The sequence below is a fragment of the Oryx dammah genome, unplaced genomic scaffold (assembly GCF_014754425.2).
Source record: "Oryx dammah isolate SB20612 unplaced genomic scaffold, SCBI_Odam_1.1 HiC_scaffold_5, whole genome shotgun sequence".
In the NCBI taxonomy this organism is placed as follows: domain Eukaryota; kingdom Metazoa; phylum Chordata; class Mammalia; order Artiodactyla; family Bovidae; genus Oryx; species Oryx dammah.
This window is the reverse complement of record NW_024070189.1, coordinates 92944559-93006968: the sequence shown is the minus strand read 5'-3', so window position 1 is coordinate 93006968 and position 62410 is coordinate 92944559. Positions and strand designations below refer to the sequence as shown.

Here is a 62410-nt window from a genome sequence, read left to right as displayed (position 1 = left end):
ATTTTAGGGATTGCAAAAAGGAAAAAAAAAAGTCTGCGTTTCAGAGAATTTAAGGAGCACTCCAAAACCTTCTAATATCTTCCTCTGCCTGCCTCACTCACACCAGCTCCAGGGACCTGCCCTGAGCACCAAGCTTTTACCTGCCTCCCCACCCCTCCTTGCCCTTTTCCCAGGCAACTCTCTCTGCCTGGAATGCTCTGGGTCCTGCCTGGAATGCTCTGGGTCATCAGTCCTGTCTCAGCTCCATCCCCCCTCCTCAAAAAAGTCTCCTAGTCTCAAACTGAAGAAGCCCCCACCCTGGCTATTTCCAGGTCCTCCCCCCCGCCCCCCGCCTTTGTTTCATTCCTGTCTCACTATTGTGTCCCTTGCTGAAATGATCTCTTTGATGGATTTGTTTCTTGCCTCTGCATGGAAGTGTCATGAGGACAGGGACAACCCTGGGCAATGCACCATCGCGTTTTAGTTTTAAAAGACGTTATTTTGAAATATTTTAGAAATGTCTCCTGGAGGCCCCTGGAGGTCTGATAATAATCTCCCTCTACTCTGGCCAAACTTCAGAGGTACCACCATGGGAATACTGTGGGGATGTGGAGGACAGAATCACTGACCATACCTGAATCCCATCACCACAGCTTGCTATATAGGCTGCAGGTACAAAAAAAGGACCTCAAACTTCTTCCTCCACTCTGAGATCCCCAAAACTAGAGGCCTCACCCAACTCTATGTGAAGGTTCACAGATATGTAGAGAATGTGCGCCAGCCTTGGAACGGAAGAGCAGCATGATTGTTAGGCAGATGCAACTTGGATCCTGGTGACTTGGGCTCAAAGCCTCCTTACATTCTCTTTGCCACCTGACTTCATGGTGCTCCGCTTCAGTTTTCCTGTCTGTGAAATGGGTATGATACTATGCTAGGGTGGTTGTGAGAATTAAATGAGACTGTGCTGGGCATATCGTTCTCTCAGAAATTGTTATCTGTTAGCACAATCCCCGAAAGTGCACCGCACATACATAATTTTGCAGATGGCTTTTTCGGGATTCATCAGTTCCCTAAACTTAGTTCGGAACCCTTGACCTACAAAGTCTCTAAGTCATCCCCACCCCACCTCCGTTTAATAACCAGGGCCCATCGGATGAGTTAAGAGGCTTGAGAGCCAGGCCTGCAGGTGAGCGAGGAGGCTGGAGGCAAAGAAGCTGGCAGGGCGGGAGGGGGCTGCTAAGATGGGGCACCTGGTGCACACTGGAGAGTCAGTATGTCTGGAGCCGCCTGGGCCCCAGGAACAAGCCCCCGGGGGGAAGGTGGGACGTGGTTTCCAGCAGGCGTGGGTGGGGCGGTCCAGCCCAGCCAGGCATTCCAGTCCGCCCAGTGTGGGGGCTGGGCGCCAGGAGGCCACTGGCTCCGGCTCGCTACACCACCGGAAGCCCCCTGCCTTTCCCACCCCGGGCGGTTGAAGGCTAGCGGAGGCGCCTCCCAAGTCGGGAAAGCCTTTGGCTGCCTGGTCACAATGCGTCCCCCGGGAGAGTGCCCACAAGCGGGAGGCACCACCTTCACCCATGTTTGCCCTTGGGGTCCACAAAGGTCATGAGAACCTCCCCAGGGAAAGCACAGACACGTGTGCCCCGGCAGGACACACCACGCTCCCAGGAGGGGCAGGGCACGCAGGCACGCCTGTCCCCGCCAGGTTACCTCCCTAGCCCCGGAGCCTGAGATCCCCTGACAGTGTTGCAGATGGGGACACCGAAGCCCAAGGGAAAAAGGACTGAAGCCCAAGGGAAAAAGGACTCATCCATGTCTTTCAGGCGGGAGGAGCAGGGGGTTGGGATAGGGGCCAGGGCACGTGCGCCACACACATCCCACACGTGTGTTCAGACACATCCACACTGGCCCCTTTGTGAGTGCGCCCACACCCATTTCTGCACGGGCACATCCAGACAGGAGGGCCCATGCCCCAGCTCCCCTCCCTTGGGCACACCCACCTCCTGCCCCCTAACACGCTCTGGACCAGGAGACCCACTCCTCAAGGACCCCTGTACCTTGTATGTTAAGCAGATGGGCAATTTCTACAAAGGATGGGGTCAGGGACCCCTATGGGGGGCGGTTGTCAAGAGACTGACTTGCTGTAGTCAGTTTCATCTCACAGACTTTTACACAGTCAAGAAAATACTGTTCTGTGTGTGTGTTTATAGACTGAAACCCCTCTGTAGTTGTAAATGCACACTCACTTACATTCCCTTACACGGAATTCACCCACCCAGTCTTATTTATATATGACACCCAAGTGCATCTAGACGCACAGATACTTACCCTTATTCACCCACAAAGCCATTCAAAGTATTTCTTACACACACACACCTAAACACACACTACAGCCATATGTGCACAACTAGGCACCCACAAAAGCACTTATATATAAAGAGATATGTTCAGGCACTCAGTTTACATTCAGAAACCAGATACACACGCTCTTACAGGTGCAATATCCACAAATCCACACAGAGGTAAACACCAGCTCCACACACACAAATATACACACAATACACTCAGCGATACAGGTCAATGCTCATATAAACAGATAACATAAACCCAAACATATATGTACATTTACTATACACACAAAACTGCACTCTGATATACACATCTAGACCTACACAAATACCTAACATTCACAAACACTCCTGTGTTCACAATTACACACAGTTAAGAGGCCCACAGTTGACATAAAAAAAAAAAAAAAAACACTGTGGAACACAAAAGCAAATATTAAACAAATATCCACCAATAGGCGCTCAGACATTTACAAGTACACCCAGTAACATCCACACAATTGCATCATGTACACAAATACCTGAGCTCACACACATATATTCACACATACAGACACACCTCCATGCCAACATACACAATCAGGCTCATACCACACACAGATTTGCTCACACATATCTGCAGTTCCTACAGAAATAGGCACAAACACCCATTAAGGGCTTCCCAGGTGGCGCTAGCTAGTGGTAAAGAACCTGCCTGCCAATGCAGGAGACACAAGAGACATGGGTTCGATCCCTGGGTCAGGAAGAGCCCCTAGAGGAGGGAATGGCAAGCTATTCCAGTATTCTCGCCTGGAGAACTCCATGAACAGAGGAGCCTGGTGTGCTATAGTCCATGGGGTTTCAAAGCGTTAGACATGACTGAAAGGACTTAACATGCACTCACACTCATAAATGCATCCAAGAAATGGACATTCTTACACAATTACATCCCCTTCCACGATTTACACACCCTGTCACACCACCTGATTTACACCATATAGCCAAATGCAGTCACCCACAAATACCCTTACATGTAAATATACATATATGCACAAGGCCATGTCTCCCCCCATAGATATCCATTGCACACAATCACACTCATAGACTCATATACAAATGCACTTGGATACAGATATATAATCCCCATCTACACACAGTTGGAGCCCCGCCCCCAACCAATACTGTTGACATCACAAATCCACACACGAATGTAAATATATTTGCAGATATACCCAGTAACAGCCACTCAAACACACTCACAGCTACAAGCCATCACACTATAAATACACATACTCAATTTTTCACATATCCTCCTTCATTGACATTCATCACACTCTGATACATAATACAAGTACATTTAAATGCTCACAAATAGGCACACTCACAAGCACAATGACAAAACACAGATACTCCTGTATTCTAAGGACACGGGCACCTACACAATATAGATCCTTGAAAACACAACACTCATGAAAATCAAGGACACACACACGCGTTGTCACACACTCACACAGATACGCACATGCAGACACCCTCAAACACACTCAAACTTGCAGAGCCCACACACTGGTGCGGACACAGACACCCGTTCTTGGACGCTCCCAAGACACAGTGAGAAACAGGTGCACCCACGCGCGCGCTGCCTCCGGGGCCGCAATGACAAGCTCACATCCTCATCTAAGGGAACAACACTTGTGCCGGCTCCCCCGCCGCAAGCCGAGGGTCCCTCATCCTCCCCAGGGCGCGCACACAGACAAGCGCGCGCGGGCGCGCACACACACAGACACTCCTCCGCAGCCTTCCCCGCCGCCACCGCAGTCTGGGCCCGCCCCACCCTGCGGCGGCGAGGGGCCGGGCGAGGCGAGGGGACCGGGCGAGGCGAGGGGACCGGGTCAGGCGAGGGGACCGGGTAGGGGGCCAGGGCCGGGGGCGGGGCGCACCTGGGCTCCGCCCCGGGGCGGGGCCGACGCAGCGTCGAGAGCGCGAGCGGCCGCACCTGGCTCGCCTGCGGTGGTGGTGGTGGCGGCTGCTGTGGTGGCGGCCGCGGGCCCGGCCCGGGTGCGAGCGCGGCGAAGCCCAGCCCGAGCGATCGCGGAGCCGGTGCCCGCAGCCCCCGCGCCGCCATGGTGGAGGCGGCGCCCCCGGGGCCCGGGCCGCTGCGGAGGACCTTCCTGGTGCCCGAGATCAAGTCGCTGGACCAGTACGATTTCTCGCGGGCCAAGGCGGCGGCCAGCCTGGCGTGGGTGCTGCGGGCCGCATTCGGGGGCGCAGGTACCGGGCCCGGGGAAAGAGGGGGGCGGCAGGTGCGGGGGGCGGGGCGCCGCACTGGGGAGGCCGGGGCCGTGGGAACAATAGCGCCGGCCGCCGGGGGCGGGGGGGTCCCCGGGCCTGGGCCCCTCGGCGCCGGGCCTCTGGGCTTCCTGCTCGGCCCGGGCGGTGGACTTTGCCCGCGCGGCTGCGGGAGCGCGGTGGGGGTGGGGCCGGCTGCCCAGCTCCGCGCCACGACCGGGGCGTCCGGGTCCCCAGGTGAGCCGGGCAGGGTCTGTGGGCCGAGTGGTGTCCCCAGGGCGAGCCTCGCCTCTGGCACGTCCTCCCTCGACCCTTTACACCCTCATATCACGCGCCCGCGAGGACCCCCGCCCCTGTCCAGGCCGGACACACACACCCCGCGTTGGCCCTGCCTGCGCTGCGGGCGGCGAAGGGAGCTCCAGGAAGCCCCTCTCTCGCTTCCATGGCCCCGGCCGGCGGCTGGCAGCTGTGACTTATTGCCCCATTTTACTCAGGAGGCGGGTGAGCCCGGCAGAAGGGAAATGGCTTATCCATGATCGCCGGGAGTGGGGGCCCAGGTGTGGGGCCTTGTCCCACTTCCTCCCCAAGACCCACATGGTGGAGACCTCGGGCCACCCCACGGGGGAGGAGGATGCGGGTACATCCCTAGGATTTGAGGCCCAAGGCAGTTTCAGTCATGGCCTTATGCCAGAGCCAGGAGTCAGGGCCTGGCCATGGGGAAGAGGAGTTAATTAAGGTCTGGGCCTTCTGGGGGGACGCCCTGCCCGCCTACGGGTCCTGCCCACTGGTCTTGGCACCAGCTGAGCACAGCCCATCCCCCCTTCAGTGGCCTTCCCAGATCAACCTGTTCTGGGTGTGGGTCTTGGTGACAGCTGTCCGTCTGTCTCCTGGTTCCGCCTGAGCCTGTCTTTTTCTCCCAGTCTCTTTCCCTGCAGTCTCCCAGGCAGGGCCCACTCTAGGGCCCACCCACCCCCAAATACCTGCTTGAGGAAGAGAGGAAGGATTGGCAGGGAGAGAGCCCAGCCTGCCCCAGTCCCCGGCATCCCAAGTTATGAGGCCACAGAGGACTCAGCTTTGGGAATCAGCTGGGTTGAGTGCCACGCTCCCCCAGAATGTGGACGAATTAACCCAATTCTCTAAGCTTCTGTTGAGTCCTCTGTAAAAGAAAGCATGTATTCACTTTGTTATCCATTTCACAATTGTCCACTAAGTCCCAGGGCAGTGCTGGGGTGAGTGGGGTCCCTCAAGGTGAGACAGACAGACCATGGGATTCTTCTGTGTCTGGCCCACTGTACACACTAATCGGATGTCGCTGTTTCTGCTGCCATGACCGGTGGTATTTTTATTAAACATAATATTATTTGTCCTCTGGCCAGGGGACCAAAGAGAAATTACTATTCCATTTTGCAGAAAGAAAAGTCAGGTCTCTGGGAGGATGCCCTGACTCACCCGGTTCTGTTTTCACTGACTCAGCTCCCCCAAATTGTGTGATATGGTCCCGGAGGGTCAAGTTCAGTCTGTCCCCTCACCCATGTTCTCTGAACAGAGGGGGACTGAGGAAGGGGGAACCCCAAGCTCTAAGCAGGAAGTGGTGAGCAGAGCCCTGCTTGATCCATAAACTCTGGAACTCTTTACTGATGCCTGTTGGGTGCCAGGCCAGTGCTGGGCTCTCAGGACAGAAAAGATGGGGATGAACTCTGGAGAGAGGATGATGGGTCCTGAAACCAGACCTTTGCTTCTTCTAGTGATAAAGCCGGTGATGTCCAAGCAGTGTTGAAAAGGGCTGCCAGCCCTGCAGAGGGGCTGGGGGAGGAAATCCTAGAAGTCTTCCAGGGAAGTGGGGAGAAGGGACAGACAGCTCACTAGAGGAGGGAGCATTTGGACCTTGAAGGGTGTGTAGGAGTTTTCTAGGGGGAGGAGACCCACAGGGAGTTCTCTGTGCTGTGCCCAGGAGTGGCTGGGGACGATGAGGGAGTCTGGTGCCATTGGAGAGGTCCTCTCAGGCCACATGTGGGGATCTAAGGGCCCTGGGGAGCCGGGGAAGGTGTTTGGGGACTGACAAGATAAGATCAGCTATGCAGTTGCCCTTCTGGGGAAAAATGGCTAGGGGGAAGGGGTCTTTCTGGTGGCCCGGGGCACAGGCCTGAGGAGGTTGGGCAGGAATGCAGGCTAGTGGGCTCCACAGTGAGCTCAGAGATAAGATAAGGAAGGGTGCCATCTTTACACAAGTTTGGGAAACACTACGTGCAGTCCCTCAGGCCGCCAGAACTTCCCCGTGATGCTCTAGGGAGCTAGGGTCCTGTCGGCTCCACCCTCTAATAGTTCTTTGATTTGGCCAAGTCGTCTTAGCTGTCTGGGTCTATGTTTTCCCACCTGTACCATGGATAAGTTTCATAAGAATTCCATGAGCAAGGGGGGTGGGAGGAGGCTCAAGAGGGAGGGGATGTATGGATACTTATGGCTGATTCACGGTGTATGGCAGAAACCAATACAACATCGAAGAGCAGTTATCCTCCAATTAAAAAAAGAAGAGGAATGCCCTGAGCAGATGCACACAGGAGGGTGGCCCAAAGGCTAGCTGTGCTGTCCAGTGTGGTAGCCATGAGCAACATACTGTTGTTCAGTCACTCACTCGTGTCCATCTCTTTGCGACCCCATGGACTGCAGCACACCAGGCTTCCCTATCCTTCACTATCTCCTGGAGGCTGCTCAAACTCATGTCCATTGAGTCGGTGATGCCGTCCAACCGTCTCATCCTCTGTCGCCCCCTTTTCCTCCTGCCCTCAATCTTTCCCAGCATCACGGTCTTTTCCAATGAATCGGCTCTTCGCGTCAGATGGCGAAAGTTTTGCCATCAGCTTCAGCATCAGTCCTTGCTGTAAATATTCAGGGTTGATTTCCTTTAGGACTGACTGGTTTGATCTCCTTGCAGTCCAAGGGACTCTCAAGAGCAACATGTGGCTGATCTGACTTGTGAGAGGCTGTCAATGTAAAATACACAGTGGCTTCTGGAGACTTGGTACCAAAAAAAAAAAATGTGAACATCTCATTAATAATGTTTTTATGTTGACATGTTGAAATAATATTTTGGATATATATATATATATAGGGTGAGATATATTATAAGGTCTTGTTACTCTTTGCTGCTTTTTAAACGGTGCAATAGAAAAATTTAAACTTCTTGTGTGGCTCGTATTCTATTCCTGTTGGACAGTATTAAGTGCTCTGATAAACACAGCATAGAGCCAATAAAAATAGAATAGAGCCACAGTTCTCAACCGAGGATGAGTTTGTCACTTAGGGGCCATGTTTGGGAATATCTTTGGTTGTCACTATTAGGGACGACAACGCTCTTGTCAGCTCTCGAGGAGAGACCAGGAAGCCTGTTAAACATGTTACAATGCCCAGAACAGCATTCCCTGCCCCAATTCCCCACACCTACAGCCCCACTAAACACACATCATCACAAATCCCAGTTGTACCTCGGCAAAGACACACTAGTATAACCTAAGTACTTGATAAACATTGTGTGTGCTTGGTTGTGTCCGACTCTTTGCAACCCTATGGACTGTTGCCGACCAGGCTCTTCTGTCACTGGGATTTCCCAGACAAGAATACTGGAGTGGGTTGCCATGCCCTCCTCCAGGAGATTTTCCCCTCCCAGGGATCAAACCCACGTCTCTTGTGTCTCCTGCATTGGCACGTGAATTCTTTACCACCGCACCACCTGGGAAGCCCCTGACCTCAAAAGCCCCTTAGTAAACAGTAGCCATCAGTAGCTCCAGCTCAAGTTGTCATCTTCAAGGCCCTGACAAGTCCTGCAGGAAAGAAACTTGTTTCATTTTGCTGATAAGAGCAGGAAAGAAACCTGGAGCTAGAGAGAGAGGGAGGAGGGTTTGGCTTCAGGGGATGCCAGGAGCTGCAGCCCAGTGAGTCGGGGCTGGATGTTGGAGGTGGGAAGAGAGAAGGAGAGATGGTGTTCTCTCACTGTGATGGGAACAGAGAGAAGGAGAAAGATGCTAAGGATTAGGGGCAATGCCTGGCCTGCAGCAGGGGGCAGTGCTCAGATGACTATGGAAGCCGTCATTGTGGTGAGAAGGAGGTGGAGAGAGCATGTCCATTGACAGGGCTGCTCAGACAGAGCTATCAGGAGCCCAGCAATGAAAAGGCATGGGGGCAGGCAGCCAGGCTTGAGTGGTGGGAGAAAGAGAAAAGAGATAGGATGTTGGGAGACACCAGAGGGAGGAAGACTTCCCAAAGAAGGAGGTGCTCGGCAGAGAGCCCAGGCAAGATAGTGGGCGTTGGAAGGCCACTGCTGGCCTTGGGAAGGCTGGGAGCTACAAGGGAAGGAACGGATGGGGAGGGGTCAGATCAGGAGCAGGGTGGAAGGAAAGAGAACCTGGAGAACTCTCTTTTCTTTAAATTGGAGTATAGTTACAATGTTGTGTTTAGTTTCACATAAACAACAAAGTGACTCAGTTATACATACATATATAGGCTTCCCAGGTGGAGAAGTGGTAAAGAATCCACCTGTCAATGAGGGATATGCAAGAGACATGGGTTCAATCCCTGGGTTGGAAAGATCCCCAGGAGTAGGAAATGGCAACCTGCTCCAGGATTCTTGCCTTGAAAATTCCATGGACAAAGGAGCTGACGAGCTACAGTCCATGGATTTGCAAAGAGCTGGACATGACTGAACGACTGAACACACACACACATACACATTCATTTTCAGATTCTTTTTCAGTAAAAGTTATTACAAGATACTGAGTATAGTCTTCTGTGCTCTGCAGTAGGTCCTAGTTGGTTATCTAGTTCATAGTACTACGTGTATGTTAATCCTAAATTCCTAATTAATCGTTCCCCGCTTCCCCTTTAGTAACCCTAAGTTTGTTTTCTGTGTCTGTAAGTCTTGTTTTGTAAATAAGCCCCTTTGTATCATTTTTTTAGATTCTACATATGGAATATTCCACATATTCCAAGTGATGGGGTTTGATATTTGTGTTTCTCTGTCTGACTTCACATAATATAATCTCTCACTCTGGGGAACTTTTCCTTCAAGGGTCAAGGAGATGGCCTAACTCTTCACAAGGTTTGGGTATTAAGTGGGAAGATCAAGTGTGAGTTTAAGGGGTGGGGAAAGATCGGGGGGTGGGCAGGGAGGGGTTGAAGGCAAGGGTGCCTGGGTCCTTGTAGCTGAGGGCCGGGACCCCGGGGGAGCACTGCTGTGAATTCAGGCACCTGAGGAAGGCCTGGTATATCATGTTCAAATGTTTCTAAACAAATGTTTCTAAACAGTACAATCCTGCCTCCTCACATTCTTCCAACACAGGCAGAACCCAAGTGTACAGAGCAGCAGCTCTGACTGGGATAAGACTTGGGGCCTCCCTGGAAGGCCCGGGAGGGTTGGATCCTCCTTCTCTACCTCCCGCGTCTTCCTAGCGGCTCTGATTTTTCTCCTCCTCACCCTTGGGTTCTACTTGGTTGGGGTTCTGCTACTGCCCCCCTCCCCCGGGGCTTCCTCAAGCCTCCTCGTCTTACCTTGCCCCTCTCTTTCAGAGTTTCCCTGGCTGCCTCTAAGTCCCAGGCCCTCCTGTACCCCCATCTCAGCCAACACCCTCTTTCTCCCGCTTGTCTTCCCCATCCAGATAGGGCTCTGGGTGCCTCTCTTCCCCCCACCCCCTCCCTTCAGTTACCAAGTTCAGGCCATTCACCCCTCTCAATGTGTTTGCAGTCTGTCCCCTCCTCCATTCTATGCCCCTCCAGCCAGCCCCCTGCTCCACAGCTCATCCCACCTCCAGCCTCCACTCTAAGGGTGTAGTCTCCTTGAGACTTGGGTTTGAATCCCAGTCCCAACCTTTTTTTTTTTTTTAAAGATTTATTTGTTTGGATATTTAGTTGTGCCATGAGAACTCTTAGTTGCGGCATGTGGGATCTAGTTCCCTAACCAGGGGAGTGCGGAGTCTTAGCTACTGGCCCACCAGCGAAGTCCCCCAGTCCCAGCCTTGATGAGCTGTGGGGCCTTGGTGCCTAGGTTTCCTCATCTATAAAGCGGAGTTACCACGCATGTCCAGGCTGCCTCTTCCTAGGGTTGCTGTAAGGGGAAGCACCGGGGAGGTCCATTAACCCTTCTAGTCACTGCTGTCCTTAGGTGAGGGCGAGAGGCGTGGCTTCAAGACCCCGCCTATCTGACCTCCATTTCCACTCTGGGTCCAAGAGCCCGCCATCTCCTCTAGGCATGGTGCTCCGTCCCACCGTCTCTTCTTTGTATAGATCCGCCTGCCAGAAACACCGTCGTCTCTTCCTCTGGGAAACTCCACATTTGCGCCTCTCGTCTTAGTCCAGCTCCCCTATTCTCCCATCTTGGTGCCATCCTCCTTGGTACAGACCTGCCCCAACCCACATCCCACCCACCCCCTGCTTTAATTGGGGCCATGTAATTGTATGAATGGAGAAGGCAATGGCACCCCACTCCAGTGCTCTTGCCTGGAGAATCCCCAGGGACGGGGGAGCCTGGTGGGCTGCCGTCTCTGGGGTCGCACAGAGTCGGACACGACTGAAGCGACTCAGCAGCAGTAATTGTATGTAAGGGCTTCCCTGGTGGCTCAGACGGGAAAGAATCTGCCTGCAATGCTGGAGTTCCGGGTTCGATCCCTGGGTTGATCCCCGGGTCCTGGAGAAGGGAATGGCTACCCACTTCAGTATTCTTGCCTGGAGAATTCCATGGACAGAGGCGCCTGGTAGGCTACATAGCCCATGGGGTTGCAAGTTATGGGGCTTTGTGCCCGTGGCCCTGACCCTGCCATTACCTCCACTCCGCCCCCGCAGAGCATGTGCCCTCGGAGCTGTGGGAACCCTTCTACACGGATCAGTACGCCCAGGAGCACGTGAAGCCCCCAGTGACACGGCTGCTGCTCTCGGCCGAGCTGTACTGCCGGGCCTGGCGCCAGGCGCTGCCGCAGCTCGAAGCACCCCCTAACCCCTCTGCGCTTCTGGCACTGCTGGCACGGAGGGGCACAGTGCCCGCGCTGCCCGAGCGCCCGGTGCAGGAGGCCGACCTGAGGCACCAGCCTATCCTCATGGTAGGCCTCGCCCCTGCCCAGCCAGGCCCCGCCCCACCAAACAAGGTCCCTACCCCACCAAGGCTCCGCCCATCATGCCTGGCTCCTCCTACCAAGTCAGGCACCTCCCAAAAAGGCGCTACTCTGAACGCCAGATCGCTAAGGCCTACTTTGTGACCTCCAAGTATTCTGGCCTGGAGAATTCCATGGGCTGTATAGTCTATGAGGTCGCAAAGAGTTAGACACTGAGCGACTTTAACTTTCCCTTTCAAGCTTGGCCTGCTTCCCAAGCCCGTCCCACTGTAAGCCCCTCCCACCTCCAGGCTTTTCCTGTTTCTTTTCCCTTGGAGGCCTCCAACCTGCGCTCTGGGCTCACCCTTCAGCCCTTGCCCCCACAGGGAGCCCACCTAGCTGTCATTGATGCCCTCATGGTTGCCTTCGCCTTCGAGTGGACAAAGACACTGCCTGGTCCCTTGGCCCTAGCCAGCTTGGAGCACAAGCTCCTTTTCTGGGTAGACACGGTAGGTGGGGGCTGGGCCAAGATGGGGGTGCGGGAGGCGGCCAGAACTGGTCCAGTGACTACAGTGCTTGCTAAACTCTCCCTGCTCCGCAGACCATCCGGCGGCTGCAGGAGAAGACGGAGCAGGAAGCTGCCCAGAGAGCATCTCCGGCGGCCCCTGCAGATGGGGTGGCCCCAGCGCAGCCTTCGGTGAGGCTGGGGTGATGAATGGAAGGAGGGAGGGGCGGATCTTTGAGGGCTGGATGGGTAGGTCGCGGCTGTGCCTCGAGGCCATTCCTGCTCTTGGGGGGGCCGGAAGTGACTCTCTCTTTCTCTCTGCCCCCTTGCCTCTGCCCACTCCTGCCACACTCTCCTCTCTGCCTCTCTGGCATCAGTGCCCCACACGCTGGTACTGGAAGCTGGTTCCTGTAAGTGGGGCTCTCTCTCTGCCCTGTCTGCCTGCCCCGCTTGTCGCTGTCTGTGTGTCTCTTTCTGCCTGCCTGTTCCGCTCCCTCTCCTATTCTCCCCTGCTCCTAGTTATGAGCAAAGGAAGTGGGACCCAGCCCTGGGGGACAGAGGGAAGCCCTTTGGGGAACCAAGGCAAGAGGGTCATCTCTGCTCTTACTTCTCCCCTGGTACGACTCCCCTCCCAGTAATCCAGAGCTTGTCCACCTGAGCTGAGGTGGGGAGACCTCTGGGGCTTCTGAAGGGAGGACCCCAACCCATCAGACACATGGATCCTGACCCCAGCAGGCAGGGCACAGGGAGAAGACCCCTCTGGCCAAGAGGAAGATCCTCAAACCCAAAAGAGGGGAGAGGAACCTTCCTAACTGAGCCTCCAGCTTCCCTAAGCACAGCTCCCTGCTCCCAGCTCTGGAGGCACTGGGGTGTCCATCCCTGAAGTGCAACAAGGGGAAACTGACCACTGCAAGTGGGGTGAGGGTGGGGGTGCTTTGGGCTGAAGCCCCTGCCTTTGCTCACTTCAGGGCCTCCTCCTTTCCCCCACCCTAGGGCCTGAGTCGGGGGCTCCTCTCCTGCCTACCTGCTTCCTCTGCATCCCCTCCCCTAGCTGGGGCCTGGGTCTTTTGAGTGGGTGGGGGAGGGCTTCCTGCATGAGAGGCTGCTCTGTTGGGTCCCTCCGTGCTGGGAGGTGCTGGGGTCCCCAAAGCCGGCCAGAGCACAGCCAGGGAGTTGGACGGCCAGGGCTCAGGACAGGGGTCAGGGCCGTCCCCCATCCCGGAGGTGTGCTTGGGGGCCCAGCAAGTCAGCACCCTCCTGCCCCGCTGACGGCTGCTCCTCTCCCCCCCAGCACGCAATTGCCTTCTGTTTGAAGGAGTCGGGGAGCAAACCCCCCATGGTAATGTATCCCCCGCCCCAGGGTCTCAGGAGTCCCTGCCCCCAGCCCCCGCTGCTGGCCTGGCTGCTCTCGGACACCTCCTCTGCCTCTTGCTGCTGCCCTTCCCCACCCTGCTCTAGGCTGGCCCCCCTCCCACTCTGGCTCTGGGACCCCCCCTGGCTTCACGCCCCTTCGTGGTAGAAACCCCAGGCCTCCCCACACAGCTTGCATGACCGCTGACTTGGAGGCCAGCCTGACCTCTGACCTGACACGGCTCCCACCCGCAGATTCGATATCGCAAGGACCGCGCGGTGGCCCGACGCGCCCCCTGCTTTCCGACGGTGACCAGCCTCCAGGACCTGGCAAGTGGGGCTGCGCTGGCTGCCACAATCCACTGCTACTGTCCCCAGCTCTTGCGACTTGAGGGTGAGTGAACGGGTCCGAGCCAGATCCTGTCCCAACGAGCCTGGCGCCCAGGCATTGGCTCCTGTCCCCAGAGTATCGCAGAGACTTTAAGTGTAGCTCCCAGGATTGGCAGACCTGAGTTTGAACCTCTCTCTTCTATTAATGAGCTGTGTGACCTTGCCCAAGTGTCTAAACCTCTCTGTGCTGCCTATAATTCAGTGTGTGTTAGTTGCTCAGTCGTGTTTGACACTTTGTGACCCCACTGTAGACTGCCAGGCTCCTCTGCCCATGGGATTCTCCAGGCAAGAATACTGGAGGGAGTTGTCATGCCCTCCTCCTGGGGATCTTGCCAACTCAGGGATCGAACCCAGGTCTCCTGCATTGCAAGAAGATTCTTTACCATCTGAGCCATACTGTTTGATTCCATAATTCAGTCCTGCAGCAAATATGAGTGGAGTACAAACTGTGTGCCAGATCCTATTGTAGGCACCAAGAGATCCAACCAAAACAATATGGACCTGCCCCTGGCCTCAGGCGGCTCACATCCTAGTTGAGAGAGAATGAACCATAAGTTCATCTAGAGGAATGTTCTGGATGTTAGGTACTTTGTTAGGTGCTGGGTAGTCAGAAGCCATTTGAGTTCTAGGGGGACTAGCATTCCAGGCGGTGGGGACAGTAGATGCACAGATCTGAGGGACAGACAGCCTGTCATGACCCCCACCTTATGAAGGGGGCCTGGCTCAGCTCATCAGTCGAAGGTGTCTGTGTATATTGTGTGCTGGGACCCCGTCCTCCTTCCTGGAGAGCCAGGGGCTCAGGCATCCTCTCCCTACAGAGGTATGCCTCAAGGACCCCATGTCTGTGGCGGACAGCCTGTACAACCTCCAGCTGGTGCAGGATTTCTGTGCCTCCCGCCTCCCTCGGGGCTGCCCACTGTCCTTGGAGGACCTTCTCTATGTCCCACCGCCCCTCAAGGTAAGGCTACCTCGTGGGCCTCATGGGCATCCGGGGCTGTGGGTCCAGGTGGCTGACCCTGCCTCTCGCCTCCAGATCAACCTGATGGTGCTGCTGGCTGAGTTGTTCATGTGCTTTGAGGTGCTGAAACCCGACTTTGTACAGGTCAAGGATCTGCCTGATGGTCACGGTAAGGCCTGGCCCCGGGCCTGGGGTGGGGTGGGGTTGAGGGGGATGGTGGGGAGAAGACCAAGCCCTGCCTGACCCTCTGCTCTGTGTGCAGCTGCCTCCCCCCAGGCCACAGAGGCCTCTACTCCCCAGAACAACAGCGGCAGCAGGTACATCCCCTGGCGGGTGGAGACTTCCCCGCCACGACAGGTTCCTCCTCCGACTGGGTCAGCTAGAGGGAAGGTGTGGGGGGGCACTCTGGTCTCCACTCCCGGGGGGGAGGGGAGGAAGGGGGGGGGACCTTTGGCTGACACACCTGTCTTGGCAGCTCTCCTGTCTTCAATTTCCGCCATCCACTCCTGTCACCTGGGGGCCCCCAGTCCCCACTCCGAGGATCCACAGGTGAGGGCAGGGGAGGAGTTGTCACTGGAGATCTGCCCCCCCACCCCATCCCCACCCAAAGACTCCCCCTGCTGACCTCATGTGGGCACCTTGTGACCCCTCCATTGGGTCTGTCTGGTACCTGAATGACTTCTTGGTGACATTCACTGGCCCCCACAGTGACCTCCCCAGGGGCTCACAAGGACCCCCTAGTGACACCACGTGGCCCCCAGCTATCCATCCACATAATGCCCCATCAGTGACTCACCCACTGACACCCCATGGCTCACCCCACCCAGGGTCCCCAGTGACCCCAGAATGACCACTCATCACCCCTCCCCAGGCTCGCTGAAGTCCTCCCCGTCCATGTCCCACATGGAGGCCCTCGGCAAAGCCTGGAACCGTCAGCTCAGGTGAGCACATCGAAAGGGCCCGGGCAGTGGAGTCAGAGGGGCCAGAGTGGGGCCTGGACCTGTCCCAGGGGCTGACCCTTCCCTCCGGCCGCCCAGCCGTCCCCTTTCCCAGGCCGTGTCGTTCAGCACCCCCTTTGGCCTGGACAGCGACGTGGATGTTGTCATGGGAGACCCCGTCCTACTGCGCTCCGTCAGCTCAGACAGCCTGGGTCCCCAGCGCCCTGTGCCAGCCCGGACCCCCGCGCAGCCACCCCCAGAGACTGGCGACCTGCCTACCATCGAGGAGGCCCTGCAGATCATCCACAGTGCCGAGCCCCGGCTGCTGCCAGACGGGGCTGCCGATGGCAGCTTCTACCTCCATTCCCCCGAGGGGTCCTCCAAACTGCCGCTGGCTTCCCCCTTCCCACCGGAGGGCGTCTCAAAACCACTGCCTGACGGGCCCACCAAAGTACCTGCCTACTTGCCCCACCCCGAGGGCCCCTCAAAACCAGCTCCCTGCCCAGCCGGGGAGGTATCAAAACCACCAGCCCTGCCTGAGGGCTCCCCAAAGGTGGCAACTTCATCCCCAGCAGCCAGCAACTCTGAAGTGAAGATGACCAGCTTTGCTGAACGCAAGAAGCAGCTGGTGAAGGCCGAGGTCGAGGCCGGGTCCCCGGTGGCTACCCCGGGGGCACCAGAGGCCCTGAGCTCGGAGATGAGTGAGCTTGGAGCCCGGCTAGAGGAGAAACGCCGGGCCATCGAGGCCCAGAAGCGACGGATTGAGGCCATCTTTGCCAAGCACCGCCAGCGACTGGGCAAGAATGCTTTTCTGCAGGTGCAGCCCCGGGAAGCCGGTGGGGAAGCAGAGGCAGAGCTAGGCCCGGCCCCTGGCGGGGAGCGGCCAGCAGGTGAGGGCCAGGGTGAGCCGTCCCCACGGCCAAAGGTGGTGACATTCTCACCAGAACTGGGCCCGGTGCCCCCCGAAGGACTGGGGGACTATAACCAGGCAGTGAGCAAGCTGAGTGCAGCGCTGAACTCTCTGCAACGGGACATGCAGAGGCTCACAGACCAGCAGCAGCGGCTCCTGGCCCCAACCGAGCCCTCCACGGCCGCCCCTACTCCTGCTGCCGCTGCGTGGGTCATCCCCGGTCCCACAACGGGCCCCAAAGCTGCATCCCCCAGCCCCGCCCGGCGCACCCCAGCTGCCCGGCGCAGCCATGGGCCGGGCCCCAGCCCCGGCCCCAGCCCTACACCCCGCAGCCCCAAACACACACGGCCAGCAGAGCTGCGGCTGGCACCCCTGACCAGGGTGCTCACTCCCCCACATGACGTGGACAGCCTTCCCCACCTGCGCAAGTTCTCGCCGAGCCAGGTGCCGGTGCAGACGCGCTCCTCCATCCTCCTGGCCGAGGGGCCGCCCCCCGAGGAGGCTGCAGCACGGCCTGGCCTCATCGAGATCCCACTGAGCAGCTTGGAGGAGCCAGCGGCTGAGGACGAGGGAGATGGGAGCCCCCCTGGGGCTGAGGACTCCTTAGAGGAGGAAGCATCTTCAGAGGGAGAGCCCCGCACCGGACTGGGCTTCTTCTATAAGGTAAGCACCTGAGGGGGAGGGGTGCAGGTGGGCGAATGGATGGATGAGCAGACAGGCAGGTGGACAGGTGGTCGCATGGATGGGGCTTTCTCAGTGTATGATCAAACAGATAGAGCTGGTAGGGGAACAGAGATGGATAGATGGTTAGCCAGGTGGGAGCAGGCAGACCTACAAGCTGTGGTCAGATGGACATGTAGATGGGGTGGGTAGTGGGTGAATAGAAAGTAAGTGGTAGACAGATGGACAGGGGTGGCCCAGTAGATGGATGGGTGGGTTATGGACAGATCAACAGGAACAGGTAGATAGACAGATGAGGCTGGTGTCTTCCACAGCATCCCCTCCCTCCTGTTCTCTCCTCCCCACTCCCCCCAGCATGGCCCTACTAATCCTTTTGATTCTTCCATATCCAATCACTCTTCTTCCTGTTGGCATCCCCAGCCTGGCCCCGCACCTCTTACTTCGACACCAGCAATCTCGTCCTGATTGGTATCCACTGCCCACCCCTCACCACATACCAATCCCTGGCCACTCTGAAGTGAGCAGTTAGCATTTATTTAAAATGTAAATTGGACCTTGTCACTCCCCCGTCTGTGGGCTTCCCCAGTGGCTCAGACAGTAAAGAATCTGCCTGCAATGCAGGAGACTGGAGTTCGATCCCTGGGTCGGGAAGATCCTCTGGAGAAAGGAATGGCAACCCACTACAATATTCTTGTCTGGAGAATTCCACGGACAGAGGAGCCTGGCAGGCTATAGTTCATGGGGTCGCAGAGTCGGGCACAGCTGAGTGACTAACACACATTCCCCTATTTAAAACCCTCCTGTGGCTCCCCTTTGCTCCTAGAATAAACTAGCCTCCCTGCTCCACACCTGCTTGACCTTCTCTGGTCTCAGGGTCTTTGCACTTCCTGTTCCCTCCCCAGAATGCACTCCTCACCACTCAACCCCACCCAGTTCAGTCCACCTCATTCTCCTAGGCTGCTTCCTCCAGGAAGCCTCTCCTGCTGTCTCCAGACTAGGATAGATCCTGCCCCACCAGTGTGCTCACCAGTGTTGTGTCCTAGCTGGATTGAGGCCTTTGTGTGCCCAGAACCCAGCATGGGGTCACACACACAGCAGGCACCCACCAAATGCCTTCAGACCAATGACAAAAACTCAAGGCCATGTGAGTGGCTGGCAGGCTGCGTTCAAACAGACTCCAGCTGAACCACGGGAGGGACAGCCAGCTACACTTGGTGCCTGCCCCCAGGATGAAGACAAGCCCGAGGACGAGATGGCCCAGAAGCGGGCCAGCCTGCTAGAGCGGCAGCAGCGGCGAGCAGAGGAGGCGAGGCGGAGGAAACAGTGGCAGGAGGCTGAGAAGGAGCAGCGGAGGGAGGAGGCCTCGAGGTGAGGCTGAGCTCAGCCCCAGGACCTCTGCCCCCGGCAACCCAGCCACCTGTCTGACTGTGTTCATCTCCTCTGTATGTAGGCTGGCCCAGGAGGAGGTGGCCCCCAGCCCCCCTGCACCCACAGCTCCTACGGCCTCTGCTGCAACCCCAGCCCCAGCTGCCCGGGCCCCCGCTGAGGAGGAGGTGGGCCCCCGGCGGGGGGAGTTCACACGGCTGGAGTATGAACGCCGGGCCCAGCTGAAGTTGATGGACGATCTTGATAAGGTGCTGCGGCCCCGGGCAGCGGGGAGTGGGGGACCAGGCCGCGGCGGTCGGAGGGCCCCTCGGCCACGCTCTGGTTGCTGTGATGACTCGGCCCTGGCTCGGAGCCCAGCCCGTGGACTGCTGGGTGAGGCCCCCCGGGGGCAAGTGGGGCGGTTTAGGGTATACACACAGGGCTGTGTGGGGGATCAAGGCTTCCAGAAGGATGTGGGGGCCACAGCAGGGTAAAGGGTACTGGCCCAGAGTTCTTTCCTCAGCTTAACAGGTCAGGCACTGCTTCCCTACAGCCGGGCTTAGGGGGAACGGGGGGCGGTCAGTGTGGGGTGAGGGTCTTAGGCAGGGTTGACCCCCTTGTGCCTTCTCCCACTGGCCAGGTCGGGCCCCCTGGGCATACGTGGAGGTAAGGGGGCTTGGCAGGGGTTGCCTGACTTGGCACCCTCTGCTCCCAGGCTCTCGGCTTAGCAAAATCTACTCTCAGTCCACCCTGTCTCTGTCCACGGTGGCCAACGAGGCCCCCGGTAACCTTGGCGTGAAGAGGCCTACATCTCGGTGAGTTTGGCCTGGACATGCAGGTGCTTATGTGGCAGGTGGCCTCTCGGAGTGTGCATGTGTGTGTGTGCGCCTAGGAGTGTGATATAGCGCCAGAGATGAAAGGTCACACACCTGAGACAGAGCCCAAGGATGCACCTTTCTGCTCCCATGCTCAGCGTGCCCAGGGCTGGACCTGGACCTGCAGGGACTTAGGAGCATAGACAGTATCTGTGGATACATCCTGCTTTGCCATGTCCTGGGTGCACCCCTCCTGGGTCTCACTGCATACTGACTTCGTCCACCACTGACCGCACCCCCACCCCATCCCACCTCCCCCCGCAGGGCTCCATCTCCATCTGGCCTCATGTCCCCGAGCCGCCTGCCTGGCAGCCGGGAACGTGAGTGGGACAATGGCAGCAACGCATCTTCCCCGGCCTCAGTGCCTGAGTATACGGGTAAGTGGTGGGACTTTTCGGGGTGGGGGGGGTGGTGAGCACCGGCCCCCACCAGTCCCCGCTCACTGCCCTGCCCCCAAGGTCCGCGGCTGTACAAGGAGCCGAGTGCCAAGTCCAACAAGTTCATCATCCACAATGCCCTGTCACACTGCTGCCTGGCAGGCAAGGTGAATGAGCCACAGAAGAACCGCATTCTTGAGGTAGGCCCTCGCCGGGGCTTTATGGGGCGGGGGGGGGCGGGGGGGGGGGCACGGTCGGGGGCAGGTGGGGTTCTCTGGTGGCCTGGCTAACTGTGTCTGCCGCCCACCAGGAGATCGAGAAGAGCAAGGCCAACCACTTCCTGATCCTCTTCCGCGACTCAAGCTGCCAGTTCCGGGCCCTGTACACGTTGTCCGCAGAAACAGAGGAGCTGTCACGGCTGGCGGGCTATGGCCCCCGCACGGTCACACCAGCCATGGTCGAGGGCATCTACAAGTACAACTCAGACCGCAAGCGCTTCACGCAGATCCCCGCCAAGACCATGTCCATGAGCGTGGATGCCTTCACCATCCAGGGACACCTCTGGCAGAGCAAGAAGCCCACCACCCCCAAGAAGGGCAGCAGCACCCCCAAATAGCCCCGTCCTGGGTGGTCCGCAGGCCGGGCCCTGTGTACTCCGACTGCCGCCCCCTCCGGGGACCAGCCCGGAGGACAGTCAGTCCGTGTTCCTGGGTCCTGTCTGTCCCCGACCTTGTCTGGGTGGGGCTGGAGTCCCCACCCCCTAATTTTTGTCCCGTCCTGCTGTGGGGGCTGAGCTGGGAGGTTCAGGGACTCAGGGCTCAGCTCAGTCCCCCCCAACTGTCTGTCCCCACCTTCTTGAATAAAGTAATTTAAAGAGAGTGAGACTATTGGAGACTACTGGCACCTCCCCGAGGCTGGCTGAGGGGCTGGGGACATCTCTGCAGGAGAGGGTTTCCCATACTTGCCAACCATTTCCTCTCTCTCAATTCTCTCTTGATCCTGCTCCAGACTCTTTGTCTGCCCCCTTCGATGGATCTGGTGCAGCTCCTGCCAAGGTCTGGCATGACTCCCCTGCCAGGGCCCCGTGGCCGCTTCCCAGCTGCCTCTTCGGTGAACTCCTGGGCACCTGGGGCTTCCGGCCAGCCCTCCCCACCCCCACTGCCTTCATTTTCCTCCTCAGCCTGGCTGTTATTATCGGCCCCTCCTGCCATTTGGTCCTTGGCCAACTGCTAAACTTGATCTTCTCTCCCCCAGCTGCCTGCCTATGTTTCTAGACTGCCTCTGGGCCAGGGGGTCCTGTTTCTCTCATCCGAGCTCCAGGTCTGAGGTTGCTACCTGGGCGTGGCCCCCGGATGTCTCAGGTGGAGGAGCTATGTCACAAGCTCAAGTGGGGAACCTCAGCCTCCCCAGGGTCACCTGATCCTGCACACTCGCCTCCTGAAGGCCTACCTGCTCACTCGCTTCTCTGTCCCCATGACTGCATCCCTAGTCACCTCCTGCCACCAGCCGGTCCCACAGCAGTCTGCCTGGCCTGTTAAGGGCACAAATCTGATTAAGTCCCTGAATGCTTCAAATCCTTTAATAGCTTAGAGCCCGATAATGGCTTCCCAGAGCTTAGGACTAAGGACCACGCCCTGGCCGTGGCCCAGGGCCGAGGTCTGGCTCCTGGCTGCTGTCCAGGTATAGAATAGCCTTGCTGAGATCACAGAGGTGGTCAGGGCCTGCCTGCCTCCAAAGCTCTCAGACTAGTCACCTCCCAAGGGTGGGGGGGGTGCCGCCCTCGCCCAGGGAGGAAGGGTTCGAGGTGGGGTGCTGTCTACCTGCTGATGGGAAGCAGGGCAGGGCCCCTCCAGGATCAGGCCCTCAGGCCGCAGAGAGACTGGCCTCTCAGAGTCCGGAACTGGCTTGGTGGGGTGAGGGTGGGGCGGGTGCCTGCCCTGGCCTGGAGCCCAGCTGCCCCACCTCCCACACGAGCCAATCTGGGGGTGGAGGGGGGCGGGGTGCTGAGTTGGCAAACCCCTCAGGCACCTGGGCAGCAGGAGAGGGCAGGCAGGAAGGAGGCTCAGACCAGGATGTACAAACACAAGCTTCATTGAGGGGAGAGGCAGAGTGGGCAGGGGCAGGAGTCAGTCTTCCTTCAGGCTCCCGAACACAGCGGCTGGCACGCTCTGCTGCTCCAGGCGCACCTCTGGATGGGGGTGGGGTGTGAGGAGGACTTGGTCACTCTCTGGGAGGGGTTCCCGCCCCAACCCTCCACCCCACCTGGCCCACTGGCCCCTCACCGTTGGGCTCCAGGTCCATCTCATCCTCATCCTCATCCTCGCCCAGCTCAATCTCCTCTGGGTTGGCCTGCTGGGCCAGCTCAGCCAGCTCCTCCCGGGAGGCGTCACTCCTGGGGCAGGCGGGGGCCACACTGCTCAGCCAGGCCCGGTGGCCCCCCACCTCCCAGTGCCTCCCCTCCTGAGAGCTGGCTGACTCCGAGCCCCAGCCTCAGGGCAACCCCCTCACCTCACAAACAGGATCTTGCTCTGGGCCCTTGAGGGCTGGTCCCGCTCCGCCTCCGCCGCCAACTGCTCCGCACGCTGCTCCAGCAGTTTCATGTCATCCATACCGCTCTGCCCGGGGGCCAGGTCAGACACTGGGGGTGGGGGCAGGGAACGGGAGGTCAGACGCCTGGTTTGCTCTGGGTGCTGCTGGGCGCCCCCCACGTGAGCCTGAGGCCCCGGTCCCCCAGGGAGTTCCCAGCCTGAAGCATGGGGGACAGGGTGAACCTTGACGCTCTCAGACCTGGGAGGCCAGCACCCACGGCAAGGGCTCGCTCACCGGTGCCCGTGGCGCTGCCCGACACCTTGAGCATCTGCGAGGCCATGAAGTTGACCTGTGTGTTGTACGTGGCCTGCACGCTGCGGCGGATCCGCAACATCTCCCGGATGGTGTCCTCATTGCCATGCCGGACCTCAAAGTCCTTCCACGTTTGCCAGAAGGCCCCGGTCGTCTGCAGAGGGGGTAGCAGGAACGTGAGCTGGTCAGCTTGGCCACAACCTCCCACCCCCCAGTCCCTCCCCAGGCTCAGGACCGTCCCTACCCGGGGGTCGCAGATCTGCGAGCAGAAGCTGTATATGGCCCGGGCGCGGTCGATCTCCCCGAGCTTGCACTCCATGTCAGCAAACCGCAGGCACATCTCCCGGGCATGCTCATCAGACAGCACCTGGTGGGGTTGGGAGGGGTCAGGGAGGCTGGGATGGGGGCGGGGGTGCACACACCCCTCTGTGCACACCAGGCTCGCCCCTGGGCAGTAAGCCTGCCCTCTGCCACACACACACACAGGCTCACTCAGATTCCCTGCCTGCAAGACCCTCTTCTTCCCCCCTCATCCTCCACCCCCCAACCAGGCACCTCAATGGCCTTCTGATAGATACTGCGGGTGTGGGTGACCCCGTAGATCTCAGCCGCCCGCTTGATGTAGATGTTGAACATGTCATACTGCTGCGCGGGCTCCACAGCCCTGGTGGCACGCTCATACACTGCCATGGCATGTCGCGCCAGGCCCCACTCTTCTTCCAGCTGCGCGTACAGCAGGTACAGCGCTGCAGCAGGACGAAGCGGGAGGTGGAGTTAGAGGTCAGCGGTTGGGCCCGGGATGCGCCCCCACCCCCCAAGACCATTTGGCCCCCCTTACTCTTGGCATATTTGGGAGGGCAGCCATCCAGCGCCTGCTCAAAGAGGTCGCGTGCCCGCTCCAGCTTGCGGCCCCCGTAGCGGGCAATGAACTTCGTCAGGTAGGTACTCCAGATGTCTGACACGTTGGGCCACTTGAACAACGAGATGCCGCGCTCGTATGCCTGCCCGAGGGGGTGCTGTGTGTGAGCCCTCAGCAGGAGGACCCCTCACGCCCATGTCCCCTTCTGGCTCATTCAGCGGGCCCCTGGCTTGCCTACCTCTCCCTCCTGCTCCTCCCCGTGATCATGCAATCAAAACCCAGCCTGGCGGCCAGTACGTGGCCTGTCTCCCTCTATAGGCTGCCAGGACCCTAGACAGAGCTGGACTAGGACTCACTAAGATAACTCAGCAACTTTATGGCTGAAGATGGGAGTAGATCCTCAGCTCCACAGACACTGAAGCCTGGGGAGAAAGGTCACACAGGCAGGGGCAGGCCTGACACTCAGAGGCGGCACTCATGTATGTACAACAGCCCCCTGCCATGTCCCCGTCCCTGTGTCCCCGTGCCCTCCCCAAATTCAAGTCAAAATCCGAGCTCCCAGTACCTCAGAACAAAACTGTGTTTGGAAAAAAATTTTACAAGATGTAACTTGAGTTAAAATGAGATGACTAAGGTGACCTCACTCCAATACAACTGACATCCTCATGACGGCAGAGGCAGCCACGCCAGAACACCACAAAGAGGCGAGCTCTGCAAGCCAGAGGGAGGGGGCTCTCGGAGGAAAACAACCCTGCCCACACCTTGATCTCAGACTTCAGGCCTCCACGACGAAGAAAACGCACCTCTGTGGGTTAAGCGGCCCAGTGGGTGGTTAAGCCCCCACCTTGTGGGGGCAGCCTGAGCACACACACACAGTGTCCCTGACACCTGGGTGGGGACCTCCGTACCTTGAAGCTCTCCTCAAAGTACTTGTGCTCCTCCAGGAACATAGCGTAGTTAATGACGATCTGAGGCGTGGCGATGCGCAGGTCCAGGATGCGGTCATACACTGCCTTGGTGGACTGAGGAGCGGGGACAGGGCGGCGCACCCCGGGGGTGGAGTCAGCCCCCGTCCCCTCCCCAGGGACTCCACTGGAAGGTGCAATCCCACCCCCACCCTGTTCCAGGGACTCACCTGGAAGGTGCCAAGGCTCTCCTCCAGGTCGGCCAGCATGGACCACACCTTCAGAGACTTGTACACACGGTTCTGCACAGGCTCTGAGCCATCAAAGTACTCAGCGCGCCGGGCAGGCAGCGCTGTCGCCTTCTGCAGGGGCAAGGACGGCAGGGGTAGGTGCTCAGGGGGCGTCCGGAACCCTGACCGCACACCCTGCAGTACCCAAGCCCGCCTATCCCACCCCTCACCTGCCCATCCCACCCCTCACCGGCCTATGCTCACCCGCAGAAGTCGCAAGGCCTGGTCGTAGTTCTCGTGCCGGAGCTCCAGCTCGCCACACTCGCACCACACACTGGCCAGGTCGTCCACCTGCTTGAAACTCACCTTGGTGGCTTTCTCCAAGATGACTCGGGCCTGCGGGGCAGGCAGAGGCCAGGCTGAGACCCCGCCCACCAAGAGGGGCGGGGCAGAGGACCCATAAGACGTCCATAGGCGACACCCACACTCACATCGTCCAGCTGCCCGTTGTCCTCGTAAAACTTGGCGAACGCGACCCACAGCGTGTGGGGCTTGCCAGTGGCCTTGAAGGGGTCCACCGTCTGCACAGCCTCCGTGTACGTATTGATGATCTGGGCAGGAAGGGCTGGGTCAGGTTGGGCGGGGACCTGGTGGGAGGGGCGGGCCTTGGAGGAGGGTGGGGCAAAGACAGGTGCAGGGCGCGGGCCGTCACACACCTCCCGGGGGCGGCCCTGGTGCAGGGCCACACGCTTGTGCCACTCGTGCACGTGGTGCGGGTTCTGGCGCAGCAGGACACTGTTGAGGAGCAGCGGCCGCCGGCTGATGAGCTGTTCGAAGCGGGCCAGGCGTAGCTCCAGGTCTACGTCATCTGGGAAGTCGGGGCAGGGTGGCGGGCGTCAGTTCACTTACCCAGGGCACCTCCTGCTCGCAGCCGGTCCCTAGCCCCACCCCCAACCCCCACTGTCCATCTGACCACTCCCTCCCTGAGCTGCCCCGGGGCCACCCTGAACCCACACTTGCGCAGGGTCCAGGCTACCATGGAAACCCTTCAATCCCACCCCCCGACACACACCAGCCCTCCTTCCCTACCAAGCTCTGGCCCAGGCCCCCTCTCCACCTCACTGTCCACCCTGCTCTCCCTTCCCACCAGCGTTCAACCCAAGCCCCACTTAAAAGTGTCCCCAGTCCTGGCAACCCACCCACTCACACTCCCCTGCTGCTGTCCTCTGACCCCAAGACTCACTCACCCCCAAGCAAGTCACTAGGGACTCCTCTCCCCCAGCTCACCCTCCTCCTCCCTCCCCAGCTCTGAGGCGGTCTCCATCTTCGCTGCGATCATACTCTCTTCGAATTGGGCGTAGCTGTCGAACACCTGGGTGAAGTCCCGCACGGTCATCACAGTCCGGATGGCCTCCTCGTACACGTCCCGAGCCTGCAGGGAAGGGAAGTAGGGGAGGGGGGTGTAAGGAAAGTGCAGGGTAGAGGCGTGTGTGCCCACCACAGAGACCCTAGGCATCTGACAGAACCGGCCTCTGAGCACCTGTCCCAAATCAGAATCCCCGCAGGGTACTCCCCGGGGCCTGCCCAGCCCTGCCAGCACCCAACAATGGTTGGAGCTCTCCCTTCCCCTCTTCTGCCAGATGATCTGACGACCTCGGCTCCTCATCAGTAAACAGAGTGACAGCTCCTCGTGCAGTAACCATGGGGTTCAAGTGAGATACATGGCGGCCCAGCCCCCATGGGACCCAAGGGGGGACCAACCACCCTGCCTGGACCTGAGCCTCAGCAGGCCACGGAGGGCTCAGCTGTTGCTACAAAGTACCCCTCACACCAGTCTGACCCCTCTTTCCAGCACACATCCTCCCAGTCATTCCCCAAACCCTGAGGGGACGGGTAGTATGAAAGGAAAGTGGTGTGGTGAGAGGCCCCATCACTCTGCCCCTGCCTGGCCCGTCTCTTGCTGCCGGCCCCGGCCTATGCGGTCCACTCAGAGTGTCAGCCCGAAGGGTCTTTGTATTTTTGTAAAATGCACAGCTGGTCAGGCCTGTGTCCTGCTCATGTCTGGCTAACTGGCAGCTCCCTGTAGCGGGACACAGTTGGCCCCTTCTTGGCCTGCAGGGCTCCCTCTTTCCCCAGGCCCGCACGGCCCCCTCTGGGCCCCAATCCAGCTCCAGCCTCTTGCTCTGATTGCCCCTGGCCCACTCCCTCCCCACCCTCGCAACCTCAGCCAGCTCCTCCAGGGACCTCTCAGAGCACCCCCACACGGGTCCCATCCCCAAGCTGGCCACTCCACTGCCACAAGGAGAACAGCAACGTGAACAGATGGTAACACCAACATCTCAGGAGGGACCCTCACACCAAACCCCGACTCCAGCCTGAGTCCCAGTAGGTGGGAAGGCAACTGTCACTCTCAAAAGTTCATTCTCAGGAAACTTCAGCAAACGAGGACACCCAAGCTAAAACAGGTCCAAGGCTACCACCAAGGAAAACTAGGTTTCGCTGGTTCAAGGTGGGTGCGCTCGCTGGCAGGGCCAGGCAGTCTGCCTCGCCTCACCTTCAGGAAGGCACGTGCAAAGGTGTGCACTAGCAATACACTGGCACATGTTTTCTGCCCATATGCACGTCCACAGGTGTCCCCAAAGGCTGAGTGCTGGAGTGAGGTCCCGCCCCGCTCCCAGACCCCTGCCTGCCCAGGCACCTTCTCGAAGTGACCGCTACGGATGTAGTAGTCGGCCAGTGAGCACCAGAGCTTGCCCAGCTGGTCGGTGAAGCGGGTGAGGCCCCCGCGGATGATGGCGTCCACATTGAGAGACTGCACCTTGTCAGGGTTCTGGGAGATGAGGTCACAGAGCTCGTGCCACAGCTGCGGGGCGAGGGAAAGTCAGCCTTGGCCCCAAGGGGCTGGCCCTCCCACCTGGCCAGCACCCCAGGGCCCACCTGGTAGTTAGACTTGCCGGCCTTCGACACGAAGCGCTCATCGTTCACCACGGTGGCCAGGCGCTGCGCCGCCTCATCTAGCCGGTCGCTTGACTTGAGGTACTCGATATACTCCTCAGCGCTTTCGGGGCTCAGCTGGGCACCCACACACCACTGGCCGTCAGTGGGGCCACAAGGCCACCCCACCTCGGGTCAGCCACCCACCACTGTCCTGGGCAGGAGCTAGTGCTGCACTTCCAGTCTCAGCCCCAGCCCTCTCCAGTCCAGGTCCAGCCCTCATTGGTCTGGGTTAGACATCAGCAGTCCAGCCTGCACAGACCAGGCCTTGCTTTCATCATAAGCCCCCTACCTAAAACAGCACTGCACTAAGGACTTCACGATGCATTAGACACTATAAATTTGGGGAAACCGCATGAGGACTCCATACCATTTGCCCCTCGACTCTCAGCCCTGCCTGTTATGTGTTTATTTCCTGTTCCCTGCCCTCTCATGGTTGCAGATTTACTCTGGTTTATGCAGTCAGGTCACAAGCATTTGTCTGCCAGGTGAGACTGAAAGCTCCGTGCAAGCAGGGACTGTCTTAGCCACGCTATCCTCAGCACCTGTATCCCAATGCCTGACGTAGAGCGGTTGCTCACAAACTCTCTGGAAATTGAACACAGAACTCACAAACAAAACCCTGTGTGTCTCAACGAGCCATGTTCCCATTTCCTGTCTGTCAGGGCAGACGGTGCCCCCAACGAGCCCGTTTTTGAAAAGTCCTGGCCTAGGGTACTGGCTCACCTGCCTGAACCTGGCCCCGTCTTGCCCTTTTAGGGGGCTCACCTTGAGGAAGCGCCGGTAGCCCCGCACAGCAGTCTCAGGCAGGGGGTGTGAGCGCAGGAAGCGCAGGTACAGGGGCCAAATACGAGAGTGCTGGGTGATGGGCAATGCCCGGAGGGCCCGGTCGAAAGTTCGGCGCGTGTGCGTGACACGTCCCTGGTCCATTAGGAACTGGCAGTAATCCAGCCACAGCCGGGGCATCTGGAGGGGTAGGGAGAGGAGAGGCTGAGCTGCCAGCCTCACCACTGGGCCCCAGGATGCTGGATGTCCCCTGCAGCAGGACCCAGAACCACAGTGTCCCTGGAACTAAGTCTCGCTCAGCCCGGCATGCACAGAGATCACAGAATTCCCACCCCTGCTCTGTCCACCTCCATGGACTCTGAGCCCCACCTCCCTACTCATTCCCTGGCCCAGCCATGCCCCCTCCCCACCTTGTGCATGAACACAAAGGCCCTCTCATGGCAGTTGTTGACATCTTCATAGGCGGGGTCAGTCACACAGCGATGCTTCACCTGCGCTCGGCGGGCCTTCAGGTAGCGGTACCAGAGTTTGTAGCTGGGAGTTGGAGGGAGGGGCAGTGACTGGTCAGCTTTTATGGACTCCCGGGACCCTTCCCTCTGCCCTATGAGACAAGTGCTAGGAGCAGGGGCCAGGGGAGGATGGCCAGGACATCAGGGAAGGGGTGCTCAGCGATTCCTGGGATGTCTACTCGCTGACACAACACCTAGGAGGGACCTGGGACCTACTAGCCAGTTCTGGTGTGAGGGGATAAGATAGGGTGGGGCGGGGGTGGGGGCAGGCAGGGCAGCTATTGCCGATCTCACCTGCAGGGCAGCAGTTTGAGCGCCCGCTCATACAGTTGATTGAGCCTGGGCTTGGGGGCCCCCTGCTTGAACTCGATGTAGCGGAGCCAGCACTTGACGGAGAACTGGTTCCGCATGATTTCCTCCTCATAGGGGAGGTCCTCCTCCTCCTGCCAGTGCCGGGGCATGGAGAGAAGACAGACCCGCTCTCAGAGCCTGCGCACAGCACCACTCCTACTGGGACCCCTACCCAGGTCCCAAATGCCACTGCTCACCCCTGGAGCCCAGTCACCCAGATACCAGGACTATGGACCAGACTTTTACCTCTCAGAATCTGATGACCTACAACGTGACCCAGACTATCAGACTCCTTGGTCACCGGGTTCCAGGCCAGGCATGAAACTATCACCCAGATATCACTCTCTTGGCCTTCCGAATCAAGCTATCCACTTTCTGGCCCAGGTCACCAGACTCTACAGACACCAAGGTTCTGGTCCAACGCTAGGCCTCCGCCCTAGTCACCAAGTCTTACCTCCTCAGAGCATGACTCCCCAGACACCAGACCTTTGGCATCTCAGGCTCCCACCAGCCAGTTTAGCTCAACTCTCCCCCAGAAGTTGGAAGCTAGATCCTTATCTCAGGAAGAAAGATATGGACAAGTTCCCTAGCCTTTAACTTAGACATCAAGAATCAATCTAGTGAAAATGCCACGCCTCTACTCCAAACACCAAGACTTTGACTCTCCAGGATTCTACTGGCCGTAGCCCACTCAGCTCCACATAACCAGGTCTTTACTTCTTTTCCCAAGATTCTCCCGGTCCAGACACCATGCCTTTATCCCAGAAACTATAACGCTCAGGACCAGACCTGGACCGTTACCCGGAACACTTAGATTTTACCAATGAAACCAGCCCTGGACTAGTCACCATACTTTTACTTCAAACACCAGGCCTCTCAAAGTTTAGCACAGGAGTTTCCGTTCCCGCCCACACCCCGCGCGCTCCCATTTCCGCCCCAGATCCGGGATGCCAGCCCCTTAACTTCGACCATTTGCTCTTTACTGAGATCACCTGGGCTCCGGCACCAGATCTTTGCTCCTGACCAGCCTGGTCCAGACATCACGAGCCGGTCTTCGGCCCGTAAGGGTCCTCCTGCTCTCAGACCGGCACAGTTTTAGCCTAAATACCCCGAGTGGCCAAGCCCCAATCCCCTGAGGTATCTAAGCCCCGGTGCCCCTATGAATGCCACCCCCGGCCCGCCGCGGACTCACGAAGACAAGGTCCGGTCGCTCGGGCTTCGAGAGCCGCGCCATCACCACCATTTTCCAGGCTCTCCAGGTACGGACAGGAGTCGCGGTATGATGACGTCTACGCCTAAAGGCCTGCTCTCGCGGACCAAACTAATTTCCCGTTGACTGAACTCTTCCCGATCATGCGCCCGGTGTTGTTGACGTTCCGTTCGACCACGCCAGTTACCGGAAGCAGAGGCGAGCGCTCTACGATGACGTCATCACGAAGCTACTTGGACCAATCAACTTTAGCAGTGGAGCCCGCGGACTCCCAATGACCTACTGTCTTGTTGGGCTGTTGGCTTTGGGCGGAAGCGGCTGTGAAGCCTAAAAGGAGGAACATGGGGGTGAAGCTTGAGGTGTTTCGGGTCAGTGAGCAACGGAGCGGTCGGAAGGCTGGGCGCGGGGTTCTTCCTGGATGAGGAGAAGGCTCTGAAAAGGGAGGCCTCCGAGAGAGGGGCTCTGGGGCGAAAGCTCCATTGATTTGAAAGGGACCTTTACGGTTGGAGACGCAGAGGAGGGGCCGCTGGGTTGGGGGCTCTGGGAGGGCAGGTGTGAGGAAAGCCCTCTGAGAGATGTGACCTGGGAAGGAGGCTCTAAGAAGGAAGACTTCAGGCTCTGGCGGAGCTCTCGGGTTTACAGTGGGTGTGCGTCTTTCTCCTAGACCGACTCCTAGACTCCGAAGAATGAGTTCTGGGTCTGAGGGTCTCTGGAATCTAGCTGGGGGTGGTTTGAGGTCTCAGAGAGATGCCTTTATTGTACGAGTTCTTCTGCTCCTGGGGCCAATATGTCTGTCTTTCATTGAGAAAGGGTCTTTTAGACTCGGAGGGGGCTTTCGGGGTGGGGGGTGACTCTTGGATTCTGGGGACTAGACTTCAAGCTATGTGACTTCTGTACCCTTGCTGGGAGTTTTGGGGTTCTGGAGGGTCCTGAGGAAACACCTCTGGTCTCGGCCAGAGGATGGTTTTCCCGACTCTGAGCAGCCTCTGTACAGTAAGGGTGGAGGCGGGGATGGTAATTCCTGACTACTCATCCCTCCCCTTCCCTTCCAGATGACGATCTACCTCACCTTCCCTGTGGCTATGTTCTGGATTGCCAATCAGGCCGAGTGGTTTGAGGACTATGTCATACAGCGCAAGGTGGGCACCAGTTCATTCCAGGGGGTGGGGAAGGGTATGAGGGAGCAGGGTCAGCCTCCCCTGAGCCGACCCTGCCCTGGATGCAGGGCTCTGGAGGCTTCTGGCTTGTGACTCCATCTGTGACTTTGTCCCTACAGAGGGAGCTGTGGCCCCCTGAGAAGGAGGACCAGGTAAGCATGTAATTTTCCTCCCACCGGAGGGGGGAGGGCCCTGGATTCCTGTGGCCATGATGGGACCCTCAGTCGTGGGCAGGGAACCTAGAGTGGAGGGACATATGGTTTCCTTAACTGCCCTCTCCCTGAAAGTGGAAGTGAAAGTCGCTCAGTCGTGTCTGACTCTTTGCGGACCCCATGGATTCTACAGTCCATGGAATTCTCTGAGCCAGAATACTGGAGTGGGTAGCCTTTCCCTTCTCCAGGGGATCTTCCCAACCCAGGGATCAAACCCAGGTCTCCCGCATTGCAGGAGGATTTTTTACCACCTGAGCCACAAAGGAGGCCCAAAAATACTGGAGTGGGTAGCTTATCCCTTCTCCAGCAGATCTTCCCAACCCAGGAATTGAACTGGGGTATCCTGCATTGCAGGTGGATTCTTTACCAACTGAGCTATCAGAGAACTCCCTGAAGGTTGAAGCTAATCTGGGGTTGTAATTGGCACAGACTTCATTGTAGACAGGAACTCTGAAGCCACGGTCTGGGGGGTTAAGGGGAGATGGGCTGGGAACAAGATCCAGGCCCTGAGTGCATTTGCCTCTCCTTCCTTCCCATCTCACCTCCCCAGCGCCGGGAGCTAGAAGAATTCAAAGAGAGGATACGGAAGCAGCGGGAGGAGAAACTCCTTCGTGCTGCTCAGCAGAGCCCCTGAGGTCTCTACATGCCGGATCTCCAGCCTGCCCCGCAGAATAACACACACACGGTTCTCTGTTGCTCATGGAAGTGCTTTATTGTCGGCTCTCAGGGGCCAAGTGGGGCCCAGGACACCTCAGGCCCTCAGGGGGCTTGTGTCTGAGGCTGGGGGCTGCTGTTCCGACGGAAGCTGAGAGCAGCTGGGTCCTGGGGGGTGAGGAGGGGTTGGGGACTGAGGGTCCCAGCTCGTTTCTGCACTCCGTCCTATTGATACAAAGGAGTCAGCCAGAGAGAGGGGCCGAGGGTAGTGCCAACCAGAGGGGCACACAGACACTGGAGGGGGGTGGCAGATGGCAACTGGGTCACACCTCCCCCCTCCCCTTACCTGCTCCCACTGTCCCTGAACCTCTGTGCTCCTCGGTTACTCAACATTAAGGGCGGTATTTTGGGGCTGGTGGGTCTTGGGGGCCTCACTGGGGTCCTGATCAGAACCCAAGCTGTGGGCAAGTATGTGTGATGTGAACATGTGGGGGTCTGGATGCATCCTGTGCACAAGCTCACCTGTCCTCCACCCTCGGGGTGCCTTCCCAAGGAGTCTATTCTCTGTCACCTCCTCATAGCTCTCAGACACTCAGGCTCAGGAGCTGTGAGTTCCCGCCATGTCTCTAACTTGAACATGCCCCAGACATGACCTCGATCCCTTTTCAGCCCTGTCTGGGCCTCTGCTCTCCCTCTGAACTGGGGTATTGGATCCACCGGGGTCTTGTGACTGGCAGGGACTCAGGATGAGTGCGCCTACCAGACAATGGACGGACAGAGGTGGGGGTGGGGCCCCTTGCACTCCTGGCTGGGGGTGGAAGGCAGGGTTAAAGGCTTCAGCCTGGTCGGTCTCTCCTCAGCCCAGACAGAACATCACCTACCTTGGGGCCCAAAGGCTGGAAGCCAGGCAGGGAGCTGACCGTCACTCGCTGGTCATCCATGCGGCGGCCCTGGGTATTAGCCAGCATGTCCATGAGGCTGTCCATCTCGGGTGCAGGGGTGCTCTCTGCGTGGAGCCAAGGCCGTGGGGAGCTCAGACAGCCCAGCTGGAGCCCCCCAGCCCACCCTGCCACCCCGCACTCACATCCTCCAAGAAGCATGCTGGTATCTGCCTCCAACCCGTGGGCATCTCTGTCCCCAGTCACCAGCTCACTTTCTCAGACTCTTGCCCGCAGGCCCCCCAGGTGGCCACTTGCCCCATTCATGCCCGGCCACCCACATCACAGCCACTTCTGCACACCCTGCTGCCCACTCTCACGGCTGTCAGAGGCTGGGCCCGGCCCCGCCTGCAGCGAGCAGCGCTGCTCCTCCATCCGGCCGCCTTGCACGTGGCTCAGCAGGTTAAAGAAGCCCTCCTGGTCTGGGGAGCCAGCCTGGGGAACAGATATGCTCAGTCCAGCCAGCCTCAGCCAGGAGACCCGTCAACGCAGCCAGCCAGCTTCCACTTGGCTCCCAGGCCCGCCCTGAACTTCTCTGTGGTTCTCACCATGGTCCCCGCCGATGTGCTGCTTTGCAGAGCTGCTCCAAATGAGACATGAGTCTCCTTCTCAATCTCACCGTGGCCCCTGCCCCAGGGGGCCCCACCAGCAGTGCCACGTGACTGCAGCACTGCCCTGAGAGAGGGCTGATGTCCTACATAGGGGCCTGACTGCAGGGCGGCCTGGGACTGGGACACTAGCCAGGGGACCATCCCGGGGGCCGCTCCCTTATCCCAACCTCCTTCCCCCATAGGGTCATCACAGAGCCCTGACCTCGCTGGGGGCTGGATTAGGCACTCAGAGCCTCAAGTGCCCTCCTGCACCTTCTTAGGTGGCAACTGGGTCAGGGGTCCCAGAAGACTCCTTGCTAATTAGGTGCCCTACAAATGAATTAGTCTTGTCATTCATAGGCCCTTGAATGGGGGGTGGGGCGGGTGGGGCCTGCTCACCTTGTTGCAGGCAGAGCCCACATCCTCCTCTTCCTGGTCCATCGTTGTCCCTGCTGCCCTCCCCTGGATCCCGTCCACCTTCTGCTGGCCTCTGCCCCGGTCCCAGGCCAGAGAAGGCTTTTTAAGAGACTGGGATATTGGGGGGTGGGGGATGGGGTGTGTGTAGTGGATACCCAGCCCCAAATCCCCAGCTCATGCCCCATCTGCTCCCACCCAAGCTTAAGCCCCATAAAGATGATCCAGATAATTGTTTTTGCAGTGTGAGGCCAGGGCTGCTGTGGGGGCAGGAGGCAGGGTGACCTGGGTTTAGGACCTGCTGGGCCTCAAGGACTCAGGTGAAGTGCAGGGTCCCCGCAGTGGAGAGCTTGAGCTGACTGGACCCCCTTGGGAGAGGGCTGGACTGTGGGACAGCTCAGGTGAGATCTGCATCCACCTTGCCCACCCGTATTTGCTGGAAAGGCAGTTGCCATCCACAGGTGGTGGGAGGAGAGGAAGCTCAAGGACACCTGAGCCACCACCACTAGCCTGGCTCCACCTCTGTCTCCTGGCCATCCCTTCTACTACTGTCCGCAGGCCTGGTTGTCCCCACCCCATGCCCCAGAAAAACTGGAAGTTATGGGAGCACTTGTCTCTCATCACCAATGCCAAATTGGCCTGTCTCCTCCCATTTGAGCCCCCCTCTCCCAGTCCCAATTAGGGATGAGAGGCTAGAGTCCTGGCGAGGGAGGCAAGAAGGGAACCCCACCCCCTCCCCTGAGCAGCTGTGGCTCCCCATCAGTGCCCCGGGAGACAGGTTGGGAGGACCGCATGTGCACCCCACCCCCACCCCAGGATGCCTTTCTGGAAACCAGTTAAAGTTTCTTAGGATAAAGGGGCCGCACCATGACCAACTCTGCCCGATTGTAAAGCTTGGTCCTCCTCCCCAGACAGCCCACTGCCCTCTGGAGCCCCTGTCCACATCCTCTCCGTGGCCCCATGACCCCAAATGCCAACGTGCTGTCCTGCTCCTCCCCAGACGTATTAGTTCCCAGGCTGCCTTAATGAAGTGTGCCAAACGAGGCAGCTTAGAGCAGCAGACATTTATTGTCACACAGTTCTGGAGGCCAGAAGTCCAAAATCCAGGTGTTGGCAGGGCCATGCAGAGGAGAGAATCTTTCCTTGCCTCTCCCTGGGTTCGAGTGGCTGCCAGCAGTCCTTCGTGTCCTGTGGCTTGTCGCTGCAGGACTTCAGTCCCTGCCTTTGTCATCACAGACATCCCCGTCATGTACTTGTTTTCACGCGGCTGTCCTAAGACATGGACGCTAGCTACACTGCTTTGGGGACTCACCCTACAACCTCATCTTTTACTAACTGCACCTGCAAAAACCATATATCCAAAACGGCATATTCTAAGGTGCTGGGAGTGAGGGCTGTAACGTACTTTTTTTTTTCCTTCAAGGGGGTGGTTAGCACACCCTTGAGCCCATAGCAGCAGCAGACCTGATTATCCTCACCTGATAGAGTGAAGCCAGACCCTACAGAATCTCACCACCGGGGGACAGACTGAAACGCTAGAGGTGGTCCCAGCTTCTTCCGGGTATTCCAGCTCCCTCTCCCCTCCCCATTGCCCCTACAATCCATCCTTCCTCCCAGGAACCACAGGGGTCTCCTCCGTCCCCCACTCAGAACTCTCCCTTGGCCCCCATTGTCCTCAGGAGAAAACCTGAATACCATGAGATCGTGGAGATGTTCTAAACTTGACTGGTGATGCCGGTCAGAATGGCCATCATTTTAAAATCTTATAAATGCTGGAGAGATGTGGAGGAAAGGGAACCATCCTACACTGTGGGTGGGTATGTAAGATAGTGCAGTCACTATAGAGAACAGTATTGGAGGTTCCTCGAAAAACTAAAAATGGAGCTACCATATGATCCAGCAATCCCACTTTTAGGCATACATCTGGACAAAACTGTAATTTGTAAAGATACATGCACCCCAGTGTTCATTGCAGCACTATTCACAAGAGCTAAGACACAGAAGCAACAGATGAATGGATAACAGATGGAGAATCAACAGATGGATGGATAAAGAAGATATGGCGCATATACACAATGGAATATTACTCAACCATTAAAAAGAATGAAATAATGCCATTTGCAGCAACGTGGACTAAAGGTTATTATACTAGGTGAAGTAAGTTAGAAAGAGAAAGAGAAATAGCATCTGATTTCACTCATGTATGGAATCTAAAATACAACACAAATTATTTACATAACAGAAACAGACTAACAGACATAGAAAAGAGACTTGTGGTTGTCAAATGCAAGGAGGTGTGGAGGAGGGATGGATTAAGAGTTTGGGGTTAGCAAATGCAAACTTCTATATAGAGTATAGCACAAAACTGTATTTAATATCCTGTGATAAACCATAATGGAAAAGAATATGGAAAAGAACACGCATGTATATCTGAATCATTTGCTGTAAAGTAGAAACTGACATTGTAAATCAACTCTACTTCAGTAAATAACTTTAAATTGACAGGTAATGGATACACAACCGTGAATATGGCAAAAGCCATTGATTGTCCCTTCTCTGTGGTTAAATTGTATTGTATGTTAATTATATTGTAATAAAGCTAAGAAACAAAAAGGGGGGGGGGGAAGGATGGTAGAGAGGGGGAGAGAGAGAAGATGAGAGAGAAACAAAAGAAAAACCCAAGCTCCTTTGTAGAGAGGCCAGCCCTCCTGGTTTGGCCAGGACTGTCCCAGTTTTATCACTGAAAGCCCTGGGTCCCGAAAACCTCTCAATCCCATGCAGATTAGGCTAGGTGAGTCCTGCCATGTCCCACTGGGGTCTGGTCTCTGTGGCCCCTCCAACCTCAGCTTCTGTCGGGGAGGGGGGCATCCCCACCCTCATCTCACTCCAGCTACTCCTCCAATCTCACCTCCTGCTTCTCTATGCACGGCTGCTCCCTAATATCACTCAGGGCTGAAAGATCACCCTCAGGATACCCCTCTGACACCACCCCCAATAGAGTGCCCCCACCCCACCCCAAAATTTGCTATCATGTCACTTTCTTTCCTTAAAGCATGATTGATTGTTTTCTCTCCCCTCCTCCTCCATTCAACTTTAAGTGTGCCTGGCAGGCTTTCTGGTCTTACTCATTATGGTTGGTCCCATGCCCGTCCTGTGAAAGTAGCAGAGGGCTTGGCACTCAGCTAAACTCTTTAAAAAAACATGGCCAGATAAAAGCATGCGTTCAGGACTGAGCCAGCTCAGGAGTCTGCATCCACACACGAGTGTCACACACCTTAAATCCTCATCGAAAGGAGGTGATGCTGGACTCTGCCTGCTGTGTGGTAAGGTGTCAGCCTTTGGCTGACACACAGCCGGGGCAGGCCCTGATACTTCAAGTCGATTGTAAATTGAGATGTGTGTGTATGTATGTGTGCAAGCGGCTGAACATGCCACTGAGTTCACGTGTGCATCAGCAAGTTTGTGACTAGCATACCTCCTGGGACCGACTCGTGCTTCAGACTGCAATAGGCCTATTCATCACCGGGCCTTGGACAAGGGTCAATCCGAGCTACGGTTTCATTGTCCAACCTGCACTGCCCATCAGGGCCTCTGCAGGGTCGACTGAGAACCTGTGTGTGCATGTTAGCTGCTCAGTCGTGTCAGACTCTTTGTGATCCCATGGACTGTAGCCTGCCAGACTCCTCTGTCCGTGGAATTCTCCAGGCAAGAATGCTGGAGTGGGTTTGCTATTTCCTTCTTCAGGAGATCTTCCCGACCCAGGGAAGATCTTCAAACCCCTGCACTGCAGGCAGATTCTTTATCATCTGAGCCACCAGAGAAGCCCCGACTGAGAACCTAGCACCCAGTAATTGCTGGCTTAGCTCCAACCTTCCCCCCAAGCCTCCTTATCAAGTGTTGCCCAAGCCCATTGCTGCTACTAAACTCGGAAACAGAAGGTAACCGGATCACTGGTTTGTGGTCCCGTAGCTCCAGGTAGGCATACACAGTATCCTTTAGACACAGGGAAGAAATTTCTGCCAGGGTGGAACTATGCCTGGGTAAGATAAAGGGGTTATTATTGCCTTGCGATCCCGCTTTCTCGCTGCACACAAGCTAGGGAAGTGTGTCTGAGCTCACGTCTATGAACGTGTCGTCGGGCCGTGCTCCTCCGGCGACTTTAAAGATCTCTGCAGGAACGCTTTCGCCTGTCATTTCGGCAGGGAATGCAACTTCTCTGAGAACCGGTGGAGGGGCGGGGCCAGGTGGGCAGGGGGCGTGTCCCGGGCTCGCGGGGCGGGGTCCACGTGGATGACGCGCGGGGCCACGCCCCCACCTTGGGACAGACCCGGAAGCGGCGGCGCCCCTAGGGAAAGATGGCGCCCTTGGGGCTGAAGGCGGTGGTAGGAGAAAGTGAGTGCCGCCCCCTGGGGGCGGGGGGCCGGGGGCGCACGGACTCTGGGAGTCTAGCGGCGGGGAGCTGGGGACCTGGCAGGGCGTCGAGCACCTGACCCTCGAGGGGGTGGGCGGGGACTTGGCTCTCCCTTGAGGGAGCGGAACAAAGTTGGGAGACAAACTCCGGGGACCCAAAGAAATCTGACTAAGGGTAGCGTAGACAGGCGCTGGGTATGGACTTCTGGACCCCCTAGAGAATGGGCGTGGGGAGGGCCCCGCTGGACTGCCAGGCTCCCGGGTCTCTGAGCCTGGCAAAGTCCGGCGGGCTGGACTCTTGGGGCCCCATGGTGCGGACCGCGGCCGGGCCTGGGTGCGCTGGTCAGCGACCCCAGCTGGTGAGAGTGCTCAGGATGCGCGTCCAGGCTCCAATGCAGATCCAAGGGCGGGGGACGCCTTACTCTTTGCCCGGCCCCCAATGGGGATCCTGGCATCCAGGCCTCCACGGGCCGGGTTCTTGGGCGGGGCGGGGGGGGGGGGGGGGGGGGCGGGGGGAGGTCGTCCCCTCCCCCACCTCCGCTAGTTCCGGCCTCAGAGTCTCCTTCCGCCCTGGCAGTGCTGATAACAGTGGACAAGACACTTGCTGGGCGGGGCCGCCCTGGCACTTTTGCCCACTCCCTCCACTAGGCAGAGCCGAGTGTGGCTCAAACTCCCCAAACCCCAACTGAAAAAGGGGCCTCCTCCTATGAAGGGGTTGATGGAGAGACAGGAGAGCCATTGATTCCATTTTACAAATGAGGAAACTGAGGCTGGATATTGGGTCATGGAATAACCACAGCCAGGCATGTTTCAGACAGGGATCCAGGGGTCCTGCGTTCTGGTTCAGGGTAAATGATGGAGGTGGAATGAGGGTGTGGCTGAAATCTACATGCCAGGAGTACTCCATTAGGTAGGGGGATGGAGAGCCCAGTTCTGGAGGCAGGTAGACCTGTTATGTGAGTCGTGGCTTTCCAGTTATTCGTTTATCTAAAGCATATTTATCTACTACTTATGCTCCAGGCACTTGCCACTTAGGTGCTGAGGGTCCTTAGGCAACTTACTTCTCCTCTCTGAACCTCAGTAGCCCTGACTATAATTTGGGGGTGACCAGGAGCTACTTCAAAGGACTGAGGGGGAGGAGTAAATGGGAGTTCCAATGGAAGTCCAGCCCAGGACCCAGAATGTTGGGGGGCACCGTGGGGCCAGAGGACCCCACATACTGAGCCCACCCCTCATTTCCCTGCAGAAATTTTGAGCGGAGTCATTCGGAGCGTCAAGAAAGATGGGGAGTGGAAGGTAGGGGCGAGATAGAATGCCTTGTCTAAACCCATGTTGGGGCCCTGAATGTGGGACAGCCCCCCTCCAGCTCCCTGAGGAGGCTGCTGGTCCACAGAGGTCACGTGGGTGGGTCTGGGATGGGCTTGGGTGGGGTCCTGGGTCCTCTTGTTCAATCAGCTCATGAAGCTGAGAGACTTGCCCTCGGCTCTAGCCCCTCCTCAGGGACAGCTTCAGCCTCTCCCACCCTCTTTTCTGTCCATTCCATCCATCTGGACAGGTGCTCATCATGGACCACCCGAGCATGCGCATCTTGTCATCCTGCTGCAAGATGTCAGACATCTTGGCCGAGGGCATCACCAGTGAGTGGCTACCCCAACCCCAGGCTTCCCAGCTGGGACCAGAGTGTGGCATCCCCTGAAATTGTCCAGGACTTCCAAGAATGCAGTTTCCTGTACAGACAGCCCTGATATGGCAACCCCTAGATAGGCAGACTTCCCACGCAAGGGGCTCCCCAGCTGCAACCCCTAAGGGGTCAGCCTCCCCAGCTGTGCAACCCCTTTGTGTGGAACTGCATGTGGGGCTCTCAGCATGTGACCCCGAGAATGTGTAACTTTCTAAGGTCGATCCCCAGGAGGCGATGACTGTGTGACCCTGCATGTGCAGAGCCCTGCCCATGTAGCTCTTGGCCCTGTGATCCATGGATGTGTTCCCTGAAGCTCAGGACCCTCAGGGAGTGTGCATATCCCCTGCTGCCTCTGCACCCCAAGTGTCCAGCTCCCTGAGTGTGCGACTCTGCCTGTGCCCTGGCCCCAGTGCCATCCACACATGTCCCCTTTCTCTGTTCCTACTAGTTGTGGAGGACATCAACAAAAGGCGAGAACCCATCCCCAGCCTGGAGGCTATTTATCTGCTGAGCCCCACGGAGAAGGTGCCTATGATAGTGGGTGTGTGTGCATGTGTGTGTGCTGGCACACATGTCTCTATGTGTATGAGGAGCAGGCAGTGGCTGGGAGGTTGGGTCAGGGGATGGTCTGTCTAAGGGTACTGGGCCAAGCCTGGAGAGTGATCCGCCTTCCCCAGTCAGTACAGGCCCTGATCGCAGATTTCCGGGGGACCCCGACCTTCACCTACAAAGCAGCACACGTCTTCTTCACCGACAGTGAGTGAGGAGAGCCGGGTAGGGGTGCGGTGTGGGGGTCAGGGTAAGGGGGTGTGAGGGCTGCCCTGGCCTGATGCCCCGTCTTGCCCATTCCCAGCCTGCCCTGAGCCCCTGTTCAGTGAGCTGGGTCGTTCCCGTCTGGCAAAGGTGGTGAAGACGCTGAAAGAGATCCACCTTGCCTTCCTCCCCTACGAAGCTCAGGTATAGCCCAACCTAGTTCTGGGTAGGAAGTGGGGCTTCGTCACCAAATATCCCAGGTTTCCCTCGGAAATAGGCAAGGCGATAAGTAAAGGGGGTGCTGAATCAGAAAGGAAAGCAGCTAACAACTGGTGGAATGAGCTCTTAGTGGCAGTCACCTGGAGTTCTGCTCCCTGGGCAATAGCAGGGGGCAGCATACAGCTCACCGCTCTGTCTTCCCACCCAAGGTGGAGGGGGCTGGGGTATTCCACAAAACAGTAGTTAGGGGGCTGCCCCAGGCCTGCAAAGCAGGCTCTGGAAGACCAGAGGAAGCCCCGGGGAGCGGCACATGGCCGTGGCTGGAGTTGGGCAGGGACGCACCTCCAGTGGTGGCGGCTCTGTGCTCTCTCAGGTGTTCTCCCTGGATGCCCCCCACAGCACCTACAACCTTTACTGCCCCTTCCGGGCGGGCGAGCGAGCACGGCAGCTGGAGGTGCTGGCCCAGCAGATCGCCACCCTGTGCGCCACACTGCAAGAGTACCCGGCCATCCGCTACCGCAAGTGGGTCCCCAGCCAGATGCCGCGCTGACCTTGACCCCATCCTGCTTCCAACCTTGCACCTCTCTTCCAACCCCAGCTCCAGACCTCACCTTGACCCCTGACTCCCATCCCTAACCCCATCCCTGACTCCCAGTCTGTGCTGGCTGGCCCTCCCCAACCCCACACCCTGAGGCACCCACCCCGTGTCTGCCCACCCCACCCACAGGGGCCCAGAGGACACGGCACAGCTGGCCCACGCCGTCCTAGCCAAGCTGAACGCCTTTAAGGCAGACACTCCCAACCTGGGCGAGGTGAGGGGCTTTCTGGGGAGGTGGAGGGAGGCCCCAGCCAGGGTCAGGATCAATGGCTTCATCCCCCTGCCCACCCCTTGCACCCCAGGGCCCTGAGAAGACTCGCTCACAGCTGCTCATCATGGACCGGGCGGCCGACCCCGTGTCCCCACTGCTGCATGAGCTCACCTTCCAGGCCATGGCCTACGACCTGCTGGACATTGAGCAGGACACCTACAGGTGGGAAGACCCTGGAACTCGCCCTCTGCCGTCACTGCAGCCCCAGGTCCCTGGTCTTCAGTGAGTGCTTGCGACCTTCATGTCTCTGGCTTTCCCAGGTACGAGACCACCGGGCTCAGTGAGGCCCGGGAGAAGGCGGTGCTGCTGGACGAGGATGATGACCTGTGGATGGAGCTTCGGCACATGCACATCGCGGACGTGTCCAAGTACGTGCGCACGTGCATGTGCTCGCGGTGGGCACCGGGGTTGTGGGCCCTCTGGCACACGGTCCCCACCCCTCCATCCCATTGTGGACCTGTACTCCATGAATGCCTGTCAACAAGCCACACCCCTCTGCTGGCCTCCCCACGCCTCTCCAGTGTGGGCCTGTGTCCCCTGGCTGGCATCCCGGGGCCCTGTGACTCCCCAACCCCCCAGCTCTGCCCTCAAATGACCGTCTTGGCACCAGTCCCCAACCTACCCCCTGCCCATTCTCACCGCCAGGAAGGTCACGGAGCTCCTAAAGAATTTCTGTGAGAGCAAGAGGCTGACCACAGACAAGGTAGGCTGTGGGGTGAAGGGTGCAGGCCCGGGGCAGGGTGGGCCACTTGGGAGGGGCAGGGCCTCAGTCTGGAGCCCCAACCTGGATTGGGGGCCTCGGATAGGCAGGGCCTGGCCTCACGCTCAGCCTTGTTCCCAGGCCGACATCAAAGACCTGTCCCATATCCTAAAAAAGATGCCACAGTACCAGAAGGAGCTGAACAAGGTGAGCAGTAAGCGGCGACCAGGAACCTGCCACCCCCAACTGTCACCCTGTCTGCATCCTGACTGACTCTGTTACCCCCGATTCCCACACTTACCCTGCAGTACTCGACGCACCTGCATTTAGCCGATGACTGCATGAAGCATTTCAAGGGCTGCGTGGAGAAGCTGTGCAGCGTGGAGCAGGTGGGTGGGCCCTGGGCAGGGGTGGGGTCTGTATGGGCTGGGCTAGGAGTCGGGGGGCAGGGCCTGTGCAGAGGCATTTCTGGGGCAGTCTGTGGCTTATGGGTGGTGGCCCGGCCTGGAAAAAGGCAGGACCTGGGTAAGGGCTGGGGCCTCTGGAGAGGTGTAGCCTGTGTGAGGGGTGGAATCTGTGGAGAGGAGACTTGGAGTGTGGGCGTAGGCCCTGTGGGGGCCAGCCCCTTGGAGAGGCAGTTTCTTGTGGGGAAGGCAGGCCTAAGGAGCTCAGACGGTAATCTGCCTGCAATGAGGGAGACCCAGGTTCAATCCCTGGGTCAGGAAGATCCCCTGGAGAAGGAAATGGCAACCCACTCCAGTATTCTTGCCTGGAGAGTTCTATGGACAAAGGAGCCTGGTGGTCTACAGACCATGGGGTTACAAAGAGTCTGACACCACTGAGCAATTAACACACTGCTGCTGCTGCTAAGTCAGTCAGTCGTGTCTGACTCTGTGCGACCACATAGACGGCAGCCCACCAGGCTCCCCCATCCCTGGTATTCTCTAGGCAAGAATACTGGAGTGGGTTGCCATTTCCTTCTCCAATGTATGAAAGTGAAAAGTGAAACTGAAGTTACTTGGTCGTGTCCAACTCTTAGTGACCCCATGGACTGTAGCCTACCAGGCTCCTCCGTCCATGGGATTCTCCAGGCAAGAGTACTGGAGTGGGTTGCCATTACCTTCTCTGAATTAACACACAGACCATTGGAAATGTGGGGCCTATGGAGAGGTGTGGCCTGTGTGAGGGGTGTGGCCTGAAGGGGAAGACGCTGAACCTCGGAGAGGGTGAAGCCTATGGCTAGGAGGGGCCTGTGTGAGGGGTGGGGCCTCACGGCGAACAGGTGTAGAACCTTCAGAGACTGGTAGAGCAAAATGAAGCCCAGAGGTCTTGCCGAGGCCCATGGGGATGTCCCTCCCCTGCCCCGTCCCCCGATGTGGTGGCTGACCCCCATGTCGCCCCAGGACTTAGCCATGGGCTCGGACGCAGAGGGTGAGAAGATCAAGGACGCCATGAAGCTGATTGTACCGGTGCTGCTGGACGCTGCAGTGCCAGCCTACGACAAGATCCGGGTTCTGTTGCTCTACATCCTGCTACGGAATGGTAGGCAGGGGGCCTGGAGTTGAAGGGGCGAGGAGGTTGGTATACCGTCATTCACTCCGGTCTCCGGTGACTGTGGGAGGCTTTCACTCCCGCAGATGCCCCCACACACCAGGTACGCCAAACCCCACAGATACCCCTCTGGACCTTGGGCCACCCTCCATTGGCCTCCATTGGCGTGGAGACCCTCTGAATCTATTTTTAGGACTCCTCCAAACTTGGCCCCCTCAACTGATTCCAGAGGCTCCCCCAATCTGCCACCCCCTCTGGGATTCCCATCCAGAGTTCTAACATGAGGAATCCACCTTCTCTGCGAGCGTCGGTGGTTCCCCCGGTCCCCAGGGTATCCTGACTGCTGGATGCCCCTACCCCAAGCTCCTCAACCCAGAAGCCTTCGTGGCCACCTCTGCACCCTCCCCCTTGCCCACCACCACCCTGTGAGCCTCCACATAAGCCCCGTCCTCCGGCCGTCTCCAGGTGTGAGCGAGGAGAACCTGGCCAAGCTGATTCAGCACGCCAACGTGCAGGCGCACAGCAACCTCATCAGGAACCTGGAGCAGCTGGGGGGCACTGTCACCAACGCCGGGGTACGCTGGGCAGGGAGAGGGCACTGAGTCAGAGGGGAGTGACTGGGGTCAGAGGGCACACTACCATGGTGGGGACACACCAGGCGTGCTGTGGTTCTTGGCGCACGGGGGAGCCCTCAGGAGGGCCTGGGGACCGGGGGCCGCGGGGCTGTTCCCAGTCTGAGAGTCACAGGAGGGGTGGGGCCTATGAGGCTTGGAGCGTGAGTGCTAGTGGTGCTGCCGCATGGGGCACGCAGTCCAAGTCCCACAGGCCGACAGCTGGGTCCCCAGCACGGGGCACGTGGGCGACCCTGGGCTCCCGGAGGCCTCAGGGCCACCAGTCCACCCGGAACACACACAGCAGCTTCCTGGGCTCGGCTCTCGGCACGTCCCTCCTCCCTCGACCTTGCCCTCCGCTGCCGCTCGACTGCGGGCACCTCTCACGTTCTCCCCCTGCCTGTCCTCTGCCTCTCTCCCAGGCCCGCGTCTGTCACCCTGTCCACCGCCTCTCAGTTCCCCTGTTTCTACGTCCTCCATCGTCCGTCCCCATCTCTCTCTCTCAGTCCTGATCTTCTTCTTTGTCTCATCTTGGTTTCATCACCTGTGTATTTCTTCCTCCCTCTCTCTTGTTTTCCCTTCCTCGCTCTGTCTGCAACCTCCCCCAGCCCGACAAGCCCCATCTGTGACCTGCCTCCTTCTCCCTAATTCCCCCACCGACCCCACCCGCCCCACCTGTAGAGCTCTGGGACCACCAGCCGACTGGAGCGGAGGGAGCGCTCAGAGCCCACCTATCAGCTGTCTCGCTGGACCCCCATCATCAAGGACGTGATGGAGGTACTGCTGGTAGGGGTGGGACCTGACCTCCCCCATCCAGGCCACGCTCAGCCCCTCCCTGCTCACTGTCCTAAGCCCCGGGGCGTAAGAGAAAATCCCTCATTATTGGCTTCCCCATGGCTCTGCCTGGGTTCTGGGGGCAACCCCATCCCACACTGGAGGAACGGGGGCGCAGAGAGAGAGAAGAGCTTCATCTTCTCTCCACTTGCTGGTCCCCTCCTCTATCTACCTCTATTCACTCCTGCCCCCCAGGACGCCACCTGGGTCCCCCTTTGCCCTGCCCATACCAGCCCCTGCCCCACGCGGGGAGCCAAAAGCAGCGGCAGCCTAAAGGACCTGGCCGGGGACCTGGCTTCCTGCTTCCTGCCATCTGTATGGAGTCCTGGCATCTCTGCCGGCTTAGAGGCCCCCTTATCCCTATGGATCCTGGATGCCTAGACCTCTGGGTTCCTGAGGGGTGGGGGGCTCAGAATCTTGGCTTCTCCAGGGGCTGGAGGTCCACACTCCTGGGTCTCTGAGGAGCTGAGCAGGAGCAGGGTCCTTAAGAAGCTAAGAGCCCCGGGTCCCGGGTCATTAAGGGGCTGGAGGTACAGGTGGCGGCCCCTTTCTGCCAGGATCTTGGCCTGTGAACATACCCGATGGAGGACGCTCCAGACCTTGGGCCTCATTGCCCGGGCCCCTCTCCTCAGCCTCCCTCTCCGGCCCTAGGATGCTGTGGAAGACCGGCTGGACCGAAAGCTGTGGCCCTTTGTATCTGACCCTGCCCCCACACCCAGTTCCCAGGCTGCCGTCAGGTGAGGCCAGGGACATGCCCAGACCCACAGGAAGTGAGGCTTGGGTGGGTGGGGTGATCTGCTACCCAGTCTGACCTCCGCCTGCCTTCCTCGCACAGTGCCCGCTTCGGCCACTGGCACAAGAACAAGGCGGGCGTGGAGGCCCGGGCAGGGCCCCGGCTTATTGTCTACATCGTGGGTGGTGTGGCCATGTCAGAGATGCGGGCCGCCTACGAAGTGACCAGGGCCACTGAGGGCAAGTGGGAGGTGCTCATCGGTGAGTGGCCAAGACTGGGGTCTCCTGGGCTTGGCAGGGGCTGGGAGCCCAACTCTCCCGCCTGTGGGTTCCTAGGGAACTGATAGCTGTGTGCCTTCTGGGTCCCCAAACCTTGGAGCCTCTGCAGGGCTGGCGTCTGGGAGCCCTAGGTGAGAGGGGTTAGGGCTTGGCTTCCCAGGGATGTGGTCCCCTGGGAGTGGACCCTTCCCTTTCCAAGAGGTGAGACTCCTGAGTCCTGAGAGCCAGGGTTTTCCTGAACGACCCTCTGGGTGGAAGGGTTAGGGGCCAAGGCCACTCCCACAGCCCCTCCCTCCGGCCCAGGCTCCTCGCACATCCTCACCCCGACCCGCTTCCTGGATGATCTGAAGACTCTGGACCAGAAACTAGAGGATGTCTCCCTGCCCTGACCCCCGCCTGACCTGCTGCATCCCTTTCCAGAGAAATAAACTCCCATCTTTCTGCCAGCTGGCACCCACCTTGCTTGCTTTTCAAGGGAGCCATATGGGGCCCTCCTCTCTTGGGTCCCATCCCCTGACTTTGTGCCTCAGGCCCCACCCAACCCTGTTCTTCCGGAGGGCATTCCACACTCTAAGGTGAACATGGACTCCAAGATCTACTAGCTTCCAGGTTCCAGGCAAATGTCGGGTTGGCCTTTCCAGAACCTGGGAACCAGTCATGGTTCTCCTGGCCACTCTGATGGGACTGTCAGTAGTAGAGTATCAACAGACCAGACAGACTTCCCCAGCCCTTCTGGCACTGTCTCCTTGGGACTTGCAGCCACACAGATCAGGAGTCTTTTCCTCTTCCTAAGATCAGAACTGGCACTTGTGTGAGGATAGGAGCACGGCAAACGATGCCCACCCAGCTCCCATCCCAGAGAGCTGGAGCTCCTCCTGCTTCTTCCTCTCTATTTCCGGCAGGGTATTCACAGGGTTTGCTAACTGCAGGACTTATCAGGGCCTTTACTGGGTGGATTAGTATGCCGGGGCTGCCATAACCCAGTTCCACGTTCCAGGTGACCTACACAACAGAGATTATTCTCTCCCATTTGTGGAGAGCAGGAGTCCAAGGTGAAGGTGTCAGCAGGGTTGATTTCTTCAAAGGCCCCTCTCCTTGGCCCATAGATGGCTGTCTTCTCTTTGTGTCCTCACGTGCTCTTGCCTCTGTGCGTGTCTGTGTCCTAATCTCCTCTTAAGGACACCAGTCATATTGGCTTAGAGTCTACACTACTGACCTCATTTGGACTTAATTATCTTTTTTTTTTTAATCACTTCTCTCCAATCTGGATCATCCCTTTGATTTCTTCTCCCTGACTGACACTGTCAAAGAAAAACTTTTTTGAACTGCAACGACTCTTAATTCAGAGAAGGCAATGGCACCCCACTCCAGTAGTCTTGCCTGGAAAATCCCATGGACAGAGGAGCCTGGAAGGCTGCAGTCCATGGGGTTGCTGAGGGTCAGACACGACTGAGCGACTTCAGTTTCACTTTTCACTTTCCTGCATTGGAGAAGGAAATGGCAACCCACTCCAGTGTTCTTGCCAGGAGAATCCCAGGGACAGAGGGGAGCCTGGTGGGCTGCTGTCTATGGGGTCGCACAGAGTCGGACACGACTGAAGCGACTTAGCAGCAGCGCCTCTTAATTGCAGCACACAGGATCTTTTGTTGCAGTATGTAGGATCTAGTTCCCCAACCAGGGATGGAACGTGTGCCCCCTGCATTGAGAGCATGAAGTCTTAGCCACTGAACCACCAGGGAACTCCCAACTCAATGATCTTTCTGAAAGTCTCATCTCCGAATAGAGTCACATTCTGAGGCATAGGGCTTAGGACTCCAGCATATGAATTTTCTGGGGACACAGTTCAGTCCGTAACCCTCAGCTAAAATGAGATGTGAATTTTACAGCCTGAATAAGAGCTATGAAGGCCCTTTCCTCTAGGGGCACAGACACATAGCCTGGTCAGAAGTCTGTACCACATGGGGCTAAGGGAGCCCTGAGGACACCATAATCCACTCAGCCTGGGGCAGTCAGGGAAGGCTTCCTGGAGGAGGGGGCACTTAATGTGAAGAGAAAGGGGTCAAGGTCTAATAGCCACCTGGGGCCTGAGTGAGAATATGACCCCTGGATATGACCCCTGCTGGAGTGATGGGAAACTGCAGAAGATATCTCAGCAGGGTCAGGTGGGGTCCAGGTGTAATGTGGTTGATGGGGCTCAGCTGGGATGGGTTCCTGGGAAGGGGACCCTGATGGGAGGATAAGCTGAATCTCATGACCACTCCCCTACAGGTAGAGCACTACCCCACCTGTAATCGGAGTTGTGGCCCATCTAAGGTTGGGACCAAGAGAGTGTGGGCAGAAACGGGACACCTAGGCCCCTTGTTTCCCACCCACCGAAGACTTGGCCCTGATTTTGAGGTCACCTATCCTTGTTGTTGTTGGGGGCAGGCTGTGCAGCATAGGGGATCCCAGTTTCTCCAACCCGGAATCAAAGTCCTGCCCCCTGCATAGGGAGCATGGAATCCTAACCACTGGACCACTAGGGAAGTCCTGAGGTCACCTCTCCTTTTGAGAATCTGGAGAAATCTAAAGACACCCTAACCAGAAAAATCACACACACAGTTCTGCAGCCGGGGCCTTGGAAAAGCAAAAGTCCCTCCAATTCAGCATTTCTTCTGAGGTTTACAGGGCCTCTCCGGTGGCTAAGTGGGAACGAATCTGCCTGCCAGTGCCGGAGATGCACGAGGGCATGGCAACCCACTGCAGTATTCTTGTCTGGAGAGTCCCATGGGCAGAGCAGCCTGCAGCCTTATAGTCCATGGGGTCGCAAGAGTCGGACATGACTGAGTGACTAAGCAACAACAATAGCAACAACTAAGACTTACCTGAAACTCCTGACAGGGCAGAAAGATGGACGTGCAAGGCCCTCAAGTAGATAGGTTGCAGGGAAGAAAGTGGGTCATCTCGGACCCCTGAGACATCCCGCCCTGGATGCAAGGCTCCCTTCGCAGACTCGGCAGGCAGGCCTTTCAACTGGTGGGAGACGCAGTGGGAGGGAGATGGTTTTAAAAGTTTAACTTAAAAAAAAATTGTTTATTTTTGGCCGCGGGGCACCTTAGTTCCCCAACCAGCGATGGAACCCACGTCTCCCCGCAATGGAAGAGTGGGTTCTAACTACTTCACCAGGGAAGATAGACCCCAAAATTTAACATTTAAACCTTGCTCTGGGAAGCCAGAGAAATATCAATAACCTCAGATATGCAGATGACACCAACTTTATGGCAGAAAGTGAAGAACTAAAGAGCCTCTTGATGAAAAGTGAAAGAGGAGAGTGAAAAAGTTGGCTTAAAACTCAACATTCAGAAAACTAAGATCATGGCATCCATTCCAATCACTTCATGGCAAATAGATGGGGAAATAATGGAAACAGTGAGAGGCTTTATTTTGGGGGGCTCCAAAATCACTGCAGATGGTGACTGCAGTCATGAAATTTAAAAGATGCCTGCTCCTTGGAAGAAAGGCTATGATCAACCTAGACAGCATATTAAAAGTCCATCTAGTCAAAGCTATGGTTTTTCCAGTAGTCATATATGGATGTGAGAGTTGGACTATAAAGAAAGCTGAGCTCAGAAGAACTGATGCTTTTGAACTGTGGTGTTGGAGAAGACTCTTGAGAGTCCCATGGACTGCAAGGAGATCCAATGAGTCAATCCTAAAGGAAATCAGTCCTGAATATTCATTGGAAGGACCGATGCGGAAGCTGAAACTCCAATACTTTGGCCACCTGATGCAAAGAACTGACTCACTGAAAAGACCCTGATGCTGGGAAAGTTTGAAGAGGGGAGAAGGGGACGACAGAGGATGAGATGTTTGGATGACATCACTGACTCGATGGACATGAGTTTGAGTAAACTCTGGGAGTTGGTGATGGACAGGGAAGCCTGGTGTGCTGCAGTTCATGGGGTCTCAAAGAGTCAGACACAACTGAGTGACTGAATTGAACTGGCCAAGCCAGGCTTCAGCAATATGAGAACCGTGAACTTCCAGATGTTCAAGCTGGTTTTAGAAAAGGCAGAGCAACCAGAGATCAAACTGCCAGCATCCTCTGGATCATAGAAAAAGCAAGAGAGTTCCAAAAAGCATCTATTTCTGCTTTATTGACTATGCCAAAGCCTTTGACTATGTGGATCACAATAAACTGGAAAATTCTGAAAGAGAAGGGAATACCAGACCACCTGACCTGCCTCTTGAGAAACCTGTATGCAGGTCAGGAAGCAACAATTAGAAGTGGACATGGAACAACAGACTGGTTCCAAATAGGAAAAGGAGTATGTCAAGGCTTTATATTGTCACCCTGCCTATTTAACTTCTATGCAGAGTACATCATGAGAAATGCTGGGCTGGAGGAAGCACAAGCTGGAAGCTGGAATCAAGGTTGCCAGGAGAAATATCAATCACCTCAGATATGCAGATGACACCACCCTTATGGCAGAAAGTGAAGAGGAACTAAAAAGTCTCTTGATGAAAGTGAAGGAGGAGAGTGAAAAAGTTGGCTTGAAGGTCAACATTCAGAAAACGATCATGGCATCTGGTCCCATCACTTCATGGCAAACAGATGGGGAGACAATGGAAACTGTGTCGGACTTTATTTTGGGGGCTCCAAAATCAGTGCAGATGGTGATTGCAGCCATGAAATCAAAAGACACTTACTCCTTGGAAGGAAAGTTATCACCAACCTAGACAGCATATTCAAAAGCAGAGACACTACTTTGCCAACAAAGGTCCATCTAGTCAAGGCTATGGTTTTTCCAGTGGTCATGTATAGATGTGAGAGTTGGACTATAAAGAAAGCTGAGCGCTGAAGAATTGATGCTTTTGAACTATGGTGTTGGAGAAGACTCTTGAGAGTCCCTTGGACTGCAAGGAGATCCAACCAGTCCATGCTAAAGGAGATCAGTCCTGGGTGTTCATTGGAAGGACTGATGGTGAAGCTGAAACTCCAATACTTTGGCCACCTCATGCGAAGAGTTGACTCATTGAAAAAGACCCTGATGCTGGGAGGGCTTGGGGGCAAGAGGAGAAGAGGACGACAGAGGATGAGATGGCTGGATGGCATCACCGACTCGATGGACCTGGGTTTGGGTAGACTCCGGGAGTTGGTGATGGACAGGGAGGCCTGGCGTGCTGCGATTCATGGGGTCGCAAAGAGTTGGACCCGACTAAGCTACTGAATTGAACTGAACTGAACTGGGAAGTCACGGTGTTCCCTCCGGCGCCCGCTTAGGCAGGTACGCGCTCTGAGCGCAAGGGGGCGCTGTGGCTCAACTTGCCGGTTGCTTTGATCGAAAGATCAAAAAGCGTCTGTAACCGCGAATTTGGGTGACCCTAATTAGAGACCTCGCCGGTGGCGGGGCGGGGGGAGGGGGCTTGAAGGAGGGAGAGTAGGTCATGAGTTACTCCGTAGTTCTCAGCCCCAACGAAACTCTGTTTAAATCGCCTCGGCCTTGGCCACTTATTTATACGTAAATGATGTTGTAAAATCTCCCACCTAAGGGCCTTTTATTCTAAGAATATTCACGGACCCCACCCACCATGGACCAGAGCAGCCAGCCAGTAGTGTCAGTCCTGACCACGCCCCCAGGTATTACGCCAAGTGCCCCACACGCGTTGCACAGAATTCTCAAAACCCTCGCAGGAGAGTAAACTCCAACCTCTCTGCGTTCCATGATGCATGACGTCAGGGGCTCCATGATGTCATGTCCCTACGGTTAGTCGGTGGCTGGGGTGAGGGAAGGGGGAGGTCTCTGATTCCCAACAACTCTCCGCATAAAGGTTTTTTAGCAGTCGTGGATTCCTGCCAGTTTACACCTTAAAAAAAAAATTTTTTTTTTTTCTCTGCCTGGGGACGTTCAGGACCTTAGTTCCCCTACCAGGGATTGAAACTTGCCTCCTGCACCTTGGACCCGCAGGGAATTCCTTCCATCTCCCTTTAAAAAAAAATTTTTTTTTTTTAATGCAGTGTCTGGAGGTTTGCAGGATCTTAGTTCCTGTACCAGAGAGTGAACCCAGGCCGCAGGGAAAGCAAGGAGTCCTAACCACTGGATAGCCAGGGAATTCCTAAATCTTTTTTCCCCCAGTATTAAAACTTCCCTGGTGGCTCAGACCGTCACGAATCTGGCTGCAATGCAGGAGACCTGGGTTTGATTCCTGAGTTAGGAAGATCCCCGGGAGGAGAAAATGGCAGCCCTCTCCAGTATTCTTGCCTGGAGAATCCCATGGACAGAGGAGCCTGGTGGGCTACGGTCCATTGGGTCGCAAAAGAGTTGGACACTACTGAGCGACTAACACTTTGATGTAACTGTGTGTGTGCATGCTCAGTCATGTCAGACTCTGCAACCCCATGGACTGTAGCCCGCCAGCTTCCTCTGTCCATGGAATTTTCCAGGCAAGAATACTGGAGTGAGTTGCCAGTTCCTACTCCAATCTGTATACCTATCTATTGCCAATAACTCTTGAGGATTATTTTAATCCCTGTCATTCCTCATACTGGAATCAGCTAGAATCCTTCTTTTTAATTTTTTAATATGTATTTATTTGGCCACACCAGGTCTTTAGGTGCAGCATATGAGATCTGGTTCCCTGACCAGGGATTGAACCCAGATCCCCTGTACTGGGAGCATGGAGTGTTAGCCACTGGACCACCAGGGAAGTCCCTGGAACCCTTCTTGAAAGGACTGTCCCTCAGAAACAGCTGTAGTTGGTTTGTAGGGAAAGTAGCAACCTCAGGCTTTTTACCTATTACTTGTGGGTGTGGCTTAGGTCCCCAGGATCCCCAGGAGACAACTGAACACGTGAGCTCATCAGGGAGGCCTCCAGAGTCACTGTTGGGTCACAGTATAACCTTAGAGGCAACACTTAGGAACCCCTGGCTGCCACAGTGATAATAATATATGGATGTAATATTAATATACACTGTAATAATATAGTCTTGATGTAATAATACATTATTATTATTGAATATCCAAAAGGGGTCTGGCTCTGGGCTGGGTGGTGTAGTTCCCAGGATGTACTAAGAAGGAGAGCTCCACAAAGTGAGAAGGGAATTCCTTAGGTGAGCAGCAGGGCTTGGGAAGGTCAGGAGGGCACCCCTGGGGTGGTGAGCACTGATGTTCCGGAGGGGAGGTTGGGAACCCATCACAGCAGGGGTTGTTTCTCAGTCCATGCTATGCAGGGCAGGGGGCTTTTCTAAAGTATTATCTCCCCCAAGTGACAGGAGGGAAAGGTTTGTGGTCTTGAATTTGCTCTACTTAAAAAAAAAAGTGTGCTCAATTGCCAAGTCGTGTCTGACTCTGTGACCCCGTGGACTGCAGCCCGCCAGGCTCCTCTATCCATGGAATCCTCCAGGCAAGAATACTGGAGTAGGTGGCCATTCCCTTCTCCAGGGGATCTTCCCAACCCAGGGATCAAACCCAGGTCTCCAGCGTTGCAGGCAGATTCTTTGCCATCTGAGCCACCAGGGAAGCCCAAAATACTTGTTACAACATGAATAAACCTCAAACACACTATGCTAAGTGAAAGAAGCTTGATGCAAAAGAACACATATTGGGGGACTTTCCTCGTGGTTCAGTGGTTAAGATTTTGCTTTCTAATGCAGGCGTGACAGTTCCATCCCTGGTCAGGAGGCTAAGATCCCATTTGCCTCGGAGTTAAAAAAACCAAAGACATGAAAAACAGAAGTAATATTGCAATAAATTCAATAAAAACTTTCAAAATGGTCCACATCAAAAAATCTTAAAAAAAAAATCCCACCACATAGTGTATGATTCTATTTATATGGAACGTCCAGAATAAGCAAATTCACGGACAGAAAGTGGTTGCCTAGGGATGGGAGTGGGAATAGACAGCGACTGAAAAGTAGCACAGGATTCCTTTTAAGGGCAATGAAAATGTTCCAGAATTGGATTGCAGTGATGGCTGTGCAACCCTGTGAAATTGTACTGCAGATCATCGAGTCCTGTACTTGAAATGGATAAATGTTGTAGCATGTAAATTATACTTCAATAAAGCTGCTTCTCAAAGCTATGTTTTTTTTCCAGTAGTCATGTAGGGATGTAAGAGTTCGACCATAAAGAAGGCTGAGTGCTGAAGAACTGATGCTTTCCAACTGTGGTGTTGGGAGAAGACTCTTGAGAGTCCCTTGGACTGTAAGGAGATTCAACCAGTCCATCCTAAAGTAAATCAACCCTGAATATTCATTGGAAGGACTGATGCTGAAGCTGAAGCTCCCATACTTTGGCCACCTGATGGGAAGAGCCGACTCATTGGGAAAGACCCTCATGCTGGGAAAGATTGAGGGCAGGAGAAGAGAGCAGAGTGTGAGATGGTGGGATGACATCACCGACTCAATGGACATGAGTTTGTGCAAACTCTGGGAGACAGTGAAGGACAAGGGAGCCTCGTGGGCTGCAATCCATGGCGTGGCAAAGAGTCAGACATGACTTAGTGACTGAACAACAAAAGCTGCTTTTAAAAAGAACAAAAAAGTGAGGGTCTGGGACACACTGGAGCTGCCAGCTGAGCCAGGATGGTGGAGGTGGGATGGTGACCCTCCGCCTCCTGCCAGGGACCCTGGCAGAACAAGAAGTGCCCAAGGCCCCTAGGGGAGGAGCTGAGGGTTTCTGAGGAACCCAGTAGACATCAAGAAAGCAAAGCAAGCTTCCTTATTTTTTTTCCGTAAAGTTGCTCAAAATCTGAAAACAGAAATTAGCCAACAGCTCCTGCTAAGAATATTGTGAAAAGGCTCCTGGGGGTGTGGAAATAGCCCCAAGAGTGGGAAAGTTCCATTCCTGTGGGGCCAGGATGGAGTCCCCAGGGCTGAGGAGGTTGAGGGGTTGGGACAGGAAGAGGAAGTCCGGGTTGGGGGCCCCTCCACCTTCAGTGACCACTCGGAGCTTTGATCCCTGTCAGCAATTGGGGAAATTCTGGGGAAATAATGAACAAAAAAGATGTTTATAAAACATTCATCATGCTTTGTCTACGTCAGTTCAGTTCAGTTCAGTCGCTCAGTCGTGTCTGACTCTGCGACCCCATGAATCATAGCACACCAGGCCTCCCTGTCCATCACCAACTCCCGGAGTTCACTCAGACTCGCGTCCATCTAGTCATTCACATAAATTACACACTGGATGAAATAAGTCAGAGGGAGACAGAAAAATACTGCCTGATCTCACTTAACTGTGGAATCTACTTTTTTCCCCTAGCTGTGTAGAGATAAGCTTACAATGTACAAAGTAGTGATTTAATACATATATACGGATAAAGGAAATCTTCCCATTATTGAGGTTTGGGGAAGTCATTGTGGCTTCTACGTGCGTGCTCAGTCGTGTGCAACTCTTTGCAACCTCATGGACTGTAGCCTGCCAGGCTCCTCTATCCATGAAAATTTCCAGGCAAAGAATACTGGAGCAGGTTGCCATTTCCTTCTCCAGGGCATCTTCCTGACCCAGGGATCGAACTTGTGTCTCCTGTATTGGCCGGCAGAATGCTTTATCATTGGGCCACCTAGGTTAACTTGAACTTGATGCTAACTAGAACAGCCTGTTGTTAGCCTACCAAAGCTACATTGTACTTCTGCTTTAATTATTAAAGAAAAGGGCACATTGACCAGAAGTCAAGAATGTCTATGTTCAAAAAAATTAAATGCCGCCCTTCCTGGGACACCAGCGCTGGTCCTCCTTCAGTAATAAGACTCCCTTCCCAGGTGCCAAGGTCAGGCTGACTTGCTGTGCAGGTGCCAGTCTGTTTCTTTGAAACTTTGAAGGAGTGTCTCCCTGACTTGTTTGATGTTCTTTGTTTCAACAAGACATACAACAGAGCTAAAATCATGCTTCTCTGAGGCAGTTCCTCGGAGTCATCAGAGAAGCTCTCTTCTGAGCTATATTCCTCAGTTTGGCACAAATAAAACTCTTCGCTTGGACTTCCATACCGGTCAAGTAGTGAGGAGTCTGCGCTCTCACAGCTGTGGGCCCAGTTTCAATTCCTGGTCAGGGAACTAAGATCCCACAAGCTGGGTGGCATTAGCCAAAAAAAAAAAGAAAAAACACTCTTTTATATTTTTATTAGAGATGGTTTGGGCTTCCCAGGTGGCACCAGTGGTTACAGAACCTGCCTGCCAACACAGGAGATGTAAGAGATGGAGGTTTGATCCCTGGGTGAAGAAGAGCCCTGGAGTAGGAAACCCATCCAGTATTCTTTCTGGAGAATCTCATGGAGAGAGGAACCCAGCAGACTATAGTCCACAGAGTTGCAAAGAGTCAGGTACAACTGAAGTGACTTGGCATGCACACAGACGATTTATTGATTATTTGTGTTGACAATACTTTGCAAAATGATAACTACAATAAGGTTAGGTAGTATATCCAACTCCTCACATAGTTGTCCTGTGTGTTGTGAGAAATTTTTAGTTTTATTTCTTTTTTTGGCCACACTGCCCAGCTCATGGGCTCTTAGTTCCCGGATCAAGGATTGAATCAGCACCTTTGGCAGTGAAAAGGTGGAGCCCTAACCACTGGACTGCCAGGGAATTTCCAAGAACTTTTCAATTCTCCTTTCTTAGCAACCTTTCAATACACAATATGCAGTATTGTTAACCATCATTGTACATTACACCCCCAGACAGAATTTATTCCTCTTATAACTGGAAGTTTGTACCTTTCAACAAGCCTTAACCCATTTCTCTTACTTCCCAGGCCCTGGCAAATGCCAATCTCTATGAGTTTGACTTTGTTTTTAAAGATTTATTTGTGAAATCTAAGAAAGCTGAGCCAGAGCAACAGAGAACAGAGTAGTGGTGACCAAGGGCTGGGTGGACGGGGACATGGCGAGATGTTTCCCGAAGGGGACAGATTTCCAGTTAGAAGATGAATAAATTCTGGGGACCTAACATACAGCACGGTGATTACAACTGACACTGTTGTGTGCCGGAAAGTTGCTAAGAGAGTAGGTCTTAAGTGTTCTCACCACACACAAAAAGATAATTACGGGAGATGATGGAGGTGTTAACTAACCGTATGTGGTAGTCATTTTGCAACATACACATGTCACACCATCACGTTATACACCTTAAACCCATGCAATGCTACATGTCAGTTTTATCTTGGTAAAGCAGCGGGAGGAGGAGTACGCAATCGTCACCTCCGCCGTGTGAGGTAGTCACTGAGAATACTCTCATTTTACGAATGGGGAAACAGAGGCCCAGAGGTGTTTTAGCCACTTTCTCAAAGCCATGCAGCTAGTTAATGGCTGAGCTGGGATTCCCAGGAAGGGGGCTGGACATCACCACCCCAGCATCCTTAAAACTCCTTAGCATCTGCTCTTGTTGTTTGGATATGTTGGGCAGGGTGGGGGTGGGGGTGGGGAGCCCAGCAGAAAGGGGCTGGAGAGACAGCTCATCCTGGGCCAGCAGGGCCCCAAGAGCTGGGCTGCCCCTTACTTTGTCCTCCATGTGTTCCCCCCACCTCATGGTATGGGGGGAAAATGCCTTGGTTAAAAGTAAGGACTTTGAGGGTTCTCCCTGGTGGTTCAGTGGTTAAGACGCTGTGCTTCCACTGCAGGGGGCATGAGTTCAATCCTTGGTCCGGGAACTAAGATCCCGCAAGACCCACACCCCAGCCAAAAACCAGACTAAGCACCTTGGCACCTAACAAATCTGCATCTGAAACCTTCCCTTTGAAAGTGACTCAGTCTCACCACCTAACATCAGTTTTCCCATCTGTGAAATGGGGCACGTGGTGGAGGCTCTCAGGAAGCTTTGGCCAGGCTTTCCGTTCTGCCCCCACCAGGCTCCTCCATGAGTACCACAGTGAAGTGCCATTGGCTTCTCCAAACATATGTATATACACACATATATATTTCAGATTCATTTTTCTTATAACTTATTATAAATTATTGAGTACAGTTCCCTGTGCTATACAGGAGGTCCTTGTTGGTCATCTAGTTTATAATACTACTGTGTGTATATTAGGGAGAAGGCAATGGCACCCCACTCCAGTACTCTTGCCTGGAGAATCCCATGGTTGGGGGAGCCTGGTAGGCTGCGGTCCATGGGGTCTTGAAAAGTTGGACACAACTGAGCGACTTCACTTTCACTTTTCACTTTCCTGCATTGGAGAAGGAAATGGCAACCCACTCCAGTGTTCTTGCCTGGAGAATCCCAGGGACGGGGGAGCCTGGTGGGCTGCTGTCTATGGGGTCACACAGAGTCAGACATGACTGAAGCGACTTAGCAGCAGCAGCAGCAGTGTGTATATTAGGTCTAACCTCCTAATTCATCCTTCCCCGATTTCCCCTTTGGTAGCCATAATTTTGTCTTCTGTGTCTGTGGATCTGTTTCTGTTTTGTAAACAAGTTCATTTGTATCTTTTTTTTAGATTCCATGTATAAGCCATATCATATAGTATTTGTCTTGCTTTGTCTGACTTACTTCATCTAGTATGAGAATCTCTAGGTCCATCCCTGTTGCCGCAGATGCCATTATTTCATCCTTTTTTATTGCTGAGTAATATTCAATTGACATATATATGTCAACAGAATATATATTCCACATCTTCTTTACCCATCATCTGTTGATGGATAGACATTGAGATTGTTTCTGGAGTATTGTGAATAGTGCTTCTATGAACATAGGGGCACATGTATCCTTCTGAATTCTAGTTTTCTCCAGATATATGCCCAGGACTGGGATTTCTGGATTGTTATGGCAACTCTATTTGTAGTTTTTTGAGGAAGCTCCATCCTGTTCTCCACAGGAACTGCACCAGCTTACATTCCCACCAATAGTGTAGGAGGGCTCCCTTTTCTCCACGCTCGCTCCAACGTTTATTGTTTGTAGACTTTTGGATGCTGGCCATTCTGACCAGCATGAGGTATCGCACTATGGTTTTGATTTGCATTTTTCTTGTAATTATCAAGGCTTTTACTTTTATCTCCTGTCATTCATGTGGGGCAGGAAGCAAATGTCGATGATTCTTTTCTGACTGGCAGGGCTACCTGTCATTGCTACATAGGCATTAGCCAACTTATGTAGCAAGGGAGTAACCAGTCAGAATTGCGGGTTGCCTCTGCAGGAAGGCAGGAAGTGGCAACAGTTTCCCGTCTTCCAAGTGATACAGGCCTCTTTGTTCAAAACTACTTCAAGGGCAGATGTATATTAACAGAGGCAAGAGCTAGTAACATTTACAAATATTCAGGGGATCTGCAGAGCGCAAAAAAACAGTTGTTTGGGCAGAAAAATCCTTCCTTTCTGTGACTTCAGGACACACATTACCTTTAGCTCTTTGGGAGACTCCTTTTTTTTCCAATTATAATTTGAATTATAAATATTTTGTGGTGATGGTTACACAACTGTACACATTTGTCAAAACTCATCAGTTCAGTTCAGTTCAGTTCAGTCGCTCAGTTATGTCCGACTCTTTGCGACCCCATGAATCGCAGCACGCCAGGCCTCCCTGTCCATCACCAGCTCCCGGAGTTCACTCAGACTCACGTCCATCGAGTCAGTGATGCCATCCAGCCATCTCATCCTCTGTTGCTCAGTAAAAAGAGTGAATTTTGCTGTATGTCAATTATACACAATTAAAAATAAAACCCAATACTTGGGAAAAACAAAACATTGATGCAGTATGAAGGTATATAGACTTGTCAAAATGCATCCAACTGAACACTTAAGATAGACATATTTTAGTTTATGAAATTACACACAAAATCTATGTTTAAAAATTATAGGTGGATGATTGTCCTATTATACTTTTAAAAGACCTGGTTCTAGAATTCTATTAGGTAGTATTAGATGTTAAAAAAAAAAATTCAGAGAAGGCAATGGCACCCCACTCCAGTAGTCTTACCTCGAGAATCCCATGGACAGAGGGGCCTGGTGGGCTGCAGTCCATGGGGTCGAGAAGAGTCGGACACAACTGAGCGACTTCACTTTCGCTTTTCACTTTCCTGCATTGGAGAAGAAAATGGCAACCCACTCCATTGTTCTTGCCTGGAGAATCCCAGGGATGGGGGAGCCTGGTGGGCTGCCGTCTATGGGGTTGCACAGAGTTGGACACGACTGAAGCGACTTAGCAGCAGCAGCAGATGTAAAATTACAGCCACTAGAGCTCAGTTTTGTGGCAGAAATCAGGGAGAATGAAAGGATTTTTTAAAAAGAAAATTAAGTGGGACTTCCCTGGTGGTCCAGTGGCTTAAACCCCCTGTGAATGTAGGGGGCCGGGCTTTGATCACTGGTCAGGGAATTAGATCACATATGCCATAACTAAGAGTTGCTGCTGCTGCTAAGTCACTTCAGTCGTGTCTGACTCTGTGTGACCCCATAGATGGCAGCCCACCAGGCTCCCCCATCCCTGGGATTCTCCAGGCAAGAACAATGGAGTGGATTGCCATTTCCTTCTCCAGTGCAGGAAAGTGAAAAGTGAAAGGGAAGTCGCTCAGTCGTGTCCGACTCTTCGACCCCATGGACCGCAGCCTACCAGGCTCCTCTGTCCATGGGATTTTCTAGGCAAGAGTACTGGAGTGGGATCCCATCACCTTCTCCGAACTAAGAGTTAGCGTGCCCTAACTAAAGATCCTGCACTCTGCAACTAAGACCCAGTGCAGCAAAATAAAATAAATAAATAAAATATATTTTTTAAGAGAAGATAATTAAGGGACTGTTGATGACAATAATCAATAAACATCTATAATAGGAATAGAATAGGGTTTTATTGGAGCCAAACTGAGGACTATAACTTAGAAGACAGCCTCTCAGATTACTCTGAGGAAGTGCTCCGGAGAGGTATGGCTTTTCAGTGCAGTTTTATGTCTTGTCAGGGCTTCTCTCATAGCTCAGTTGGTAAAGAATCCACCTGCAATGTAGGAGACCCCCGTTCAATTCCTGGGTCGGGGAGATCCACTGGAGAAGGGATAGGCTACCCACTCCAGTATTCTTGGGCTTCCCTTGTGACACAGCTGGTAAAGAATCCACCTGCAATGAGGGAGACCTGGGTTTGGTTCCTGGGTTGGGAAGATCCCTGGAGAAGGGAAAGGATACTCACTCCAGTATTCTGGCCTGGAGAATTCCATAAAGT

At 55.7% G+C, this 62410-nt stretch overlaps 5 protein-coding genes across 11 annotated transcripts; 3 read left to right on the top strand and 2 right to left on the bottom strand.

Annotated features, from left to right (window-relative positions):
* The first annotated feature begins 4426 nt into the window (after positions 1 to 4426).
* Positions 4427 to 20892, top strand: CAMSAP3 (calmodulin regulated spectrin associated protein family member 3). 4 transcript variants are annotated; one of them, XM_040240570.1, is made up of 19 exons: positions 4427 to 4574; positions 11421 to 11674; positions 12052 to 12174; positions 12267 to 12362; positions 12548 to 12580; positions 13462 to 13509; positions 13776 to 13914; positions 14729 to 14868; positions 14944 to 15037; positions 15131 to 15185; positions 15344 to 15417; positions 15740 to 15809; positions 15906 to 17379; positions 18626 to 18765; positions 18848 to 19155; positions 19478 to 19577; positions 19902 to 20014; positions 20096 to 20214; positions 20325 to 20892. In XM_040240570.1, exons 1-19 carry the CDS (start codon positions 4427 to 4429, stop codon positions 20628 to 20630), a joined length of 3834 nt encoding a protein of 1277 aa, XP_040096504.1. In that variant the 3' UTR covers positions 20631 to 20892. The 4 variants fall into 4 exon arrangements, with proteins under 4 accessions (XP_040096504.1, XP_040096501.1, XP_040096502.1 ...); XM_040240567.1 differs by lacking the exon at positions 12548 to 12580; XM_040240568.1 differs by lacking the exon at positions 13462 to 13509.
* Positions 20258 to 30860, bottom strand: XAB2 (XPA binding protein 2). Of its 2 annotated transcripts, XR_005721100.1 has the most exons (20): positions 30682 to 30860; positions 29433 to 29581; positions 29040 to 29163; positions 28612 to 28809; positions 27787 to 27921; positions 27548 to 27712; positions 26137 to 26281; positions 25566 to 25717; positions 25341 to 25460; positions 25114 to 25245; positions 24850 to 24981; positions 24623 to 24736; positions 23694 to 23856; positions 23411 to 23601; positions 23100 to 23222; positions 22523 to 23009; positions 22297 to 22406; positions 21835 to 22202; positions 21464 to 21545; positions 20258 to 20393 (listed from the first exon to the last, which is right to left on the bottom strand). XR_005721100.1 is itself a non-coding variant. In XM_040240571.1 (19 exons), exons 1-19 carry the CDS (start codon positions 30730 to 30732, stop codon positions 22141 to 22143), a joined length of 2568 nt encoding a protein of 855 aa, XP_040096505.1. In that variant the 5' UTR covers positions 30733 to 30854; the 3' UTR covers positions 22088 to 22140. The 2 variants fall into 2 exon arrangements, 1 of the variants encoding a protein (XP_040096505.1); XM_040240571.1 differs by lacking the exons at positions 20258 to 20393; positions 21464 to 21545 and having other exon boundaries at positions 22088 to 22202; positions 22523 to 22652; positions 22838 to 23009; positions 30682 to 30854.
* A 55-nt stretch (positions 30861 to 30915) lies between these two features.
* LOC120863908 (protein PET100 homolog, mitochondrial) lies at positions 30916 to 32768 on the top strand. The gene is made up of 4 exons (XM_040240565.1): positions 30916 to 31067; positions 31752 to 31838; positions 31976 to 32008; positions 32619 to 32768. The coding sequence occupies exons 1-4, from the start codon at positions 31041 to 31043 to the stop codon at positions 32700 to 32702; spliced, it is 231 nt and encodes a 76-aa protein (XP_040096499.1). The 5' UTR covers positions 30916 to 31040; the 3' UTR covers positions 32703 to 32768.
* On the bottom strand, positions 32760 to 34516 carry PCP2 (Purkinje cell protein 2). Of its 3 annotated transcripts, none has more exons than XM_040240563.1 (4): positions 34209 to 34516; positions 33975 to 34095; positions 33604 to 33728; positions 32760 to 32947 (listed from the first exon to the last, which is right to left on the bottom strand). In XM_040240563.1, exons 1-4 carry the CDS (start codon positions 34449 to 34451, stop codon positions 32828 to 32830), a joined length of 609 nt encoding a protein of 202 aa, XP_040096497.1. In that variant the 5' UTR covers positions 34452 to 34516; the 3' UTR covers positions 32760 to 32827. The 3 variants fall into 3 exon arrangements, with proteins under 3 accessions (XP_040096497.1, XP_040096496.1, XP_040096498.1); XM_040240562.1 differs by having other exon boundaries at positions 33963 to 34095; positions 34209 to 34510; XM_040240564.1 differs by having other exon boundaries at positions 33981 to 34095; positions 34209 to 34508.
* Positions 34517 to 38968: 4452 nt separating this feature from the next.
* On the top strand, positions 38969 to 47756 carry STXBP2 (syntaxin binding protein 2). The gene is made up of 19 exons (XM_040240561.1): positions 38969 to 39056; positions 40321 to 40370; positions 40630 to 40711; positions 41204 to 41280; positions 41433 to 41511; positions 41609 to 41712; positions 42101 to 42249; positions 42455 to 42539; positions 42628 to 42758; positions 42857 to 42964; positions 43242 to 43299; positions 43438 to 43503; positions 43605 to 43685; positions 44700 to 44838; positions 45313 to 45422; positions 46140 to 46235; positions 46944 to 47029; positions 47128 to 47285; positions 47607 to 47756. The coding sequence occupies exons 1-19, from the start codon at positions 39020 to 39022 to the stop codon at positions 47690 to 47692; spliced, it is 1782 nt and encodes a 593-aa protein (XP_040096495.1). The 5' UTR covers positions 38969 to 39019; the 3' UTR covers positions 47693 to 47756.
* The last annotated feature ends 14654 nt before the right edge of the window (positions 47757 to 62410 follow it).

Coding starts and splice junctions, on each gene's coding strand:
- CAMSAP3 (XM_040240570.1), top strand. CDS start 4,427: ATGGTGGAGGCGGCGCCCCCGGGGCCCGGGCCGCTGCGGAGGACCTTC. Junction 12,175..12,266: donor TCCTTTTCTGGGTAGACACG/GTAGGTGGGGGC, acceptor CCTGCTCCGCAG/ACCATCCGGCGGCTGCAGGA. Junction 13,510..13,775: donor CGGGGAGCAAACCCCCCATG/GTAATGTATCCC, acceptor TCCCACCCGCAG/ATTCGATATCGCAAGGACCG.
- PCP2 (XM_040240562.1), bottom strand. CDS start 34,451: ATGGGGGAAGGAGGTTGGGATAAGGGAGCGGCCCCCGGGATGGTCCCC. Junction 33,729..33,962: donor CCGTGAGAGTGGGCAGCAGG/GTGTGCAGAAGT, acceptor GGCTCCACGCAG/AGAGCACCCCTGCACCCGAG. Junction 32,948..33,603: donor TCCAGCCTTTGGGCCCCAAG/GTAGGTGATGTT, acceptor TTGTATCAATAG/GACGGAGTGCAGAAACGAGC.
- XAB2 (XM_040240571.1), bottom strand. CDS start 30,732: ATGGTGGTGATGGCGCGGCTCTCGAAGCCCGAGCGACCGGACCTTGTC. Junction 24,737..24,849: donor AGAGCCTTGGCACCTTCCAG/GTGAGTCCCTGG, acceptor CCCGCTCCTCAG/TCCACCAAGGCAGTGTATGA. Junction 23,602..23,693: donor CCCTCCCAAATATGCCAAGA/GTAAGGGGGGCC, acceptor GTCCTGCTGCAG/CGCTGTACCTGCTGTACGCG.
- LOC120863908 (XM_040240565.1), top strand. CDS start 31,041: ATGGGGGTGAAGCTTGAGGTGTTTCGG. Junction 31,839..31,975: donor ACTATGTCATACAGCGCAAG/GTGGGCACCAGT, acceptor TTGTCCCTACAG/AGGGAGCTGTGGCCCCCTGA. Junction 32,009..32,618: donor CCCCTGAGAAGGAGGACCAG/GTAAGCATGTAA, acceptor TCACCTCCCCAG/CGCCGGGAGCTAGAAGAATT.
- STXBP2 (XM_040240561.1), top strand. CDS start 39,020: ATGGCGCCCTTGGGGCTGAAGGCGGTGGTAGGAGAAA. Junction 41,713..42,100: donor TCCTCCCCTACGAAGCTCAG/GTATAGCCCAAC, acceptor GTGCTCTCTCAG/GTGTTCTCCCTGGATGCCCC. Junction 47,030..47,127: donor AGTTCCCAGGCTGCCGTCAG/GTGAGGCCAGGG, acceptor TTCCTCGCACAG/TGCCCGCTTCGGCCACTGGC.